At 51.0% G+C, this 70,866-nt stretch overlaps 1 protein-coding gene across 1 annotated transcript; it reads right to left on the bottom strand.

Annotated features, from left to right (window-relative positions):
* Positions 1 to 40,451: 40,451 nt before the first annotated feature.
* On the bottom strand, positions 40,452 to 66,808 carry TBX19 (T-box transcription factor 19). Its single transcript, XM_043567672.1, has 8 exons — positions 64,569 to 66,808; positions 56,029 to 56,293; positions 54,256 to 54,390; positions 51,189 to 51,250; positions 49,983 to 50,044; positions 47,040 to 47,228; positions 44,692 to 44,827; positions 40,452 to 41,734 (listed from the first exon to the last, which is right to left on the bottom strand). Exons 1-8 carry the CDS (start codon positions 64,769 to 64,771, stop codon positions 41,449 to 41,451), a joined length of 1,338 nt encoding a protein of 445 aa, XP_043423607.1. The 5' UTR covers positions 64,772 to 66,808; the 3' UTR covers positions 40,452 to 41,448.
* Positions 66,809 to 70,866: the final 4,058 nt, after the last annotated feature.

Here is a 70,866-nt window from a genome sequence, read left to right as displayed (position 1 = left end):
AGTTCTGCCAAGGCATTCAATCTCCACAGAGCCCCTGGAAAAGGCCCTCAGCCATAGCCAGAGCCACTGTTCCCTGTTACTGCTTCCTCTGAGTCCGCTGAGCCCCAAGAAGCTGCCGGAGCCAGGGCCACAGATGTGGTCAATGAAGTCCTGCCACCCGTGGCAGCCGCGGGCCGCAGTTGTCCTGACCCCAAAAAGCAGCAGAGGCGCCCCCCCCCGCCCCCGCCCCCGCCTTTGGGCCGACCGTGTCACAGATTCCAGACAAAAAGCTTTCCTCCTCCTTCCCAGGATGCAAGCATGTTTCTCAGAGTCTTCTGTTCGTCGCACAGAGCATGGCATAGAATAATGCTCGATAAACGTCATTTCACTGGTGGTGGCATGAAATACAGCGAGTCCTACAGGATGAATGCTGTACTCAAAACCGACCCTATCTCTAGCTCCAAGGCAGTACTGATCAGTGCAGCTTGTGGGCCTCAGTTCTCTCTCTCCCGAGCAAGATAAGCTGCTTCCTCAAAGCCAAGCTTCCTTCCAGCACGCTGCAAGATGGGTCACACCCCTTGGTGTGCCAGGAGATATCATTCCCTCAAGGTCTCCAGGGTTGCTGGGCCGGGTCTGGGGGCCAAGAGTCATAGGCCGGACCCCTCCTGTGATCAATAGCTCCCACAGTTAACCCCCGTGTGCCACCTGATCACCACCATTCTCTACGTGCAGGACAGTCATACTCATTGTTGTCCAGCATGAACTGGAGAAAGTTGGGAAGCACTTCCTCATGCTGAAGGAGCCCCAGCAGGCCTTCCCTCGTTCTGTCACGCGTGCAGCCTAGGACAAGCCCAACTTGGGTTCCAGATGCCCTCTCCCACCAAAAACTGTGAGTGAAATACCATTTGCCTCTGTATCCTCTCATTTGCATCTGTATCCTCATTTCTACACGTGCGTTGGTTCTCACTTTTCTTTTCCCTCCTTCACATATCTCTCAGTCTTGCTTGACCTCTTCATTCTTTCCTTTGATAACCCGATCTCATCCCTTCACTATACCTCCTCCAGCCATCCTTCCTGCCGCACCGTCACCATCCATGGGTCTTCGTGGGTCTTCTAGAACAGTAATTTATTCCCTAACAATTGTCTGGATGGAATTCCCAAAAGCTGAGCCCAAAGAGGAAGAACACCAAGATACCTTTGTATTTGAGGGCAATTTTCTAGTAGAAACCACATCCTACGAACAACTCTGTGTGTACAGATTTGAGACTCTAGATTAATAACACAATTCCCTGACAGGCACCGCCTATGAAAACTCACACACACACACACACACACAACTCACACAAGAATTAATAGACGATCTGAACAGGCTTATATCTATTAAATAAGTTGAATCAATAACTAATAACCTTCTAAAATAGAAAGTACCAGGCCTATTGAGTTCATTGGTGAATTCTACCAAATATGTAAACTCTCTACTATCTCTTTTAGCAAATAAAGCAGAAGTGTTTCTTTCTAATTAATTTGATGAGGCTGATCTTACCCTAATACGGAAGCCAGACAAAGGCATTACAAGAAAACTACAAGTCAATACTTCTCATAAACAAAAATGAAAAATCCTCAACAAAATACTAGCAAAGCAAACCCAACAATGTATAAAAAGAATTATATTGGGGCGCCTGGGTGGCTCAGTCGGTGAAGCGTCTGACTCCGGCTCAGGTCATGATCTCCTGGTCCGTGAGTTCGAGCCCCGCGTCGGGTTCCGTGCTGACACCTCAGAACTTGAAGTCTGCTTCAGATTCAGTGTCTCCCTCTCTTTCTGCCCCTTTCCTGCCCACACTCTGTCTCTCAAAAATAAATAAACATTAAAATAAAATAAAATAAAATAAAATAAAATAAAATAAAATAAAAAGAATTGTATAACATGACCCAGTGGAACTTATTCCAGGTATGCAAGTCTGGTTCAACATTTGAAAATCAGTAGGAGCGCCTGGGTGGCGCAGTCGGTTAAGCGTCTGACTTCAGCCAGGTCACGATCTCGCGGTCCAGGAGTTCGAGCCCGTGTCAGGCTCTGGGCTGATGGCTCAGAGCCTGGAGCCTGCTTCCGATTCTGTGTCTCCCTCTCTCTCTGCCCCTCCCCCGTTCATGCTCTGTCTCTCTCTGTCCCAAAAATAAAATAAAATAAAATAACGTTGAAAATCAGTCAATGTAACCCATCACATCAACAGGCTAAAAAAGAAGAATGACATGAATATATCAATAGACGCAGAAAAAACATTTGACAAAATCCAACATCCATTCATATGTCATCAGGAAAATGCAAATTAAAATAACAATGAGGGGAACCTGGGTGGCTCAGTAGGTTAAGACTCCAACTCCTGATTTCAGTCCAGGTCATGATCTCACAGTTCACGATGTCGGGCTCTGCACTGACAGTGTAGAGCCTGCTTGGGATTCTCTCTCTCCCTCTCTCTCTCTCTCTCTCTGTCTCTGCCACTCCCCTGCACACGTTTTCTCTCTCTCTCTCTCTCTCTCTCCCTCAAAATAAACAATAAACTTTAAAAATAAAATAAAACTTGGACAGAACCAAGGTGCCCTTCAGTAGGCGAATGGATTAACAAACTGTGGTCCATCCAGACGATGGAATGTTATTCAATGATAAAAAGAAATGAGCTATCAAGCCATGAAAAGACATAGAGGAACTATAGGCTATTATTAAGCAAAAGAAGCCAACCTGAAAAGGCTACATACTGTATCATTCCAATTACATGATGTTCTGGAAAAGGCAAAACTATAGAGAAGAGACCGTCAAAGTGCAATGGTTTCCAAGGGCTGGGAGAAAGAAGGACAAATCAATAGAACACAGAAGATTTTGAAGGCGGCACAAATACTCCGTATGATACTATAATGATGGATACATGTCATTCCACATTTGTCCAAACCCACAGAATGTACCAATACCAAATACTAATGTAAACTATGTCAGTGTAAATTCATCAATTATATAATAAACTCACCACTCTGGTGGAGGATGTTGGTAATGGGGGAGGCTGTGCATATGTGGGAGCAGGAGGTACATAGGAAATATCTGTACCTTCTTAATTTTGCTGTGAACCTAAAACTGCTCTAAAAAAGTGTCCGTAAAAAAATCATGCTGCAGGGGCGCCTGGGTGGTTCAGTCAGTTGAGCATCCAACTTCCGCTCAGGTCATGATCTCATGGTTCATGAGTTCAGTCCCCGCATCAGGCTCTGTGCTGACAGCTCGGAGGCTGGAGCCTGCGTCGGATTCCGTGTCTCACTCTCTCTCTCTCTGCCCCTTTCCTGTTCGCACTCTGTCTCTCTCGCTCTCAAAAATATATAAACATTAAAAACTTTTTTTTTTTTTTTTTTTGCAGCTGAGGTCAAAGAGGTTGTTGCCTGTTTTGTCCTCTAGGGTTTTGATAGTTTCCTGTCTCACATGTAGGTCTTTCATCCATTTTGAGTTTATGTTTGTGTCTGGTATAAGAACCTGGTCTAGTTTCATTCTTCTGCACGTTGCTGTCCAGTTCTCCCCCACCATTTGCTAAAGAAGGCTGTCTTTTTTCCATTGGATACTCTTTCCTGCTTTGTCAAAGATTAGTTGGCCATACATCTGTGGGTCCAATTCTGGGTTCTCTATTCCATCGGTCTATGTGTCTGTTTTTGTGTCAATACCGTACCGTCTTGATGATTACAGCTTCGTAGGGGAGGCTCTGGCACTGGAGGGTATTATGCTAAGTGCAATGAGTCAGAAAAAAGGCAGATATCGTACGTTTTCACTCATAATGTGGGGCTTGAGAAACTTAACAGGAGACCGTGGGGGAAGGGAAGGGGGAAAAAGTAGTTACAAACAGAGAGGGAGGGAGGAAAACCATAAAAGACTCCTAAGGACAGAGAACAAACCCTCTGGGTCGACCCTCTGGGTCGTTAATTGGGGGGGGGGGGCGGGGGAGAGGGGAAAATGGGTGATGGGCATGGAGGAGGGCACTTGTTGGGATGAGCACTGGGTGTTGTATGGAAGGAATCTACCCCCAACACCAAGAGCACACTGTATACCCTTTATGTTAGCCAATGTGAGAGTAAATTACAGTTAAAATAAACAAACCATTTTAATAACTTTGTAAAATGTCTTAATCATGCTGTAAAATCAAAATGTTGTTCAGTTGATACGTTTAAGCAAACGAACACATTAGTCGGCATCCACGGTCAAGTGCTGTGGCAGTCAATAAAAAGGAGGAGGAAGGCGGTGAACGTGTCTACAGTTGGCCACACAGTGGCACTCCAGGTAGCTCACCTACATTCAAGTTCACTGTCAATCACGCTTGTCCCAACTGCAAGTAGGCGACGGTTTCCCTGGACAGCTACGTTACTCCCCTAATTTTAACCTTCCTGAGTCCACTCCCCTCGATTCTCGTTAAACCGTGGCCCTAAGAATCCACACTACCTATCACGACCACCTTGCGGAAGGAAAGAGGAGGATGCTCCCTCTCACAAGAGAAGAGGGTTGCTTCCTTCGACACAGGCATCTGCTACCTAGGATTCGCCGATATGGAAAAATAAGATTTACGCGCCCTCGAAAAGAAACTGAAGAGTGTTTCCCGGTAGGCTGTAGGGTTCGATGCCCGATCCTATCCAAAGCAAAAAGCCGAACACAGACCCAAACTCAGATCCCACCATCCACGGATGGAGCTGGCCGGTCAGCCTGTCTCAAGTCTTCCCCCTCCTTGCCTCCCACATCTAGCCGGTCCCCTAGTCTGTTGTTCAAGGATCCCAGCTATGCCTGCGTCCCAACCCCAGAGACCCTCACCTTCCTGAAGTCAGGCAATTGCCTGCAGGGCCCCAGGCCTGTCCTGCCCTGCCCCACCCTGCCCTGGCAAACCCACTCTCCACGGTTCAAAATAACAAGCGTTCACTGAGCACCTATTACGTGCCAGGCCCTGAGCATTAGGATACGGCAATGTAGGATTAGATCCAAGGGTCCTCCTTCCAAATCGGGACTCTCCGTTTTCGTGATCCACCAGAGTCCCATGGATCTGTATTTCAAAGGTGAAAATGGTAATAATAATGCCTAAAAGTTATGCAGAACTTAGGATGTGTAAGGCACCATTCCAAGCATTTTGCCTACACTGACTCACCCAATCCCCGTAACACCCCTGTGAGGTACTGTTCGTATTTAACAAATGGCAAACTGAGGCGGAGAGATGGCCTAGGGAGGCTACCCGCCAGGAAGTGGCGAAGCAGATGTAGCCCAAGCAGCCTGGCCCTGGCGTCAAGGGCTGGACGACCGGGCCAAGAGCCGGTGGGGGCAATAGAAAGGGAAACAACATTCAATGCAATATGTATTAATTTAACACTTACTGGGTGCTCAGACCAAGGAGTCAGAGATGAAGGTAAGTGCCTCCAAGAGGGCGCTTCCTTTCTCCACCTCCCTTTCTTTTTTTTTTTTTTTAATTTTTTTTTCAACATTTATTTATTTTTGGGACAGAGAGAGACAGAGCATGAACAGGGGAGGGGCAGAGAGAGAGGGAGACACAGAATCGGAAACAGTCTCCAGGCTCCGAACCATCAGCCCAGAGCCCGACGCGGGGCTCGAACTCAGGGACCGCGAGATCGTGACCTGGCTGAAGTCGGACGCTTAACCGACTGCGCCACCCAGGCGCCCCTCTCCACCTCCCTTTCAAAGACAAGGTCAGCCCCGCACAAACACACGTCCAACACAGATGATATCCTAGCAGACGGAGCCTCCCGCCTCTAAATCCACTCTACCGTATGCCAGATAATGCACATAAAATGCTTTATTGGCGTGCGGGAGTCCTTCATATCCCCCAAGGTCTCCCTTAGGCTTTTATTACCTTCATCCTATACATGTGGAAGCTGAGCTCTTGGCCCTTGTATCAAGTTCTTGGGGAACCGTTGGCCAGGCTGTGAGAGCTCTGACACTGAGAATACCTTTCATTTTTCTGCCTCCCCCCCCCCAGCCCTCCAGCAGGCACTCAGAAAACAGCCGTGACATTGCACTACATCAACAAGCCAGCGGGGTGCTCTGAGCACCCCGACACCTGATAATATCCAGCAGGGATCTTGCCGTCGGTGTCCTCTCCCGTTCGTGTTCACACAATAAAAATTGACCTGAACATCACGTTTTATCAGCGGCCACTACCAGAGCTTTGCATGCGAGGATTGGTTAGAAACCTCACTCTCACCACATCTCCCAGGGAACGGAACCAAAAACACTCCTCCAGGGTGAGGGGGTGCACACACAGGCATTGAGGACCCCTGCCGGCCAGGTCTCCTCCCGGGGAGGTGAGCTTTCCGTGTGGGCACCTGGAAATAGAACCCGCACGCTCTCTGCTCCTTGTTGCCCTGGAGCCTTGACAGCTGTCAGCTGTTCGGACATAGCCTGACAATAACGAGCCCGTAATGCCTCTTCAGGGTCTTGCTAAGTCATCAGATCCCCTGGTGATGCCATCTGCCGCCGGGGGGGAGCACGTCCAGAGATCCTGATCCCCAGGCGGCAGCCTGACAATGGGATTTTAGCCCGGGATTTATGCCAGGCACACAGACCCAACCTGACACTGCAGGGTTTAGAATTCAGAGCCCATACGCCAGAGTCCCCAGGGAGAAAAGCAAATGATTTTCTGAAGACAGTGGGACCTGCTGTTTCCTCTTAGGAACGCATTAATAACATGCTAATAAAAACAAAGTATCATCAAAAGAACATATTTAGATCAACTGTTCCCTTCAGCAGGTTGGAATTTCTGCAACAATCAGGGGAACAGCTTTGAGCTCTGCATAGCAGCTCCCACGCGAGACACAATCTGTCTGTTGCAGAGGGGATGAGTCAGCCTGGGGGAAGGGGGGGAGGGCAAGGACAACCTCCTACCCCAACCCCGCCCCCCACAGCAGCAGGGTGGCTCAGCTGGGTTTTCTTGTGAGATGAGCTCTTAACCTGCCTAACAGGTCACTTCTCTCTGCTTTAAAAGGAAGAGTGGTATCCCAGAGGCTCCCAAACTTTGAGGGAAGTGGCCTGTTACCGAAGCAACGACCCTCCTTCAGAGCAGGGGTGAAGCCCACCCAGCTCCTCCTCTGTCCGGGTTTCCAAAATGCAAAGCTGTATAGATACCTTTGACCCCTCGTTTCTGTCTGTTCCTCGGTCTTCTATACCCCCAGCTATAAGCGGCTTTGTGCCACTTCCTGATGGGTGTTGCAGGCATTCATTCATTCAGGAAGGCATTCATGCTTGCAGGCAGGCAATAATTCATGCGTGCATGCAGGCAGGCATTCATGCATGCAGGCAGGCAGGCAGGCATTCGTTCATACATGCATGCAGGCAGGCAATAATTCATGCGTGCATGCAGGCAGGCATTCATGCATGCCTGCATGCAGGCAGGCAGGCATTCGTTCATGCGTGCATGCAGGCAGGCCTTCCACAGGGCTGGCTGAGCATCATTACATGCTGCGTCAGGTGTTAGGGGCGTCGGGCTAAAGTTATAGCCCAGCACCACCCTCCTGGATCCCATCCACCCAGCCCTTCCTCTTACCCCCGCTTCCCACGGCAACAAGAGAAGCCTGGGAGGCCAGCCTGTCCGCCAGGTTGGAGGGGCTCCTGCTGGCTCCCTGCTGGCTCCCTACGGGCCCCCTGCGGGCCGGCTACCCTCCCGAGAGCTGAGCCTGGCAGAGCAGGGCCTGCTTCCTCCCGTCACACCTCTGCAGCCATTGGAGGGCCCCCCCCCGGCTCCCCCACTGCGGGGATGTCTCCTAAGGGCCCCTCTTCCCAGGCCTGCCTGGAGAGGCAACTGGGCCTCTGAGCCCCTCCCCCCCCAAGTCCACAGTTTGCCCCCTGGAGGGTGTGCAGACCTGCCTTCCCTCCTCTCCGCCCCCCACCCCTGCTTTCTGTCCACCTGGCTCCCAACAGCGCTTTCCACAGGAGCCTTCGGGGAGGCCCTCAGCTCAGCGACACCGGATTCCGACCTTCACCGTCCTTTCTCCGTTTTCTCCTCTGTCGCCAAACGGTGGGGGGGGTGCCACTCTGACACGTGGATTGTAGTGAGCGGAAGGCAATCAGAACCCAGCTGACTCAGGAAAGGTTGTGTTGTGTTGTGTTTCACCCTTCCCTTGACTGCCTAAAAAACGTAGATCAAGGGCTTGTGCCAGGAGGACAGTTCCTACCAGAGATGACTTTTTTATATCAGACTGAGCGACACGACCAACATCTGTTTCCCAGACATTTGCTCTCCCGTGAACTGCTTCCTCCCCCCAGCCCCAGACCCCTTCCCCTTCTCCTTAGCTCCCAGCCTCCATTGCCTGGTGTCTTGGAGCTTCCCCAGTCTTTGGGGCTCCCGTATGTATGGAATTAATTGGAATCAATTAAAAAGCGTCTCTTGCGTCCGTTTAATCATGAGACCCGCCCACGAACCCACGAGGGAGGGGGGCGGGTGTCCCTCCCCACGACGCCCACAAACGGGCATCCCTTCCAGCACCTGAAGAGGGAACTGTCCCGAGACTCTGTCGTCAGCCCTACGCTGGCAGTGGCTGCCACCCCCCCCCCCGCTGCCACCCCCCGGGGCTCAGGGGTGGCACCTGTGGGCTGGCTGGTTCCTGAACTCCCGAGGTTCCCAAACACAGCAGCGACACAGCCCGCCTCCTCGCCCCGCCCAGCTCGTCCCTCACTGCGTTTCTAAAACTTCTCCCCCACCCCGTGTAGCTTCTCTGCTTCTCTCCCTAAAACCCTCAGAGGAGGCCACAGAGCACCGTGGCTACGATCGATCGTGACCGCGGACGCTGGACTGTGTGGTCTCAGTCCTCACCATCCCATCGCTACCCGGGCGACCCTGAGCGGGTGACTTAACTTCCCTGGGCCTTGGTTCCCTCATCTGCAAAAAGGGGATGATCGTGGTGTCTTCTAAGAGGTGCTGGAAACGCTGACACGGGGCTCAGATCCACATCTGGCACAGAGTGCGTGTCCTGAACGTTCTTACCGAATAAAGAACGGCTCCCTGCTGCGCAGCATTTAAACCCCGGGCTTGGGGCGCCTGGGTGGCTCAGTCGGTTAAGCGGCCGACTTCGGCTCAGGTCACGATCTCACTGTCCGTGGGTTCGAGCCCCGCGTCCGACTCTGGGCTGACAGCTCAGAGCCTGGAGCCTGCTTCGGATTCTGTGTCTCCCTCTCTCTGACCCTCCCCCGTTCATGCTCTGTCTCTCTCTGTCTCAAAAATATTTGGACTTTCTTCTGCCTAGAAGGTTCTTCCCCACTGGCTCCTGGCCTCCCTGCCCACCCCCGTGCTCCTCCACGCCCCACCCCTGTTTTTCATCTCCCTCCTAAGCTTGCTTGCTTTCCACGGGCCTAATAAACCAGCCCTTCTCAGCACATTGCGCAGTGTTTATTGACTAGTAGGTGCTCAATAAATATTCGATGCAAACACAAATGTCCAAGCTGTACGATAGATCAGTCATCAGTAGCCATATCTCCAGCTCCCCAGTCATTCCAGATATAATCGTTGTTTGGGCTCCTCAGCGCCAGGAAGAAGGTTCTTTTCCGAGGATATCCGAATCCCAGACAGGCAAGGGGGACTGTGGCCGGGAAGGGGCACAGGCCAAGGCTGGTTCCCCAAAAGGTGACAAGTGCAGTGTTCCAGAGAGCACAGGACCCCGAAGCACTGAAGGCAGGGCCCCTGGACACTGGGTGGGATCAGAGGCCTGACTGGCCCGAGGAACCGCTGAACAGCCTTCTTGCCTCTCTGGGCCTCAGTTTCTTCACCTTCAAACTGAGGGGCTTGACGCTTTGCTAAGGATTCCTCCAACTTAAAAAATCCTTGAGTCTGTCCCAATATCGAACGTGACTTGATTCCCGCCATGTCATTCCTCCACGCCAACCATCGTCAGTGGCTCCCCACTGCCCTGAGAATCCAGACTCCGCTTATACTGGTGGCTGGATTGGGTGTTCTCACTCCGGCCTTCCTGTTCCTGTCTAACGGCCCCGCTCCCCATTCGGGTGACACTCTTCCCGCCGCCTGTTGAACAGGTCCCTTCCCTGTGCCTCCTTTTTCCACCTGAAGAACCTTCCCTCCTCTCTGCAAACCTGACGTCCCCCCTCTCTTCTGAAACCGAGTCAAACCTCTGCTCCTTCACGCAGCTGTCCCCGGGCCTCCCCAACCCGTGGCGCCTTGACCTTCCTTGTTGGCCTACCGTTCGGGTCCGCGTACCTGGTATCGTACCGCGTTATTTATCGCCCCCGACCTTGCCTTCGCCGATTCCTACATACGGGTATTTTCTCGTTAGGAGCGCGGGCTTCTCCAGGAAGAGACCCTGTCTTCTCCCTTGCTACACTTTCCTCTTACGCGGCCTCGATAATCCGTTAGCCAAGAGAACGGTATTTAGTAAACCACTGGCTGAATAAGCAACTTTCCGGCTGAATCACGCGTCTCTCGAGTGTTCAGAGGCTGGAGCTAGGTGCCAGTGATCACATAAGGGACCGCAGGCTTATCAACCACAGAGGCAGTTTGCGAAAACCAGATGCCTCCCTGTTGGCTGCCTCGAAGTGACCAGCCCGTCACCAGCCACCTCCCTTGTGTACCCGAGGCTCCTTCCACCAAGAGACCCACACGTTTACGGTCATCTTGCTACCGTCTCACTGGCCCCCCTATATCCTTGGCCCCATCAACGGCGTCACCCGAAAACTCAAAGCTGAGAGGCAACGGAAGAGAGGAAGAGTCTCTCCAGCTGCCCCACCGCCCCGCGGCCCCCTGCCCAATGTCAGTCGGGCTCTGGCCTCGCGGACCCAGCCTACTTTTCGTGACTAATTTTTGCCTAAAATGGACCCCCCCTGACTGCGTGTTTTCTTCTTTTGAACAAGAATGCCGGGAATCCTCACCCAGCGGCATCGGCCTGAAGGATCCAGGTCTGAAGGCTGCTCTTCTCCTGAGTCTTCCAAAAACAGAAGCATCTCGAACTCACCTCCTCACTTCCCTCCCTTCCTCTGTGCAAGCTTCGCACCTTGTGTGCACGAATGACCAGGGGCCAGGGGCTGCCGAGCCCTTCAGGCCCTCGCCTGGCTTCCGTGGAGAACCAGGAACAGAAGGCCGGCGGCCCCGCTCCCTGATCCCGCCACAGCCACAGCCGTTCCCAGACTTGGCCTCTGGGGACAGAGTGGCTCGCTGTGCTGAGGGACAGTGTCCAGACAGACAGGCGGCAGGAGCCAGGAAAGGTGGCCGGGAAGGGGCCGTGGCAGGAGGAACGGCAGAAAGCCAAAACCCACAGACGGTAGTGAACGGTCAATGCAGGTAACGGGACCCATCCAGAAACCTGTATCTACCTCTCCAGGTCTCACTTCCAGCCCGGGGTTTTCTCGGTTGCAAGATAAGGTCGGGAAGGAAAAAACACAGACAGCAGCACTTCCTTTTCCCCCAAACACCAGATGGTGCCAGCTACAGAGTTCTTTCCGCCGAAGTCGGTTACTGACAGGGAGCTGCGCTCCCGCAAAGCACCCCCTGCAGGCCCGTGCAGAGGGACGGTGCTCTATTCGTGCCCAAGCGGGTTTCACCGAAAAGGCATTTCAGAATTATTTTTGTAAAGGGTGGCTGGGTTCCCAGACCACCTGCAAAAGCTTACTTCCACCCGAAACGTAGCTGAAATAGTGAGCGCTTGCAAAAAGAAAAACCATTTAGTGGAGGAGGCGGCGGGTGAGCGGGAGATAAGAAATGAAAGCGAAGACATGATCCTAAATAACCAGTAAAATTGGGTTGAGAGTTCCTTGAGGGCATGAGCCTTCCTTAGTGAACTGTTCGTCTGCCTTGCAAGTCACAGCTCACAGCCCGTCACTGCACGGTTTTGCTCACCGAACTCCGGGTGCTTGAGAATAAAGCCGGTTTCGTTAGAGGTGGATAAGGAGGCATCTGAAGACTTGTGTGGATTTCCTGGAATGGCTTCCCGGGATGTGGACCCTGACTGCCCTAGTTGTCTATTATCACCTCAGGTCTAGAACTTTCCTTTCCTGCACACAGATACATTGGTAGCAATCATCGTGCACTTATTAATGATAACAAGCATCCTTTTTTTTTTTTTGGTCCAAAAATGAACAAAACGAAGTAAAAGGGAAAACAGAGGAGACCAGAAAAGGAACGAAGGGAAGGAAGGAGATTTTCCTCGGGTGTCTCTGGGCAAAGGTGTGGAAAGAAAGGAGACACTCTTAAGCTAGAAGAGAGAGGGCAAAGAGGGAAAAAAGGAGAGAAGAGGAGAGAGGAGGAGGGAAGGGAAGGGAAGGAAGGCGCTTAAAGATCACCGGGCTCGGTTCACGCGCTTCCTAAGTGGAAAAATCATCCCGTCGAGGATGTGAGGATTGAAAGAAACATGGCATCAGGCACAGCGCTTGGACCCTGGTGCCTTCTCACACATGGTAGCCGGCCTTTCTGTTACTATTACAAGACTCTTATTAGTGTTCCAACACCACGAAGGTCGCAGTGGGGACCACGTCACCTCACGCCAGCCCTCAGTGGGGGCCCACAGAGGGACACCCTGCACATCACCAACCAGGATGACCGGGAGAGGAAGAAACAGCAAAAGGAGAGGCTGCTGGCTGGGCACCCAGTGCAAATTCACAGCGTCACCCAGGCCTGCGGGGCAAGGCCGTTCTCCCCAGAGAACCTAGAGCTCCCTGGAGAGACGGGCACCCAGCAGCGGGCGGGGGGTGGGGGTGGGGGGGTAGGGGGACTTTGCCACGTTGTCCAGTTATCCAGCAACCGACCCATCCAGCAACCCCCCAATCAGGGAGGATTTCCTCTTTTGTGAGGCTTCACAAGAGAGAGTCGACCCTGTTCCCACCGCAGAAGCCAGCGAACTGGGTCACCCAGAGTTACGCCCAAGGCACCTGGTGCTCCCCGCCTCCTGACCCACCGGAGCCAACCTCGTTGGCGCCCGCTCGTTTGTAATGTCTGCTTCTCCAGCTGCCCAGGGAGCTCAAGCACCAGAGCTTCGGCTTCTGTTATTTACACCCGAAGGAGTCCCACCCGGCACCCAACTTGGGGGAGTCCGTCGGTCCTCAGCTGCTCGTCTTGCCCTGCGATGACTCTTGTGCCTTCATCAGGCCGCTTCCCGACTCAGTGGCTGCTGAGGACCTTGAAGATCTGCCATCCCCACCCCCCAAGCAGAGACGCTCTGTGCCCCGCCCCCAAACCAAGGGCCAGGAGTCCTTCCTGCGGGATCTCCGGCGCCTGGGGGGGGGGGGGGCCACCACCTCCCGTGACAGCCTTTCTGCTCCTGAAGAGCTCGGATTCGGGGCAAGTTCCCACGTACAACAAGATGACATCTGGCTGCTGGAAACGTCCACCCATTAAACCGATTCCCTCAGCCAGTTTTCAAAGCATCGCAGGACTGAAAGCGAACAGAGTTCCTGCTTTTATACATTCTGGCGTGGTGACAACGAACAGGAACAGAGAGCAGCCACCAAGAAGGCAGGCAGGGCTGCTTCTAAGCTCTTTGCAGGGAGCCAGCCACTTACCGCTCACACCTTCCCTGTGAGGAGTACGATGGCTGCCCCCCCCCATTTTATGCAGGAGGGGGTGGGGTCGGGAGAGGTTACCAAACATGCCTGAAGTGACACACCCAGAAAGGAAGAGAACCAGGGTCTGAACCCTGCAGTCGGAGGCCACAGCCCAGCGTCCTTGGCAAAGTCACGCTGCGACACAAAAACTGCCCAGAAACAAATGGATCTGTTGTTCAGATGCTGACCTGCAGAGCAGAGGGCGGTGATTGACGGTCCCAATCGAGCGCTAGGGGAGGGGTGGGGGGGCAGGAGGGCCCCTGAGGGAGCAGAGCTGCTGAGGACCCAGAGGGTGGAGGAGGGTTTGGTGGGAGAGGGGGCAGTGGGAGCACGGATATAAGGAATGGGTCTGGCCCATGATGCTACCTGGAGCTCTGTCTACAAGTAACTCTCATGTCCTCGGGAGCCTGCTAACCCCCTGGGTGCCTGCTCTGCCCAGGCCCGCTGGCTCCGCACGACTTCCCCGATGGCGACGGCGGCTGTGCAGCCGCAGCCAGGCTGGGCCGGGCCAGGCAGAGGGGCAGCCGCAGGTTCGTGCCCTCACTGCACCCAGACACGTGCACCTCTGAATTGTCCCCATCGATTCGGCTGCTCTATCGGATGACTCCCAGATCTTTTCCCAGAAACAGCCCTCATTCTATATTTGGACAGTTGCTTTTTTTTAAATCTGCAAAGTTCTAACTTCCTCATGTTAGTTTCAGCCTGCTATTCCGGGCCACTGAAATTATTTTCAAATCTCTGTCCTGCCATCACTGTTACTAGGTTCTTCTGAGCTTTGTCTCATCTGCTGGATTATAAAACGTTTCTTTCTTCAGTTGAAGCATAAATAAAATTGCTGAGCGAGGCAAAGCCAAGGTCAAGGACAAAGTCCTCTGCCTCAACCAGAGATCATTCCCCAGGCTGACAAAGGATACTGTTTATACCAACGAGTCTGGGACATCTGACAATAGCATCCAGTCAAATATTATACACTCTCCTCCCTCGAGATCACACAGAGCACATTTTCCTAAATGCCAGGCAGGAATGGCACATGCTGTACCCCAGCTTTCCTTAAACTTGCAAATTAATTGCCCTGTTTCAAAAAATAGAATGATGTTCATTTCTTATATTTTTTCCCTGTAGGAAGTGATCCCCGCATCCATTTCAGATATTCAGAATATCCAAAATATTCAGATATTCAAAATATTCAGAATCCCTTTAAGAAATGGTTTTTAATGTGATCTCTGTCAATACCTTGCTTATCTTCCTGATTTCTCAGGGTTATCTGCAAAAGCTCTGAAGTCATCCCTACATTTTTCTTCAGGAGAGCTCACCACCGCCTTGCCAGGAGGAGAGTGGCCTGGCTCTCTTTAATTGTCCATTCTTTCTTATGGAGAAAAGGAAACTTGCATCAGAACCTTTTTAAAACACATTGGGGAATAAATGTAATAAAAGAATCCCGAGAGAAGATTAATTTTTTCTTTAATATTGAGCAGCTTCTGTATAGAGGTGAGAATTTCCGGACCCAAACAAGATTCCAAAAGCCTTTTCTATGCTCAGCAACGTCTAGAAGTCTGCCCTAAGACCCCTCAGGTGCAGGCGGCACCCTGAGTGGGAGGGCCGTGGAGGAAGTCTGCACCCCAAGGTGCCAGACCTGGTTCCTCCCTAGCTTGGTGCTGGTCTGTTTTGAGTCACTGTGCAAGTTCACACCACCCGTCCTCAAACCTACCACCAGCCCACCCTTCCCTTTATACGGCCTGCCTTCAAGGAAATTGTCGGAGGTGTCAAAGCAAAGGGTTGATAGGAATCTAAGTCAACGTGTGAGCATTTCCCCTCGAGGGGGATAAAAAGAAGACACAGACCACAGTGAAGAAAATAAAAGCAGAGATACCTGATTAAGATCTCCCTGCCATGATGTATGCATGGCCTCAGACCAGGCGACTGAAGGGCAATCAGTTCTGTTTTTTTCCGGCCATTTTGGACTTTTGTGGGAAATGAAATGATACCTTTGGAAAAAAGAGTAAAAAATGATTATTCTTAATGCTAATGGGCACACGGCAAAACTAGTATACTTATTTATGGCCTGTCCCAAGCTAACTTGGCCCAATCACTTTGCACTGTCAATGCAAAGCAAGGATCAACAAGAAACTCACACTCCAAGGAAGTTACCCTGAAGAAACCAAGAGAAGAAAACTACATACGTAGGCCCAAAACCGTTCGATGCCGCATAAAAAGGTCAACCCGGCGCAGTCCCAGGTATATCTTACGCACTCAAAACTATCTTTTGAAAAGCTAAGTAGGTCCAACAGTCTGATGATGATTTAATAACTTTGGTCAACAAGATGGACAAGAATATGAACACGATGAAATAGTACACAGAAACGAAAGTCATAGTAGAAAGTCTATAAAAATAAAGGGACGGGGCTCCTGAGTGGTTTAGCCAGTTAAGCATCCAACGCTTGATTTCAGCTCCGGTCATGGGGTTGAGCCCCGCATCAGGCTCCAGGCTGAGTGCGGAGCCTGCTTGGGAAAAAAAATATATATATATATAAAAAAAAATATATATATATATATATATATGGATGATTGCACAGCATAAAATTAAATAAATATGCTACACTTCAAACTAACATCCAAATTGATTGCAATTAAATAGATATGTGTGTCAAGAGGATAATATGAGAAATAGAAATAGTTATGCAAAGTGAGAGAATTGAAAGCAATTTTCATAATTTTATTAACTTTTACTCTGTTGCATTTTCTTTACCACTTCAGAAGTGCTTTCCGCAGAAAGAAAAATGCACTGTCTGTGAAGGCGAGAGACTATAAAGATCTTAACCAGTTATTTTAGAAGTCATCGTGGACGCTCTTGGAGGGTTAAAATGCCTGTCCAGGGGCGCCTGGGTGGCTCAGTCGGTTGAGCGTCCGACTTCGGCACAGGTCATGATCTCACGGTTTGTGAGTTCGAGCCCCGTGTCGGGCTCTGTGCAGGCAGCACGGAGCCTGGAGCCTGCTTCGAATTCTGTGTCTCCCTCTCTCTCTCTGCTCCTCCCTCGCTCATGCTCTGTCCCTCTCCTTCAAAAAATAAATTAAAAAACTTAAAAAAAAATTTTTTTAAAGAAAATAAAATGCCTGTCCAAAGGTGGGGGCTGCCCTGTGGGAGGCACGGTTGGCATCCCTTAGAACTGCCCAAACTGGATTCCTCCTTCTTGAAACGTACTTGACTTCATGGCTCAATAAAATGGAGGTCGAATTATCTACTTTGCCCCCGGATTCTCATACTGTTTCTGAAAATACAATCACTCGCTTTCTGACATTGTCACCTCATCTTCCGGGGCTGGTTCTGGAAGTGGCCGGCAGGTCTTTTTCCCTTCCGAAAGGTCACAAAAAAGAGTGGCCCCCATGCAGCCCCAACTTTCAAGTTGGTTTTTAATCGATCTTAACACAGCTCACAGCATTGTCATTATGAATGTGTATCCAGGACCTAATGAGGTTAAATTTGGAACAGATTAAACCGCCCAAACAAGGCTTTGGACTTCAGTGTCCAAGGAATTGGATTTCGAGAGAGGTTTTGGTCCCCCCCCCCCCCCCCCCGCCCCTGCCACCAAGAGCTTACACCTTTGACCTAACCTTTCCAGACACTTGCTCTCTCCTGGGTTTCCAGCTTCGCCAAGAGGGGAGGGGGCATGCGCGAGGGGCCCTAGCGCATGCGCACAATGGTGCTCCTCCCCCCCCTGCCTCCCCGCCCCGGAGTTCAGCGGGGCTCTCCAGGTCTATGCAGCTCCTGCTGGTGCACGATCACCTGCTGAGTTTCTTGGGAGAAGGACACCTGGCCCCAAAAGTCATTCTGAGGCGGCAGCTTTAAACGGGGTGACGGTCACCATTGGGACTGGTTGTGTGTGCTGGGACCCCCAGCTTACCAGTCCTCAGGGCTCCCAGGTGTCTGTTTGCAAAAGATGTCCCTGCAGCCTGCCAAGCAGTGTAGACTCCTCCAGCTTTCCCTGAAGGGACAATACGTGCATTGGTGTCACTTGGGGCTTGGAGTGTGATGGATGCCAGATGCCCCCAGTAGCCCACTCCTGCGACCCCGCCTCTCCCAAGAGCTGCTGTCTTCTGGGTCCCTGGCTCCCCTGACCTGAGTGTCAGCTCGCACCTGCACAGCAGGCACCCCCTTGTCAGCCCAGGGCTGCCGGGGCCGTCCAGGCCTGTGGAGCTTAGGCTGGTCCCGAACCGCCTGCAGAGGATCCGGGGGGAAGGAGGCTCTCCACCGCACAGATCTCTTTGAGGCGGCAGCTGCCTTTGGACTTGATACATGGCGGAACCTGGGGCTTCTCCAGCACTAGGGCAGCCCTGAGTCACGGGAAGACACTCGGGCCAGCCCTCCCAGCACCCGCCCCCCACCCTGCGTTGCAGTTGAGATTCCTCCAGGGAATTGCCTTCAGGGAAAATGTTCGCTATGGGGTAGGTTATGGCTTGCACTTAGACAGACGGCGTGTTCCTCCGAAAGACAGCTCCTGTGACCTGGCCTCCCTTGAACCTTGCCCTGTGCCCTATCCCCGGTTCCCCTGAACTACGTGGACATGAGCAGTAGGCACCCCTCAGCAGGCCTTGGGCAGCCGGAGCGCTCCAGGCCTGAGGAGTTGGGACCCACCCTCAACCACCTGCACAGCCTCAGTCGTGGAGGCAGCCGCCAGCCCACAAATGTCATTGAGGCGTCAGCTGCAAATTGACAAGTCAGACCCCATCTGAACTTGGTGCCTGATGAGGACCCGACCTTCTCCAGAAACCAGGGCTCCCAGCTGTCTTTGACTGAAGACTCACCTGCACTGCCCTGGGAAGACGGTCACATTCCCTCCAGCTCTGCCTTCGGGGTGAATATGCCCATTGGGTAGGGTGGGACTTGGGATTATGGGGCTGCCTTATTCACCCAACAGGCTCCTGCCCCTTGCCATGTTCTAGACCTCTGTCCTTCGCTGAACTGCTGGGCGTGTGCATGGACAATATACACCCCCCCCCCCAGCAGGTTATGCTGTATAGTTCAGGGTAGGCATAGATCTTGAATAGAAGAGTGCCCCATACCAATCCCCTACTGTATCTATCTGAGCCTCAATGTCCCAGTTAAGATGTGGATAGTAGTCTTTGCAAAGGTCAAGTGAGATAAAAAATCCTTGACATCTCTTTGCAAGTGACAAAGCGGCCATGGCCATGTTTTTGCACGTTATAGTTTATACATGGATTTGCTTGATGGTCTTCTTGTCTGCCTCCCCATTTGCATGCCCTCTGGCAAACAGAAATCTGAGACACAGCACAGTAATTCTGGAGACGCAGGGAAAACGCCAGTTATGAGCAAACCTAGCATTCATACGCAAATTTACCAGGAACCGCTTTACGCTGTCAGCAAAGACATGAAGCAGTTTCGGTGAGGTCACACGTGAAAACAGAATTGTAGAGTTTGAATGTGTGGGATCCCAACTCTCCTTCGTTAAGCACGGAAGGCTTTCTGAGGAAGGAGGGATTTCAGGTACCATGTAAATATCAGAAAGAGGAAGCCTGGGGCGCCTGGGTGGCGCAGTCGGTTAAGCGTCCGACTTCAGCCAGGTCACGATCTCGCGGTCCGTGAGTTCGAGCCCCACGTCAGGCTCTGGGCTGATGGCTCAGAGCCTGGAGCCTGTTTCCGATTCTGTGTCTCCCTCTCTCTCTGCCCCTCCCCCGTTCATGCTCTGTCTCTCTCTGTCCCCCAAAAAATAAATAAATGTTGAAAAAAAAATTAAAAAAAAAAAAAAGAAAGAAAGAGGAAGCCTAAAACGCACACTATGTGGGTGAAATGGTCCACTGACCGGGACGGGACAGCAAGTAGATAGATCTCATCGATCACCCAGGCTCTTAAGAGAATGCAAGGGGCACGCGGGCCACGTTATGTCTCGCTGAGGTCGCAGGGAGACTTTGAAAGGTGAGGATGTCAACACCGCCGCCCAGATGGGTGTCTCATTCTCTGTAAACGTACAGCCCTCCACTGCCCTTGAAACTGTAGGCTGCTTAGGTGACGAAAAATGAGAGAAAGAGTAATCTGACAGGAGCTCTCCCTCTCTCTCGGATTCTCGCTTCCTTGCCCTGCCCTTTCGCAGCTTCCAGACCCACCCTGGAGCCACGTAAATAGCTTTCGGGCAAGCCGAAACACTGGTCTTCAGCAAGAAGATTGCTTTTCCAAGCGCAGCAGGCCCAGCTGAAACGGGCTGGCTTCTTCAAAGAACTCTGCTGGCCCTCTAAAAATACCCTGCTAGGGGCGCCTGGGTGGCTCAGTCGGTTAAGCGTCCGACTTCAGCTCAGGTCACGATCTCACGGTCCCTGAGTTCGAGCCCCGCATCGGGCTCTGGGCTGATGATGGCCCAGAGCCTGGAGCCTGCTTCCGATTCTGTGTCTCCCTCTCTCTCTGCCCCTCCCCCGTTCATGCTCTGCCTCTCTCTGTCTCAAAAATAAATAAACGTAAAAAAAAAAAAAAAAATTAAAAAAATAAATAAATAAATAAAAATAAAAATACCCTGCTGAAGCAAGAGCAGGGGTGGGTGTGGGGAGCAGGGATGATGGGGGCGGGTTCACTAAATTCTAAGAACCATTTGGTCTTTGGGAGACGGGACTCGGGGGTTTCGGACCCTAGCAAAGTGCTTGTTTTCACCGCCCCCTCGGTCCCCCATTTGTCCCTCTCCTTTCTCTGGGATGCAGCTTGGACAGGGCTGTGTCATCCGATGGGCCCAATGGTCTGCTCCCCGAAGGCTCTGCCTTAAAAGCAGGTGGATTCTTCCTCCCGAGCTAATCCCTGTCAGTTGGAAAGAACCCCCGTGTTAACATCAGTCTGGGATCCACGTATTGATCTATATGAGGCCCCATGACGTGAGGTCACCATGACGGACACCTCCTCTGCGGCCAGTAAACTTTCATGAGCCTTTCACATTTTAGGTGCCAAACTGCCAGGAGAACGGGCCTCAGAGAATATCCACACCCAATATCAAATGATCGGCTCCGAAGCATCAACCGAAATTGCATTGTATCGTCGTTTATGAAACGATGGCCCGTTGCGGTGGGGGCGGGGGGGGGGGGTTGTTTGCCCATCCTATTCAGAAGGCATTTTTGTCCTGAAGACTGTTCAGTTATCTCTATTGCTGTCTTCACAGCTGCTCGTCTTGCTTGGGTGGGTCCTTCTCTGAAAGGAAAATCTGCGGCCCCACTTTTTTTCAAGTTCTGCCGCAGAAGACTGCAGACGCTGTTGGGCCGGCGCTTTGCTGCCACCTAGTGTCGAGCCTCGGGGTTGCAGCGGTATAGAGGTAGAGGCGTCCGGAGCATGCGCTCTGCGGACCTTCACAGTCGGTGGTCCGCCGGTGGTCCGCAGGCTCCCAGATCCAGTGCGGCACGGACACGGGGGTGCAGAGTTCTGGGTTATACGGCTGATTTCAGGAGGCCGACCATGCATACCCAGAGGCAGAAAACCCAAGCCTGCCCCCACCCCCCGCCCCACCTCCAGCCACCAGGGCGAGGCCGAGGCCGGTGTGGCCAGCACTCTCCCACTCCCCGCAGACCTTTCCAGTTTGCCCTCGGTGATTTCTCCCGCCCACCTGAATCCCACGCGCTAAGATTGAATCCCCTGAGACTCCCCCACATCCTCCCCTCCTCTGGGCTCCTCAAGCCCCTACAGAAAGTTCTGAGCGCTAAAACCAAGGGAGAGAAAGCGATCTTAGTGAAATCCGGGCGCGGAAACCTCCAGGAGACGCCAGCCATCAAGGTGATGGGCCTGCTTTCCTAAGGGCTGGACAGCACCCTGTGACTCAACTACAGACATTCAAGGAAAAAAAGCTAAAGCCAGTTTTACTAAAAATGTCTGCTGGCTGTTTGGGGTCCATCTGCAAATCCAAAGCCCCAGTAGCTCCTGGTGTGTATTCTGTACGGGAACACAACAGGGAACACTCACACAACACTTGCTCAAACCTTTAATAGTAATGCTATGAACTCGGGGCGTCTGGGGGGCTCAGTAGGTTAAGCCTCCACCTCGATCTCGGTTCAGGTTCTGATCTCACAGTAGTGAGGTATAGCCCCACATCGGGCTCAGTGCTGCTGGTGTGGAGCCTGCTTGGGATTCTCTCTCTCTCCCTCTCTCTACCCCTCCTGTATGTGCTCGCTCACTCTGTCTCTCTCTCTCAAAATAAATAAAATAAACTTTAAAAAAATAACGCTATGAACTTCACTTACTCAGAAGGATCAGGGTCAGGGAGGTTTAATTCAAATTGTTCGTTATCTGAGAGCTAAGGCAAACATTGTCTCTGATCCAGGAAAGTGGCTTCTGGTAGTTACAACTCTCACAGTCTGTGTCCTGTGAATATTTCTGCTAATACACAGGAAGAAGATTCAGAGATGTGCTGATCAAATTCCATATTGCATAGGCTGGGGAAGACTGATAATGCATCCTGTGACAGAATTTCCTTCGAGAATAATTCAACAGACTTCTAAGAGATGAGACTAAAAGCCTGCCGATAGCTTACTTTTTTTAAGCTGATGGCGCAAATAAAGGATGTGCCAACTTGGCTTGATGGCGGGTGATGGGGTTGCTGACTGCCTCTGACCTGGAACCGCTGTCCAAAAAAACGCCAAACCGGTCTTAGGCGGCGCCGATAAGAGGAAGGTGTCAAAGGCAGGCGCTAAAGTGGTAGGGACAGATTCAATCAGCGATAGGGAAGATTCCAGCAGGAACTGAACTCCGCTTTGACTTGCACAGAGGTAAGTGGGTGTTTTAAATTTTTTTTTAATGTTTATTTATTTTTGAGACAGAGAGAGACAGAGCATGAACGGGGGAGGGTCAGAGAGAGAGGGAGACACAGAATCCGAAGCAGGCTCCAGGCTCTGAGCTGTCAGCCCAGAGCCCGATGCGGGGCTCGAACTCACGGACCGTGAGATCATGACCTGAGCCGAACTCGGACGCTCAACCGACTGAGCCACCCAGGCGCCCCAAGTGGGTGTTTCAAAGGGAGTCTGAGGGAATGCGAGGGGGGCCGGAGGGGGAGCAGGGGCCCGGCAGAGTCCGGGAAGTGAAAAATTACAAAAAACGTGGGAGGGGAGGTGGGTGCAGGTGACACGCACCTGGGCTTGCTAACCGGCGCTTACTGAAGTTAGGCTCCTACCTCTCAGAGGCTGGGAGACCGAGACCCTGACTTCAAGTGTTACTGGAGCAAACGGGAAATTCTTTTGGCAGCCTTGGGTCTTCTAGCACTCTGTCTCCTGCCCCATCTGTCTGCTTCTCTCCCAGCTGCCCGGAGTCCTCGGCCTCTCCAGCTGCACGGGAGAGAGGGCAACATGGAGGACAGAGGGTGGAAGGTGGCCCCTCCTCGGCAACCTCGGCCACGGCCATCTCTCGTGCACTGGAAGGCCAGCCGAAACTGAACTGGAATCTGACGACGATTTCCAGATTCCTGGGAGAGAGCAAAGAGCGTGGGTCAGGAGGGACCGTGGAGGCGAAGGGGCGGGTGTGACAGAATACAGGGCGCGGCTGTCAAGGTTCTCAGCTCCCTTGGGAGGGAGGGAGCCAAAGGGTGTGTGATTCACCCACACTCAGTGAAGAGTGTGATTTCGGGGCGATGTCACCAGTAAACGGAGTGGGTTTACACCCAGCCCCCTGGCGGGACTGTCAGGACCAAGGACACCTCCCGATGCCTTCCGGGGGCCCACACGCCCCTCAGGTTCCTATTTCCTAGAACTTATTTGTGGGGTTCTAACAACCCCTCCTTAGAACTGCGGCCCGGAGTGAGGGCCGGTATGCCGTCTGCCCCTCGGAGACCCCCAGCGTGCCTGTTTTCTCCCCAGCCGACACTGATTTCACCCGAGGACACCGTCGTCTGCCCCGCACCCGTGTCCTCGCCTGTCTCTCCTGCCTACTGTTTCTCATGTAGATGGGGAGGCCCCGGTTCTTTTGGTCTTTCCAAGCCAGATACATTTTTTTCTCAGAAACACTAACTTCTACGAGTTGTAAGAGGCTATTTTGGATCACAAAAGCGGATCTATGTCACGCGTGGGGGGCAGGGGTAAGTGACGCGGGCCAACAGGGAAGGTTCAGGTAGTTACCTCGGGGGCAGTGGAGAATCTCACTTTTATTCTGCTTCGTGTTAGAGATAATCTAGAAATAAGGGGGCCGTGATGTACATGACCTCACCCTCGAGTTTGTTGGCCCCAGTGTCCTTTCCTCAGAGACCAGAGATAAACAGGAATCCCAAAGACTTTTTAAAAAGGGGGGGGGGGGGTTGGTGAGCGACAGAGGGGGACGCCACTAGGTGGTATTGCCGTAGGCAACTTGTGACATTCCCATAGGGCATGGCTGAATGTGAGAACATTCAGCATTAACGTTAATTGAAGGTAACTCTGCCCTCCTCTTTCTCGCACGCTCAGGAATGAAACGCATGAAATAGTCGAGCCCAATTTCAACGTATCAGTCACCCCAGACTCACATAGCCGTTGTCCCCTCATTCTCCAACCGCCAGCTCTCGCTATATTCCGCTCAGACCCTGCTGCCTCAGGACCCATTTGCGGGATCCTTGCCTAGGCGTCAGTCTTCAATCTGCCCACGTAGATCCCGCTTGGGAGCAGGGGGGCAGGGCAGTCTTTTCTCCAGAACGCCGGAATGCCATACATTAAGTGGACCCTTTGCCCCATGCTCAGAGGCCTCCGTTCTTCAGGCAAAGGAACAGCTGACGCGTCTAGCCCAGTGCCTGGCAGCTGAGGAAAACTGGGACCATCCCAGGTCCCCTCGGCCCTGAGGCTGAAGCAACTGCCCGGTGACACAAAGCTCAGTGGCAGGCAGCGAATCTGGGGAAAGCGTCTGGTTCTCCACCAGAGGGTTCTCATACCAAGAAGTGCCTTTCCAGCTGGACCCATAGGCCCCGGGTGTTGAAACTTTCTATGTGCAGGGCGTGCTGACGGGCCACTTGAAACACAAAGAGACGTGATCCCTCCGTATCAGGAGGGTGCAGAATAGCCGAAGAGACAGGGTGTGCTCATTGGAAGGGAAATAGCCACCGAAGGTAGTAAATATCACAACGGAAAACACGTCCGCTGGTCGCAGATCACTTCGCGTGGGTTATCTGCTTGGGTTCCTGCTCCAGTAAATCCTTGGGGGGGTTGCTCAGTGATAGCATTGGCCCAAGTCTCGCCCCCTTTCTAACTCCTGTACCCCCTCCGCCCCAGTGGAAGCTCAATCCCCTTCTCAGAGATCCCTTGAGGACTCCAGTCTGTCCTCGGCCAAGGCTTCGCTCTTGGGAACTGCTCTCATCTTCCCCAGAGGCTAGAAGGTGTGACCTACATGATGGCTGCTATTCAGGGTTAGACATCCATCTAGCGGCTAGAGAAATAGGGCTGGATCTTACCTGAGACGCACAGTCAGCCTCTGCAGGGAGGAAGGCTTCCTGATCTGCCCCAGAAGTCATCACTCTGGCCTCATGCTCGCCACCTTGTGCCTGCCTCCGCTGCAGGGTTGACACGCCGTGTCCACGCGGGAGGGAATCGGGTTCTCTTCAGCTCGTTGTCCCCAGCACCTGCGCCTGGCAGAGCCAGTGCCCAGGGGGCATTTACTGCCTCATCCTGCATTTGGTTGAACTGAGAGGTATCAAAGCCGATGTGAGTTTAACAAGTCACACGTATGGCACCTTTGTTTTTAGGGACTGGCGTCTACTTTAGAATTCGACGCAGCTTACCCGAAGAGGTTTCTTCTTTTGTGGACCAGTGCTGCCAGGTCACTTGTTCGGTCCGTCTTCCGCTCGGATGCCCCTTATTGGCACAGGGTCAACGCTCGATAAGCCCGTGACGTGCCAGCGGACAACGTGGCTGCCACCCCACGGCACGAGAGGATCAAGAGCAAAGACCCTCCACATTATCATGACCCTATTCCAGGATACTGTTTCCCAGGACGATGAAGTCACAAATTACGTTAGTGACTGCTTCAGAAACGCCCGAACGATCCATGCATCTGAATAATACATGACTCAAATGGTCCCCCAGACCCCCAAATCCTATAAACATCCATCCTGGATTTTTCTCTTCTAAGACTATTAAGACTCTATCAAGGTGCCAGGGACTCCTTTACTGCAATTAGTAATAAATTCAGTGCTGCTTTGTCAGCAGGCGACCTTGGTGGTCTTTTTGAAGGTTGGCGTACTGCGTCGTATTGAACTGAACCCTGTTCCAGGCCTGGCCCTAAAGCCCTCCTCAGTTCAAGATCAAAAACCCCCAATCCTTTGTGCGGTTCATTGGAAGGTGCATTGGAATTAAGGTGCATTGGAAGGGCCACTAGACAATGAATGGACAGATAACGTTCTTTCCAGTAACACAGGGCATTTGTAATGGGTGGGAGGTAAATTATCAAGATTGCACTGTGGATAGATTCTAGTTGCTACAAGAGAGAGGGCCAGATGTCTCTAGGAGGGCCCATCATGGTTGTAATTTGGATACTCTTGCCCAGACCAGAACAGCCTGACAAGAAGAAAGCCACCCATCTCCATGATGGGGTTTATATATTTTTATTTATTTATTTATTTATTTGTTTGTTTGTTTGTTTGTTTGAGAGAGAGAGCGTGCACACGAGCGGGGTAGAGAGGGACAGAGAGAGAGAGAAAATTCCAAACAGGCTCCACACTCAGCGCAGAACCCAACACGGGGCCCAATCCCACGACCCTGGGATCGTGACCAGAGCCAAAATCAAGAGTTGGACGCTCAACCAACTGAGACACCCAGGTTCCCATCCATGATGGGGTTTAAGGGTCTGCAGACAGAAATAACCACAGACTACCTCTGAGCACCTGAGTCGCCACAGTGTAAGCCTTGTTCCTTTTCACTTCCAGGACCTTGTACTTTAAGTGGAGTTATCATCCCGCCATCATTTCAGCCATTTGCTTTGTTGCCATGCAGTTTAGAGCAAAGCTCGTCTTGGAACAGAGGAAAAATGATCCCAAGAGCCAGAGAGGAAGCCCCAGCTACAAAATGTCAAGGAGCTGGCCATTCCTTGTTCTGAAGTTTCTTGATGTGAAGCACACTCACTGCAGTTGAATGAGACAAAAATGACCCAGATTTGTCACTTGTCTCTGTGTCCACATCCCTTGTGGAAACAAATGGCTTCTTCTAACCAGGAAGCCACATCGGAAGGTCGCATTGAGTGCAAACTACAGCCTTGTCGTATAAAACTACTGAGATTCAGGGTTTTACCTGTTGTAGCATCTAGACTCCTTACAAAGACCGTACCTACCTAGGTAGTAAGGAAAATTAGGTATGTTTAAAATTAACCAGTTTTGTGGCACAAAAACAGACACTCAGATCAATGGAACAGAATAGAGAACCCAGAAATGGACCCACAATCTAATCGTCTGGCCACCTAATCGTTGACAAAGCAGGAAAGAATATTCAATGGGAAAAAGACAGTCTCTTCGGTAAGTGGTGCTGGGAAAACTGGACAGCGATGTGCAGAAAAATGAACTTGGACCATTTTCTTACACCACACACAAAAATAAAGTCAAAATGGATGAAAGACCTAAACGTAAGACAGGAAGCCATCAAAATCCTCGAGGAGAAAGCAGGCAAAACCTCTTTGACCTTGGCCACAGCAACTTCTTACTCAACACATCTCCGGAGGCAAGGGAAACAAAAGCAAAAATGAACTATTGGGACCTCATCAAAATAAAAAGTTTCTGCGCAGCGAAGAAAACAATCAGCAAAACTAAAAGGCAACCGACAGAATGGGAGAAGATATCTGCAAATGACATATCAGATAAAGGCTTAGTATCCAAAATCTGTAAAGAGCTTATCAAACTCAACACCCCAAAAAAAACAAATAATCTAGTGAAGAAATGGGCAAAAGACAAGAATAGACACTTCTCCAAAGATATCCAGATGGCCAACCGACACATGAAAAAATGCTCAACATCACTTATCATCAGGGAAATACAAATCAAAATCACAATGAGATACCACCTTACTTATCAGAACGGCTAACATTAACAACTCAGGCAACAACAGATGTTGGTGAGGATGTGGAGAAAGAGGAACCCTTTTGCACTGCTGGTGGGAATGCAAACTGGTGCAGCCACTCTGGAAAACAGCATGGAGGGTCCTCAAGCAATTAAAAATAGAACTGCCCTACAACCCAGCAATTGCACTAGTAGGTATTTACCCAAGGGATACAGGTGTGCTGTCTCAAAAGGGCACAAGCACCCCAATTTTTATAGCAGCTCTATCAACCAGAGCCAAAGTATGAAAAGAGCTCAAATGTCCATCGATGGATGAATGGATAAAGAAGATGTGGTATATACATACGCTGGAGTATTACTCAGCAATCAAAAAGAATGAAATCTTGCCATTTGCAACTACGTGGATGGAACTAGAGGGTATTGTGCTAAGCGAAATTAGTCAGAGAAAGACAAGTATCATATGACTTCACTCGTATGAGGACTTTAAGACACAGAACAGATGGACATAAGGGAAGGGAAGCAAAAATAATATAAAAACAGGGAGGGGGACGAAACAGAAGAGACTCTTAAATATAGAGAACAAACAGAGGGTTGCTGGAGGGGTTGTGGGAGGGGGGACGGGCTAAATGAGTCAGGGGCATTAAGGAATCTACTCCTGAAATCATTGTTTGCACTATATGCCAACTAATTTGGATGTAACTTTAAAATTTTTTTTTTTAATTTTTTTTTTAACGTTTTTATTTATTTTTGGGACAGAGCGAGACAGAGCATGAACGGGGGAGGGGCAGAGAGAGAGGGAGACACAGAATCGGAAACAGGCTCCAGGCTCTGAGCCATCAGCCCAGAGCCTGACGCGGGGCTCGAACTCACGGACCGCGAGATCGTGACCTGGCTGAAGTCGGACGCTTAACCGACTGCGCCACCCAGGCGCCCCTAAAATTTTTTTTTTAATTAACCAGGTTTTTTTTTTAATCAGACATAGGGATCACACAAACAATATGGGGTAGGAAGGTAATGAGGGAAAGATCTGTTTGATCATCAGATGGATTTTGTGCTGAACATTTTGTTAATGTTTATTTAATTTTGAGAGAGAGAGAGACAGAGCAGGAGTTGAGGAGGGGCAGAGAGAGAGAGAGAGAGAGAGGGAGACACAGAATCCGAAGCAGGCTCCAGGCTCCGAGCGGTCAGCACAGAGCCCGATGGGGGCTTGAACCCACGAACCACAAGATCATGACCTGAGCCGAAGCTGGACGCTCAACCGACTGAACCACCCAGGCGCCCCTCGATTCTGGAATATTTTAAACAGCAGGCTAAGGAATGTGATCTTTGTATTTACGTCGGTGACTGTGGGCCCTTGAAGATTTCTGATCAGAAATCCACAATCCACAATCCAAAATTTGGATTGGCCACAATCCAAATTAAAGACGGCACCACCAGCTGTGCAGGATGCCGGGAAGGCAGAGAGCCAAATCCGTGGCCACAGCCCAGGAACGTGCTAGCAAGTGTCTGAATGAGAGCAGCGTTTCCAGACAATTCTCCATGGAGCCATCACATCTTACTTTGCAAAATAGTGTGAAAATGTGCTATAAACTCCAAAGCATCCAAAGCACGGTACAAATATCAGTTATGATTCTCATTACCATTCACATCATTAAACGTAAAGGAACGGGCTGAAGTTTCAGTAAGCCAATGTTTGCTGCTTAATCAAGCAACCCACAGAAGAGCTGGATCACAGGGAGGGGGCAGAAGGTTAAATGATGCTAGAGTGAGGTTGGGGGGTGGGGGGGAGGGGCTAAGGCTTAAAACAGCCCCAGGCTCCCCATCAGCATGGAAAATTCAGAGTCATCCCTGTGAGAACCAATGGGGAACATTTGCTGAGGGGAGGAGGAGACGTACAGATATTCTGGGAAGATTGTTGAAAAGATTCTGCCATAAATAATGGTTAGTAAGCATAACATTGTATTTTAGTTGGGGGGGCACCTGGGTGGCTCAGCTGGTTGAGCACCTGACTTTGGCTCGGGTCATGATCTCGTGGTTCGTGGGTTCAAGCCCCCCATCAGGCTCACTGCTGTCAGCGTGGAGCCTGCTTCAGATTCTTTATCCCTCTCTCTCTCTGTCTCTGTCTCTCTGCCCCTCCCCTGCTCGTGCTCTCTCTCTCTCAAAACTAAACTAACATTTAAATTTATTTTATTTTATTTCATTTTATTTTTTTAGTGTTTACTTCTTTATTTTGAGAGAGAGCAGGGGAGGGGCAGAGAGAGAGGGAGACAGACAATAATAGTTCAGCACGGAGCCCGACACAGGGCTCGATCCCCCCACCCTGAGGTCGTGACCCGAGCTGAAATCAGGAGTCAGACACTCGACCGACTCAGCCACCCAGGCGCCTCTAAAATTGTATCTGAAACACACTCTGTCCGTGGTTTATTTCTCCTAACTGCATTTGTCCCCAGGGGGACAGGCTTCGTCGATTAGATCCACAAACTGCATCACGGAAACACTGATCAGCAGCTCTGGAGAAATGGGAACACAGAGAGCTCAGCCAGGATCGAGGGGGGCAGCTCTCAACCCCCAAACCTCGCTCACTGTTGGAGGCCACAGCCTTTTTAAAGGACCCCCGATGTCCACCCGAGATACACTGCAAGGAGGAAGTATGGAATTTGGATTTTCTTTAGAATGTGGATAGAACAGGAATGGAAGCATCACCCCGCAGAGGCACGGGGGGGGGGGGGGGGCTTTTTTACCCTGCTGCCTTCTAAGTGCATTGCACTGAAATATTTACGCTTGCTGCTTTGCAAATATAGAGGATCATATAAATGCTAAACCGACAACATTATTAATTTATTGGATATCTACAGGCCTATATCTCCAGGAACGTCAGGGAGTCTTTAAACAACAAATCATGTTTTTAAAAAGACACCAAGATGAAATGTGATGAAGTCAGCAGGAATGAATGGCTACTGAATAAAGGACAGAAGCAGGAGGTCAAATTAGAAGAGAGTTCGTGTCCCTTCAGAAACACTCGGGGAGCATCTACCAGAGAACGGGTGTCTGCGTTTGTTGTTAAATACAAAGTGGAGACGCAGGGGCCGTTCCGGGGGAGCTCCATCCAGTGAGGGAGAAGGATGCCTTAAAAAAAAAAATAAAACAGAGGCAGTTATAGGAACCCTGACCTTCAGAAGGCAACGTTGTCCACAAAAGACTGAACTTGGGAAAGTCCAACTGGCATAGAAAGAATTATGTGGAAGATTATCCACCCTTGTCTGGGCTCTGAGTGGGAGAAAAGTTCTCCCGTGATAGTCTAAAACTTTGAATTGAGACGTTGGATTTAGTGTCAGTCAGTCTAATACCTTGGATCTGAGGCTCTGGACTTCGCGTTGGGTCACAATTTAGGAACAAGCAAACGCCAAGTGGAAAAGGTAACATTAAAACTGGGACTGGACAGGGGCCCCCCGGGTGGCTCAGTTGGGTAAGCATCTGACTCTTGATTTCGGCACAGGTCATGGGCTCGCAACTTGTGAGACTGAGCCCCACATCGGACTCCACGCTGAGAGCTCAGAGTGTGCTTGGGATTCTCGCTCTGCCTCGCTCTCTGCCCCTCCCCGCTGCTTGCGTGCTCTCTCTCTCTTTTTTCTCCCTCTCTCTCAAGATAAATAAACATTTATAAAACAAACAACCCGGGACTAGACTGCTGCGGCAGATGGGTTTTTCCAACAATGGCCCCAAGAACGGTTCCCGGGGCCACATTCGCTTCTCTCTCTCCTCGATTCTCCAAAGGTAGAGCCCGCATTCCCTCCGAATTAAATCTGGGTCGGTTGGGACGGGGACAGAAGTGATGCTAGGCCCTCCAAGGCCAGGTCATAAAAGACAAGACAGTATTTTTTTTTTTAAGCAGACTTTATTTAGGAGAGCGGTTTCAGGGTTCACAGAAAACTCCAGAGGAAGGTGCAGACCCGTCCCATACCCCCCTGCCCTCACACGCGCACAGCCTCCCCCCCCCATTACCCATGTCTCCCCCCAGAGTCGTCACCACCGATGACCACACCGCCTGCCTCCCGAACACCCAAACTCCACATCAGGGCTCACGTTCTGTGGGTCGGACAAACGAATACCGTGCAACCCTCACTAGACTACCCTGCACACACCATATGCCCTGGAAACACCACAAAGGCGCTGGTCACCGCCCTAGCAATCCTCCGTGCTCCCCCTATCCATCCCTCGCTCCCCCTCCCCACCCCAATCCCTGGCCACCTTGCTGCTTTCCCCGTAACCCCTGCCCTCTTAACCAGCTTCTTTCCCGATTCTCTTCTGGGGGTTCCCTCGCGTCCGGCCTCCCCGCCAGGAGCCTGGACGCAGACATTCCAGACACTTCCCGCTGAGGTCCCAGGTATTGTGGATCAGAGAACGGCCGCCCCGGCTCTGCCCATTTCGAATTCCTGTCCAGCAGAAGCATCCTACGTGGCTGCGGTTTCAATGTCCCCCTCACCCCCCGCCGAAGCTTGCGGTGGCTAGTCTGGCCGCAGCAGCAGCAGGAACAGCGGGGGCATGAGCCAGACGCGAGTGTCAACCTTCCTCGAAAAAACACGCTCACGGGTCAAAGCAGTCCAAAGCACAAACACGCAAGTGAGAACTGCGTCACGAATGCCAGGCCGCAGGCCCCCGTAGGGCTGCAGCGTCAGACGCCAAGAACCCAAGATGGCAATGCGACGATCAGGAAGGGCGCATAAAGGGAGCCTCTGTGAAGTGACTCAGGGGCGCCTGGGTGGCTCAGTCGGTTACGTGTGCAACCAGCGGCAACTCCGCTCGTGGGTTCGGGCCCCGCGTCAGGCTCTGCTGGCCGCTCAGAGCCCGGAGCCGGCTCCCGACTCTGTGTCTACCCCCCCACCCCCCCGCTTGCACTCTGTGTGTGTCTCTCTCTCACACGAAAATAAACAAACACTAAAAAACTTTTTTAAGTTTTTTTAAGTGATTTAAGTTTTTTGAAAATAAGCAGCCATTGGAAACACTAGGACTGGATTTTGCTGCTCCTGTCTGTTTTCAAATAGAGGAATCTACACAGTTAACTCACGTAACCAACACCGCTGATCAAAGGGTGTGGTGGGGCTGGTTTTTGTTTTGGGGGCGGAGAGTCGGTAGGAATATTTTAGAGCAGTTCCTTTCGTCTTCACAACTAGCTAGTGCTCATTTCATGCAAATTTCTGGAACTGTCAGTTTTTGGAAAGCTCCGATCAAGTTTCCTTTACGTCTGAGCCCTTGCACATACATCTGCTCTTTCTGGTACCGCTACAGGTCTGTGCCTTAGAAACACAAAAACTCTAATCCACCTTCCGTAACTTCCGTCACAAGAGAAAGAACCGTGGTGCATTGATGCTTATTTTTTATGCTCCACTGAGTATATTCCCGGCAGGAGACAATTTCCACTTGGACTAGGTGTCAGTGATCACCACGTTCTCCTACTGACAGGTCCATGGACGGGACGACTGGATGAAATTTCCACAGAGCACCTTCTGGGTCTGCACATCTCAGTCTTGTTTCTCTTCCATGACCCAAACTCTACGCCAGGCGCCGTAGGACGTGTTTGTATCACAGTGTAGTCCCTGGCACTAAATTTCCATGTCACGAACAGTAGGAGTCTGGCCGGATGCCATGTGTCTCACGGGGCAGGGGTCCAGCAATAATAGGGAAGAGAACCCCATACACATATTTCCCTAACTCCAAACTCAATGGGTTTCCAGCTCAGTTTCCCTTTAGTCAGATGCCAAAATGCCCGACACCGCTCGCCACAAAGAGAGGCGTTACGGAAGGGAGTGAAAAGAAAACCTGGCATTAACCAAGATGCATCAAAATCTCTTACAATTGCAAATTTTACAAAAATATATGAGCATATTGTTGTGCCCTCTCCCAGGGCATGGGAGGAGGCTTATACAAACAAGCGCGCCCATGGCTAAGTCTCACTAGCTTTACTGTAGATCCAGGCTTATCAACAAAGAAACACTGTCCAGAACCTGTAAAGAAAGGTTGAACTACGCGTAAGAATTACGGACGTAAGGGGCGCCTGGGTGGCGCAGTCGGTTAAGCGTCCGACTTCAGCCAGGTCACGATCTCGCGGTCCATGAGTTCGAGCCCCGCGTCGGGCTCTGGGCTGATGGCTCGGAGCCTGGAGCCTGTTTCCGACTCTGTGTCTCCCTCTCTCTCTGCCCCTCCCCTCTCTCTTTGCCCCTCCCCCGTTCATGCTCTGTCTCCCTCTCTGTCCCAAAAATAAATAAAAAACGTTGAAAAAAAAAAGTAAAAAAAAAAAAAAGAATTACGGACGTAAGAAGTGAAACCGCTCTTCATAGAAGAGGCAGCCCAGACGGCCATCATGCTCTGCCAAGATATTCAACCTCAACAAACATGAAAATTAAGACAACCAGATGAAATGTTATGCCGTGCAAACTGGATCATGTTAATAGTTCAGTAATGCAGGATGTTGGCAACGTTGGAGACTTACATATGGCTGCTGGACTGTAAGTTGATAACGACTTGACCATACTGACCAAAGTTGAATCGTACAACATCCCTAAGTTTCTGGGGAGTCCCCAGAGCAGACCCCCACACACCTGCGCACAAGAGACATGCACAAGGATGTTCACTGCAGCATTGTTTGTGACATAAAGCAAGAGGAGACTAACTGTCTGGGTACAGGAGTGACAAATCGTCTAAGATTTGTTCATAAAATTGAAAACGATCCAACCAATGATAATGAAACCACTACAATGAATTAACGGGTTAATTTTTCGGTTTTAGAAATATGGATATAATATTTGTCAAGTAGGCTTCATTCCCAGTGGAGCCCAACACGGGGCTTGAACTCATGACCCTGAGACCAAGACCTGAGCTGAAATCAGCTGTGGGATGCTAACTGACTGAGCCACCCAGGGGCCGGCCCCATTATGGATATAATTTTCAATCATTTAATTTAAATCATGTAATTTTGAATCATCTCAATCAAATCACATCAATGTCAAATGACTTATAGAGGTTAATATCACTTACCCACAATTTAAGAGACATAAAACGGTTGTTTATATTAGTTATAGAGTCATATATACTAGGAAACTTACCAGAACGTACATGGGAATGATATACATCTGTAGCAGGATTTTCTCACAGGCTTTTTAATTTCCAGGAAGCAACCTGATTCATGCCGGCCCTGCTCGATTGGGTTCGTACCCAAAGAACTGAGCCCCGAACGTCACGTGGCATGGTTTTTTCTACATTTGCTATTTCTTTGTCTCCCATATACGGCAACACACACAGACACGCAGTCCGATTAAGTAGTCTCGGTTTACGAGGTCATGAGGGATGTTGTCACGGAGGCGCATAGCCAGGTTACCTTGAAGTTTTCTCTCCCTTTGTTTTCTCTCTCCTTAGGGAGGAGACGGTAACCACGCACCCACTTCAAGACTGTGGCTACTGTCAAAAACTGTGAAGGATCTCAGATTTTGCCCTCCTTCCAAACGAGCAACGTAGCCCGCCAGGGCCAGGGTCACGGATGTCGGAAAGAGACACGGGATTCCTGGGTCAGAGACAAAGGACTTCAACCCTCAAGGCAGAGCAGGCAGCGGGCACTTCACGTTTGCATCGGATCCCCCTGCTTCCCAAGGTCCGCGGGGGTGATGCTAAGTGGCCCTGGTGGGGGCCAGGGTTCTGATTATAGCTGAGGAACCCCCAAACCTGTATGATTTTTATCTGTACACAGACTAACACACACACACGCGCGCGTGCACACATCCATATGTGATCTACCGGTTCTGCCTCTCCAGTGGAACGCCGACTGGTACGGATGCCATCTGACTCTGTCAAATCTGCTGCTACGGGACTCGGTCTCACACAGATGAGGAAACCGAAGTCCACTGACGTGAGTTGCTCCGTGCCGGTGCCAGAGCTGGGATGGAAATTCACGTCCCTCTCTCTCTGTGCCCATTGCTCTCCGTACTCTTTCCTCTGTGCTGTTTACGCCAACATTCCCCAGAGGCGAAACTGTATTGGTCTTCGCGATCTTCGCCGCAGAGAATCTTTACTCCTTACAGCGTTAAACTTAAAACTCTCCGGGGTGCCTGGCGGACCCGGTCGGCAGAGGGTGTGACGCGTGATCTCGGGGTGGTGAGTTCGGGCCCCGCCCTGGGTGGAGCGATTACTTAAAAATAAAATCTTCGGAAAGAAATCTTCTGCACAGATGCAGACACTTGCCTGTCCATGCAAGCTCCGCTGAGCCTCGGCGACAAAAACGGCCAATTCTCTTGTCCCTAGTCCAATTCCAGATGCTTGGTGGGTCCTCACGCGGTGATTTACAAGTTAGAAGTGGGTTACTTGCTCATTTATCGCCCTGTCCATGGTCCTCTCTGTCGTCACCACCAACTGCAGAGGAAGGGGACACAGCGGCCCCAGGTAAAAATGATTGCTACACGCCCTCCACACCTGCTGATTCTCCCCTCATTCTGTGCCTTCTTATTGTCTTTGGCTGCCGCCCATAGCCAAGTGTGATGCAGCCATCAATAGTCACTTCACCTCGATCTGATGTCCTCCTCTCTGGAACTCGCTTAATTACTAGCTAAGTGACCTGATAATTTGTACCGCCGGCAGTATTGTAAGCAAGAAAAAATTAACTAGATATTCACCACAGATAATCTTGACATAATAGAAGAGGGTTTGTTTGGTTTTTTTGGTCTCAACCCAAAAGAATCACAAATTGGGGAGGGGCGGGGGGGGGAGACTAGAGTAGGTCTGGCTCCAGGAGATACATTCTTCGGGGGTTCTTTTTCATTGGCTTTCAAATCCTCTCACTTGTTATGACCGACTTCATTCATGGGTGAGGCTAAACCAATGTTTTTTCCATCTGAAAAGTGAATGGACTACAAGAGATGCATTCTAAAACCCCTGTGACAAAACCACCCTTCGGCCACCAGCAGTGTGCAGGCGCTGAGTTTACTTTGCCATGGTGTGGTCGTCATTGGGGAGAGGGAGAGAGTAAGGATCTGTGAAAAGAAGGTAGACACTCTCCCTGCCAGTGATCCAGAGAGAAGGTGGGAAACCACAGAAGAAACATGCCAGCGTTCTTCTGGGCATCGGGTTTGGAGATCAATGAATTTCACTGTCTGCTAAGAGTGTTTTGACTAGTGAGCGAAAAGATAATCTTCCAGAATGGAGGGCTGGGTGGGAGCTCGACAGGGAACTACAGACACAGAATTCAGACGCAAAACAGTCCTTCCCATCGGATTCCATGTCTATGAAGGTCAAGAACAGGTTAAACTAACGGTCAGAAGAGTGTTCCTCTTGCAGGTGAGTATCGCCTTGGAAAAGGGCAGCCTTCTGGGCTGCTGAAAACATTCTATACCTTGATCTTGTCTAGAGTTCTGTAAGTAGTTACATTTGTAAGCATTCATCAAGCCATACGCTGAAGGTTTATTTACTTCCTGAATGTCACATCTCAATACAAATTTTAAAACATCTTAAATAGATTCCAAGAAAAATGAAGGTTATTGAATTCCTGGTAGAAGAAAAACTTGGTAGTTTTCTAAATGTATGTAACCTGTTAGGTTTAGTTTCCCCCTATAAGCACTAAGCTTCTAGAAAAAAGAAAAAGACCTTCCAGCCTGGTTTGTGGGTCACTGTGGAATGGTCATGTGTCCTCACCTGAGCCAGCCATAGAGCCCAGCACAGTAGAGGCTGTGGTGATTTGAAAGATTGGTCAGAAATCTAGAAGCTGGAAACTCGAACTGCCCCTCCTCATAGAACATTCTCTCTCCATTGCCAACCCAAGGGGATCTGGGTTCGATTCTGCTAGGGAGAACAACAGTGTCCCTCCCCGGGCCCTTCTGTACTTTGGTGCTCGTGATCCAAGATCCTAACAGCAGCCCAAGAGCCAGGATGTGTATGCTATCACCAGGGAGACGAGCTGAGAGCCGTGGGACCTTGACCGTGCCCGAACTAAGAGCCAGCCCCAGCATGGAGACAGCCTCCACGAGCCAACCAGAGAGAGAGGTTGGTCCAGCTGGAACGTGCCTTGCGCTTAGCACAGAATCTTGCCAGCAGAGACCCGCAGAGACCGTATGTTGGATCCTGCCGTGGGAAAGTCTTTACCTAAAGGGATGATCTCCCTTTTCTAGGTTAGACCAGCCGCGCGCGCTAACAAAGCTTTCTACTCGCCACGGTTTTTAACCATTGGCCTTAAGAGGTGTTTCCAATTCCATTTTGTTCACGATAAATGTCAAGGTTCAGCTCCATTTCCTCCACCTTGAAGGCGTTTTTGGTGCCTTTGTGTAGGCCTAACACACAGGCCTAACGTGGCCTCTAACACAGTGAAACTTGGAATTAACGAGCCTCTGCGTGACCGTGTTGGGCCGGCGTAAACGGGACACCCGCAGCGAGTGACAGAAACCCCCAAACTAACCAACTCAGCAGGAATGGAATGTGGGCCCCTGCCCCCCGCCCACTGAACGCCTGCCGAGTGGGAGGAGGGGAGGCAGTCTCCCCAAGAGTGTGGCGAGGGGGGGTGCAATTCTTGTCCCAGAAGGCCGGGGTGCCGGGCAGACAAACGTGTCTCTATAACGAGGCTCGAAAAGATTTAATACCCTCAGACCACAGAGGCTCTTCCCTGCACCTTTTTCGGCACCGCATATCCGCGCCCCCCGCCCCCCGGACCTCTGCTCCAGGAAGCACGAGCTCACTCCGTCTACCAACCCCACCAACCGGCCTGGAGCCAGCAAGGGGCTCAGGAAGTTGGGAAGGGGGTAAAGCGAATAAGAGGGAGGGCGCTGAGACACATGCCAGAGCAATGCCCCAGGTGCCATTCTCCAGCTTTGACACCCAGTCCCTAAGCCAGAATCCGGATCCTGCACAAATGCGCTATTTCAACCGGCTCATACTCACCCAAATCGAGTCCAGTCTTGGGGGAAAGTGGCAAACACCCACTGCCTCAAATATCTTTTATTGAGATTTGTTTTAACGGCATAGTTTTTACACTCTCCTCATATCAGCACCTCCCCTCCCCTCCGCTCAGTCCCAGGAGGTGCCCCCGGGGCGACAGGAAGCCCCCGGAAGCATCTGGAAGGCCTGGCATAGGTATGGTGTGGCGGGCAGAGGCCTTGGGTGGCGAGGCAGGTTCACGGGGGGCGGGGAGGGCTGCGGAAGCCACACGGACCAAATAAAGGCCCCACGAGGGGAGACACCTTCGACAGAGCAGGCTCTAGGGAGAGTTACAAATCTCTACTGCCTGCCTGCCTAAAAGAATTGTATTAACTCTTTATTCCGGTGCGATTTACGTTTCTCTTCAACTCAGTGTGACAGGCTTCAATCTCTGAAGTGACATCACTGTTGTCTTATAAGAGCTGCATGAGCAAGGAGGTGCTGTAAAAGCTCCTGGGTGGCGCAGTCGGTTAAGCGTCCGACTTCAGCTCAGGTCACATCTCATGGTTCACGAGTTTGAGCCCCGCGTCGGGCTCCGTGCTGACAGCTCAGAGCCTGGAGCCTGCTTCGGATTCTGTGTGTTCCTCTCTCTCTGCCCTAACCCCCATTCTCACTCTCTCTCTTTCTCTCTCTCTCTCTCTCTCTCTCAAAAATAATAAACATTTTAAAATATTTTTTTTTAATTTTTTTTTCAACATTTATTTATTTTTGGGACAGAGAGAGACAGAGCATGAACGGGGGAGGGGCAGAGAGAGAGGGAGACACAGAATCGGAAACAGGCTCCAGGCTCTGAGCCATCAGCCCAGAGCCCGACGCGGGGCTCGAACTCCCGGACCGCGAGATCGTGACCTGGCTGAAGTCGGACGCTTAACCTACTGCGCCACCCAGGCGCCCCTAAAATATTTATTTTTAAAAAAAGCTCCAAAGTTAGTCTAGGATGTCAGAGACTCCATCAGTCATTAAATGACTTAGGCAAACAAGGGTTGTTCTCCCAGGCAGAAATTAGCCCCGAACTATCTGGAGAAAACACCAGAAAGCATAATGATCTGGCTGCATGGCCCACACCATGCAAATAGAGACCCTCGATGCAGAACCAGCTGTCATTTCGTGTGTTTAAAAAGCATCACAGGTTTGGGGCGCCTGGGTGGACCAATCGGCTAATTGTCTGACCTCAGCTCGGGTCACGTTCTCGGGGTTGTGTGAGTTCGAGCCCCGCGTCGGGCTCTGTGCTGACAGCTCAGAGCCCGGAGCCTGCTTCAGAATCTGTGTCTCCTTCTCTCTCTGCCCCTCCCCCGTTCACGCTTTGTCTCACTCTGTTTCTCAAAAATAAATCAATGTAAAAAAAAAAAAAAATTAAAAAAGAAACTCTTATCTGAAGCCAGGTTCCTGTAGTACCTATCCCTCGACTTCTCTGGTCTGGGCAAGTAGGTTCCAAACTTGGCTCCGTAGGATCTGTTTTGAAAGGCAGATTCCTGGACTCCAGCCCTAACGATGCTGATCCGGTAGGTAAAGAATGTGCCCAGGAACGTGTGTTTCTTTTTTTTTTTTTTAATGTTTATTTATTTATTTTTGAGAGAGAGAGAGAGCACGAGCAGGGGAGGAGCAGAGAGAGAGGGAGACACAGAATCCGAAACGGGTTCCAGGCTCGAACCGTCAGCCCAGAGCCCGACGCGGGGCTCGAGCCCACGGACCGCGAGATCGTGACCTGAGCTGAAGCCGGACGCTCAACCCAGGCGCCCCTGGAATGCGTGTTTCTAACAGGTGCCCCTGGTGATCCCGGCACGGGGGGCTCCAAGGACCCGTATTTGGAAGCAACGGCTCTGCCCACACCTTCTCCGGCTCCTCAGTCACTGCCCGTGGGCTGTGCCTCAGACGAGGAGCCCTGGGTAACACGGCGTGTTCCTGGGCTCCCCACGCTGACACGCTACCCCGACCTGGACACATGTCTCCGAGCTCTGCCGTCCCGCGAGCTCCACGGCTGTCCTCCTAGCACGCACGCACTGCACGCCAAGTTGCATTCGGCCAGTGTTTATTGGGCACCTACTATAGGCAAGGCACCGGGGTACAAAGACGAGAAGGCTAGTCCTCACCCTCAAGGGGTTCACAGTCTAGGGGGAGAGAGACACATTCACAGGTGACAAAAACACAAGGCAGGATGGGGCGAGCTCCACAAAACGGAGGCAAAAACCAGCGGGGCAGGATCACTGGTGCCCAGGCACCTCAGGGGTATGATGTGGGCAGTGACGCCTCAGCCGGCCCCCCGGGGGGGAGGGGCGGGAGTCCCAGAGGCGGGACGGAACCAAGAAGGACAGCTGAGGCGCCGAGAAGGCACAGAGGTGGCAAAGTCCACGGAACGTTGAGACAACAGGCAGAACGTCGACCTCGACGGAAACGTAGGACGCTAATGGGGTCACGCAGGGAAGCTTGAGGCTCGACGGTCGATGGTGTCCTTCCGGCCGGGAGGTAGGACTTCGTGCTGTAGGCAACGGGGAGCCATGGACGGTTTCTGAGCAAGGGAAGGTCACGGTCTCATCTGCTCCATCCCAGGCACGGAGCTGTGAGTCAACCGTGACTAGCTCTCTGCGCGTTCACGTCACTCGGTGGCCTTACGCCCTCCCTTGGCCTCAGAGCAGACGCCCGGTGGCCACAGATGCTTCGCAGGGCGGCACAAGGCTGGAAAGCCTCAGGCCAGGTGAGCTCAGACAGAACAGGAAGTGGGGCCTTCTGGAACCATTATGGAAGTGAGGGGCAGGGCTGAGGGAGGTGCTCGGTGAGCTTTGGTTACCTAAGCGGGTCGCAGATGAGCTGCAGAGAGAAATGGGAGTGCAAAGAGACACCAGGGAGCCTCATCAGACTAAATCATCTCCCGTAAGCCACCCACCACCCCCCCCCCCCCCCGCTCACTGGGCGAGGCGACCCCGCAGTCTAACTTCCTGGGATCCGCAGGTGGGGTTTCTAAAAGCTCTACGCATAGAAGGTTCTCCGCCGACACCCTCCCTAGGATCCTGCCTAACCATCCAGTGAAGAGGGAGAATGGCGCCCTCCCCCGCCCGGGCCACCCCAGCCCGAGAAGGGATGCGAGGCCACCGCCGTCCAGGTGGACACGGCGATGCTGGTCAGCGAAGGCTCCCCCAGAACCTCCACGCCGGCCGAAGCGGGTGCCTGGGCAGAGAGGGGCGAAGTCACGGCCGGGCTCCCCAGGAGAAACGTCCCCGGGGAGCTGGCGTGCACGTCTGGGCCCGGCCCGGCGGGGCCCCCGCCGCTGTTACTGATGGTCCACAGGCACGGGTAGGGGCTGCAGAGACAGAGACACAGACGCTTGCTGAGGGCCCGGGCCTTGGGACCGAGCACCCGGCCACGGCTTTCCTTCCAGCTCTGACCCAGAGGGCCCAGCCTGTGAGCGAGACCCCTCCCTGGAAGAGAGGGGACGTGACGGACACAACGATCGGGACACCCGGGGTCGGAAAACCCGGGTTCGCGTCCCGGTCTGCCGCTTACTGCCCCCGAGACCCTGGTCCGGGCAATACCTCTGAGCCTCGGCTTCCTCACCTTCAAGATCTGGAGTGATGAGGATGCGCACGTTACAGACGCTATCACGAGGATTGGACAACGAGGATGCAAGGCCTCGCACGGGGCGCTCACCCAACGGTGGGCGTTATAACGAACTCCTCCATTGCTGGCTCCCAAACCCAACTGCTTGCTGGAATCACTTAGCAAGTTCTGACGCCTGGGTCCCGCCGCCAGCGAGCCTCAGGTTTTTACCAGTCTGGCGTGCCGCTTGGGGATCAGGACTTTTTAAAGCTTTCCGGTCAACAGTAACGCGCAGCAAATTTTGCGCCCGAGCGTAGATGAAATGACTGCGGTCGGGACAGGCCGGGTAAATGCCAGCGCCCTAAGCCTTCGGCCATCGCGATGTCCTGACATTTTAGAGCCTCTTTTATCGCCTGATACTGAGCTACGGGAGAACGGGCTCGCTGCGCAGTGACGGCACTGGACGCGTTCGCTGTTCTCCAGCAAAATCACGACGGGAGTCGGTAACGGGTTAAAGATGCTGCTGGGGAAACTAGAAACAGAAACGCCAGCCTGCACTCCGTGCCACGGTCCAGATACTATAGACCTGGCTGGGCCACACGAAACCTGCCAAAGCCCATGCTCTGGCTGTTTGCTTGTTGTCTATCTGTTAGCTCGCTCGGCCTGCTGTGATTTGGGGTCTGACCTCTCGAAGAGGTCTCTTCTACGGCATCGCCCGCGGCAGGGCCCCTTCCTGATGCCTCGTGGGCCAGTGGGAGAGCCAAGCACTTGGTGACACCACCTACTGGATGACCTTCAGGACGTCTTTAATGTGTCTGAGCTACGGTTTCTCCAACAGTAAACAGGGACTTTAACGGGAGCCTCGTGGATGTCGCTGAATACCGTAAACAACGAACAAAATATCTAGGACGGAACCTGCCACGTGATCGTTTACCATCTTCAAGGACTCGCTTTCTCACTTCCTGCCACCACAACCCGAACCCGTGCTTTTCCTTTAGGTAAGCCAGCCGCGTAGCGACCGACGGGAACAAAACGTGAGCCATAACCGCGCCAGGCTTCGTTTGCTAGCAGCCACACGTTTTAAAAAAGAAAAAAGAAGGAAAAAAATGCACTTATTGGTAATAATATCTTATGCAACCAAAAACGTGCAAAATATTATTTCAACATGCATTCAAGGTAAAAAAAAAAAAAAAGAAGAGTCGAGATGTTTAATTCTTTGTTTCCTGCCCAGTCTTCAGACTTCCGTGTACTCACAGTACACGTCCATGGGGACCTGCTGCATTTCAAGGGTTCAGTCTCCGCAGGCGACCGCTGGCTGCTGCAGGGGGTAGCCCAGCGCTAGACCCTGATCGCCACAGCCACATTAGTATCAAAACCATCAAGATCCTAGCAACCCCAGCAACACCCATGCAAGCTTGTTCAATGCAGAATCTCAGGCTCCAGCCCAGACCTGTTCATCAGACTGTGCATTTTTTTTAAAGTTCTTACTTATGTTGAGAGAGAGACTCGGTGAGCAGGGGAGGGGCAGAGAGAGGGGGAGATAGAGAGAATCCCAAGCCGGCTCCGCACTGTCGACACAGAGCCCGATGTGGGGCTCAGTCTCACGCACCGTGAGATCATGACCTGAGCCGAAATCAAGAGTCAGACGCTTAACCAACTGAGCCGCCCAGGCACCCAGATGGTGCATTTTGACGGCATCCCAGGTGATTTTTTTTTTAATGTTTACTTATTTTTGAGAGAGAGAGAGAGAGAGAGAGAGACAGAGTGCAAGCGGGAAAGGGCCAGAGAGAGAGGGAGACACGGAATCCAAAGCAGGCTCCAGGCTCTGAACTGTCAGCACAGAGCCCGACGCGGGGCCCGAACCCACAAACCAGGAGACCACGACCCGAGCAGAAGTCAGACACTTAACCGACCGAGCCCCCGCCTCCCAGGCGAGACTAACACCCATTCAAGTGTGAGCAGCCCTGCTGTAGACCAAAGCGCTACATTCCCCTAACATTTTCTAGACCAGCAAAATCACAAGTTATCAGACATCTCCCAAGACCCGCCTTTTCGTTTTGGGTCCCTTTTAGGACCCTCTCAAAACTCTGCCCACGGAACTGAACGCAACAGCGGACATTTACGTGGACCGCTCCTGCTTACGACGCATCTTAATGCGTGTTCTCCTTGTGAGCTCACCATAACCTACCGAGCCGTTCATATCATTTCCATCTTAGCGAGAAGAAAGCGGACGCTCGGTGAGGCTCAGGAAACCGCCTGAAGCCACGAAGCCCATACCAGGTAGAACCAGGACTAAAGCCAGCGTCCGTCAAACTCCAAGGTCCCTCCCTGTCCCTTTCCCCACACCGATCTCCAGAAGTTCGAACGACAGGCAGGTCTCTGGTGTGTGAGTTCCGCCTCGGGTCCGGCATGCTATACATTCTGCCCTGTTACCTGGATTGCGGGCCAGGCACCCACCGTCTGTTCCCCTGTTCGGATGGGTGGCTTAGGAGAACACCGACAATCCAGGGTCTCGGCATACAGTTGAGCAGCTGCTCTCCCCCTCCCTTCTCTCTGAAAGTGAAAAGCCCATCCTGTTTTCGTGTTCCCTTCCTCGTGGCTTAGGAGTCAGGACAATGGCTTAGGCCAAGGCACCCGAGGAAGAAGAATGACCTTGGGTCGCCAGTGCTAATGTCAAGACCTCGAGACCACCAATGAGCACGTTGCCGGCGTTGGTCTTACCTAGGCCCTGGATTGATCGGCCCGCTGGTGTGGGGTACAGACAGGATGCTGGCGTGGGGTGTGGAAGATAGGGAAGTCCAGCTGTCGGCTCCGGAGAAGACTTGCAGGTTATTGCTGGAGCTTTCTATCAAATTCACTTTGGGGAAATAAACAATAGTTCAGTCGATGGGGTGTGTAGAACACGCAACGATGGCGGCCAATGATATTATTCGAGGGCGAAACGTGGCCGTGGCTCGTGCCACAGGGGCCAATAGTTTGCTAGTGCTTTCCGAGGGAAACGGCAAAGAAGGAAGCCCTCAGGTATACGGAACGTCAACCACATGGCACGTTCCGGTCCTATTTTACTCGGCACAACAGCGACCTGTCCTCTCCCCTTTGTCCATGAGGCTCAGAGAGGAGAGGTGATCCGCGCTTCATGACACAGACCCGTCTGACTCATCACCACCCTCACGCCCCCTGAAGAACGGATCGTGTCAGCATCCCCTCAACACAGGCCGAAGGGCCCGCCAGTGCCCCAGACGAGATTTCTAAGGACCCACACCTTATTCTTCTCAGCAACCCCAAGTACATTTAAACACCTCAAGAACAGTGTCTTCTACGTCTTTGGCTCTCCGCGTGCACAAATGGTGTGCATAAATAAGAGAGAGGAGGGAGGCAGGCCGAGGAGAGCGAGGAAGAACATTCCAGTGCGCACACCTGGCTGACCCAGTCGCTCCTCGTCAGGATGGGGCACCTGCAACTTCTTCAGCCCCAGCTCTGTTTCCTCCACCTTTCCCTCCACGCTCTGTTCCAAATCCGTTCCCCGGACACCCTGGGTCCCCTCTCCCCCCCCACCCCGGGCCTTTGCTCACCCCACTCCTACCTCAGGGCCCTCCGCCTCTCCTGGGCCCCCTGCCTTCCGCCTTCCGCCTCTGCTCACCCCCACCTCTGTCCGCTTCTGTTCACCCTGCGAATCTCAACTTAACGGTTCACCCCTCCGGGGCAGTTACGGCCGCTCGCTTCCCTCCGTTCCCACAGCACCTGGGCTGAAGTGTGTTCTAGAATGTCTCTCAGACTGTAACGTGCAGGAGAATCACCTAGGGATCTCATTAAAATGTAGACTCGTCCAGAAGGAGCCCGAGAGTCTACCTTCCTAACAAGTTCCCAGGTGATGCTGTAGGTCCGAGGGCCACACAAGAGCTCTCACTGCCTGGTGTTACGATTCGGTATTCATGTATCCGCATGGGCCCGAGTTTCCTCAGGGAAGAAACTATCCCTTCATCACCTTCCTGTCCACTGTCTAGACGAGGGCCTGGCGGGTAACAGGGGCTCAGAAGCCGTGTTTTACGTGCTGACCGTGGGAAAGGACCGGGAAGCAGAGCGAGAACACTGCCCACTTTCTGGTGTCATTAAGCTACATTCTATTCCTTCCCGGAAGCAGCTCTCAAGGCTGCTGGGAGTGGCACACGAAGGGACACAGAGACAGGCAGCCGGTGACCCAGAAAGCCCTCTGCAGACAGAGCTCGGGGTGTGATCTTAACCCTCTCCTCTGACTCCCATGCCATGAATCTCACTTATTTCTTTAGACAACAACAACAAAAAATGTTTAATGTTTCCTCATCTTTATTTCGAATCAGAGAGACAGAGAGAGAGAGAGAGAGAGAGAGAGAGAATCCCCAGCAGCCTCCGCACCATCACCGCAGACCTCGAGCTCACGAATCGTGAGATCAGGACCTGAGCCAACATCAGGAACAACCCAGAGTCTGGGTCTTTAGGAAGACCCAGAGGTCTTCCTAAAAGCTCCCCAGTTCTGGGCCCCGCGTCCCCCGGACGTAATACAAGTGAAGAAAAGAGCCCCGCGGAGACGGTGAGCGGAGGCCCTTCACCCCCATGAGAAACCAGGAGACGGAGCGTCTTACGGAACAATTATAAAACACGAATAATGTTATAACTACATAACCAACTATTAGTATACAAAATAAAACATTAAAATGATAGGGCGCCTGGGTGGCCCAGTCGGTTAAGCGTCCGACTCCAGCTCGGGTCACGATCTCACGGGTCGCGGGTTCGAGCCCCGCGTCGGGCTCTGGGCTGCCAGCTCAGAGCCTGGAGCCTGCTTCGGACTCTCTGTCCCGCTCCCTCCCTGCCCCTCCCCTGCTCACGCTCTGTCTCTCTCTCTCTCTCTCTCTCTCTCTCTCTCAAAAATAAAGAAACATGAAAAGTTTTTTAAAAAACCATCACAATGATATTACCCAATACTATTACCTATATTCGGATGCTTCTTTTTACTACCCGCTGTGTACCCATTTTTCGGCACCACCGCCCCCCTTACCCACACCCCCAAGGGCCTAATTCGCAAAATCACACACCTGAGGGAGAATGGTTTCTATGCATGTAGGCAGAAGGATAGGGAGCCTGCCGGTGACCGCGGAGGCCGGGATAGTGCTCATAGCCATGGTGGGTGTGGGTTGCGGACAGAGGCAAGGGTGTCGCATACTGGTAACTGGCGTTTCCTGCTGCACACGCTCCGTCAGGATTGGAAAAGATCCAGCCTCCCACTAGAATAGACAAGAGGAAGACACAGAGACCGACTCTGAACTTCCACACCAAAAGGCAGCCGAGCAGCCAACGCACATACTGCGTCTCTGGGCGAACGACGCTGAACATCCGCCGGGGGTAGCGACGGGGACCGCGGCTGCCGCCACCCCCCTTCCACAGCAGCCCCGAAGCTGGCTTCTTTGGAGAAGGATGACAGTTCCTATCAAAGTTCCGAAAGCCTCTGGAGGAACGCTGGGCCCGAGCGACATAAAAGACCGTTTGAGTGAAAAGTTACAGAAATGCAAAAGTGAAGTTGCTTCTGACTTCACTGAATTAAATTAAAAGTCAGTCTGAGAAGCAATAACCTGTTGATGTTAGACGCATATGTAATGTCCAGCTTGGGGGGGGGGGGGATGTTTCATGTGGTTACACAGGCGTGAAGGCCTCTTTCTGCCCAGCGGGAAAGGTGTCTGTGGTTCTCACTCCAAGCAAGACGAGCCAGGATGGCTCACAGAAACTTGGTTTTGAATGGAAAACAAAAAACATGAAAGAAAGAAAAGGCATCGGAAGAAAGAAAGAGAGAAAGAAAGAGAGAGAGAGAGAGAGAGAGAGAGAGAGGAAGGAAGGAAGGAAGAAAAAAGAGAAAGAAAGAAAGAAAGAAAGAAAGAAAGAAAGAAAGAAAGAGGGGAGGGAGGAAGGAAGGAAGAAAAGAGAGAGAGAGAGAAAGAAAGAAAAGAAAGAAGGGAGAAAGAAAGAAAGAAAGAAAGAAAGAAAGAAAGGAGGAAGAAAGAAAGAGAAAAGAAGGAAGGAGGGAAGGAAGGAAGGAAGGGAAAGAAAGAAAGAAAGAAAGAAAGAAAGAAAGAAAGAAAGAAAGAAAGAAAGAAAGAAAAGAAAGAAGGGAGAAAGAAAGAAAGAAAAGAAAGAAGGGAGGGAGGGAGGAAGGAAGGAAGGAAGGAAGGAAGAAAAAAGAGAGAGAAAGAAAGAAAAGAAAGAAAGAAAGAAAGAAAGAAAAGAAAGAAGGGAGGGAGGGAGGAAGGAAGGAAGGAAGGAAGGAAGGAAGGAAGGAAGAAAAAAGAGAGAGAAAGAACGAAAGAAAAGAAAGAAGGGAGAAAGAAAGAAAGAAAGAAAGAAAGAAAGGAGGGAGGGAGGGAGGGAGGGAGGGAGGAAGGAAGGAAGGAAGAAAAAAGAGAGAGAAAGAACGAAAGAAAAAGAAGGGAGAAAGAAAGAAAGAAAGAAAGAAAGAAAGAAAGAAAGAAGGGAGGGAGGGAGGGAGGAAGGAAGGAAGGAAGGAAAAAGAGAGAGAGAGAAAGAAAGAAAAAAAGAAAAGAGAGAAGGGAGAAAGAAAGAAAGAAAGAAAGAAAGAAAGAAAGAAAGAAAGAAAAGAAAGAAGGGAGGGAGGGAGGAAGGAAGGAAGGAAGGAAGGAAGAAAAAAGAGAGAGAAAGAACGAAAGAAAAGAAAGAAGGGAGAAAGAAAGAAAGAAAGAAAGAAGGGAGGGAGGGAGGGAGGGAGGAAGGAAGGAAGGAAGGAAAAAGAGAGAGAGAAAGAAAGAAAAAAAGAAAAGAAAGAAGGGAGAAAGAAAGAAAGAAAGAAAGAAAGAGAAAGAAAGAAAAGAAAGAAGGGAGGAAGGAATAAAGGAAGGAAGGAAGGAAGAAAAAAGAGAGAGAAAGAAAGAAAAGAAGAAAGAAAGAAAGAAAGAAAGAAAGAAAGAAAGAAAGAAAGAAAGAAGGGAGGGAGGAAGGAAGAAAAAAGAAAGAAAGAAAGAGAGAGAGAGAGAGAGAAAAGGAAAAGAAAAGAAAAGAAAAGAAAAGAAAAGAAAAGAAAAGAAAAGAAAAGAAAAGTTTGTCTGATGCAGGTGTCCAGTGGGCAAAGCCAGGCATGTGGTCACCCTGAACTGGACTCCTGCCCCTTGGTTTGCCACATTAAGGGACACACCTGAAGAAGCTCGCTGAGAAGACGGTAACGTGTGAGCTTGGAAAAGATGCGATTCACAAGCAGGTACTATACACAAGGCTTGTTATTCCAGCTCCCTTTAAAAAGTGTTTTTCTGAGAGCTCCTCCCTTTGATGCACGATATTGCTGCTCCACAGTGCGCATGTGCAGAGGCGCAGGGGAACGAGCGAGTAGAGGGCCCCCCACCCCCAGCTGGACCCGAGCAAACCCCCACAATTCACATTAGAGCGTCTCCGACACCAGGGTTAACTTTCTGCTCTGACCTCACTCACCTGGGATTCTGCTGCAGCTTTAGGGGGCTTCCTCCCCTCCTCCCATGCCATCCAGACATGGGGAGGCCAGTGCCCTGTTAGGGACGCCCAGCCCCCAGTGGCATATCACTCACCTCGCCCTATGGCTTTCCTGTCAGCCTCCCCAGTCTCCCCCACATATGCAAGGGAAACGCTGCAGTGGTGACCAACACAAAAATGGGCAAACACTAAGAACAGGGGCAATCCAGGCCAGACTGACAAGGGTGTGGGGTGCAGAGTGGAGACGGAGGAGACAGTCCTGAGCCTCTGGGAGGTGAAAACTTGAGTCTGAGAAATCCATCACCCCATGCCTATCTCCTGCCTGAGTTTCAGTCCAGTCCCCCAGGAACACCAGTTCTCTCTGGGAATTCTGGAAAGGGCATACACATGTCTTGAGTGGAAGAAACAACCTGTGGAGTCTTGAAAGAAGCTTTGGAACACAACAGGTAGGGTCCGAGTGCAGTCTGGGTGGGGTGGCTCCAGTGTCCCCCCCCCGCCCCAGGCACGTCCCACCCACTGTGCACCCAACTCACAGTGAGAATAGGCCACGTGCTGGCTCTCAGAGACAGCTTCCGGGATGTCTTTTAGGTGATTCCTGAAAGAGAGGAAAGAACACCATGGCCATCCAGCGTATTCTGCAAGTCCTGCGGAAAGTCTACCCCATATTCTCTCTGCAAAGCACTTGATATCTTTCATCTCGAATCTCTCCCTCCCCTTCTTCCTCCAGGATACTTTATCTAATGTGCAATTCCTCTTTGAATTTCAAGTTCATGTGACTCCAGCTTGCCATATTTATAGCTATCCCTATTTAGTCTGATCTCACTGATGTGGGGTCACTGCTCCCGCCTGGCGAAATTCGAGCAATAGCAACAGCCAGGATTTGCGTAGGACTTCGGGGCACAAACACATCTGTGATATGCTAGAACCACCGACAATCCCGGGGGGGGAAATATTCCTATGCCAATTTTATAGATTTAAAAAGTGGACGTCAGAGAGGTTAAGTGACTTATGTAAGGTCACACAGCCAGGAAACGGCAAAGCTAGGACTCCAAGTCAGGACCGCATATTCAAAGTTCTGTTATCTCACACATCAGATTTTTTTTTTATTTTTTTAGGCCTTTGGTTTTCTGAAATTACATTAAATCAAATATTGACAGGACGGACAAAGTCCTTTGATAGAAGTCAATGATAAGCACTATTTTTTTTTTTTCTTTTTTTCCCTAGAATGGAAAGGAAAAACGCAAAGATGTACCTACAGCCACTGGCCTAAAGCGACCATTCACGATCCCAGAAGTCTCTGAACGTTCTTCTCTCAAAAGCTCTCTCCTTTATGAGCTACCTGTATGAATCACTCACCTCTCCTAGGCTCCATGCCGTTTAAAAAAAAAAAAAATGGAAACCATACTACTCAGAGATAATCGGAGGAGGGGAGGAGTGAATTATTAAAAATCTGAATCACTTAACTATGTTTTCTTAAACGTGCCTGTGCTACTTTCGAGAACTGTTAGTAAAACGGAGCTGACAAAACATTGCCAGTTATGAGGTTCCCCTGGAGCCCTGCTTAAGGGACAGATAATTAGGAACTTTGTTGAATTATGATGACTTTGTTGAAGATCGAATCGAATGGTGCAAACCTCTTTCTATCGAAGGGAGTGTGTGTCCTTTCAAGATCACCCTGTCATCAATCTCACATTTGCAGAAGCCAACCCGCAAGATTTCGCTGCAATTTCTCTACTCACCTCTCCTTGGCGTCCAAGAAGGCTTTGGCAAAAGGGTTGTACTTGATTTTGAGAGCTGTTATCTTGCGTTTACAAAGACAAGAAGCGTTAGTGACAGCGGAACACGTTACGAACAGACAGAACCCTGTATCTCCACCTGTGAATTCCTGTCCAATCGGAAGGATTCCCCCTCTCTTCCCTTTTCTCCCTGTCCGCGTTTCTTGGCTTCCTTCTGCACGAAATTACTAGCACACCGTTCCTGACAAAGGATGCTGTATTGTGGCTGCAGCGAAAAAGGCAAACGCAGCAAAAGCGAGCAAGGGAAGGACAAAATGAGAAAGGAGCAAAGCCTGATGTGCTAAACCTGCCATGTCCTCTTTTATTTATTCATCCTTTTTTTTTTTAATTGAACACCCCCCCCCCCTCCACCAAAACATCCCCGTGTCAGTTTTCTAGTCCCTGGGAACACAGTCGGAGTGATTCCCCCTCACCCAGAGAGTACGGCCCAATGTCACTCCATAAGTCTTCGGGGATCACTTACTCCTTGGGCCACGTTCATGTTCACACACACACAGATTCTCACTCCCACCCGCCTTCGCGCCAACCCGCTGGCCTTCGCGGGCGTCCTTTCTCTTCAGAGCCCCCGGACGTGCATATACGTGTATATGACGCATGTGTGCTCTCGTGACCTGAGTGTAAGTGATTTGAGGGCGGTGCCCACATCTGTGATGCCCATCACAGTAGTCCCAGCAGGTACTAAGACTCAACAAATATTTTGCTGAATGAATAAGCGTTGGAAAGAATGTTCGCTGCAGCAAGGGCCTCGGGGAAGGAAGAAAAGTGAAATAAAAGCACGCCTCTTTCTGGCCCCGGGAATGCGGAAGAGGGAGGAAAGCCACAGAGCCTGATGCGAGTGACCTGGTCTTTCTTCTGGCCTAAACCCCGGGAGGGGGGGGGGGGCGTGGGGAGAGAAAGGGGGGTGTTCGGGTGCATAGGGAGACCTAGCATGCACCCCCAGGTGCACGCTCCCCTCTCAAGGTGCATCTACACCCATTTGGCCGGAAAGTGTTGGCGGTAGAGGCAGGCTCTAAGGTGGGGTTTCCTGGGCTTGATTCCCAGGGGGGAAAATCAAGGTTGAAACACAGCATGAGGCTGGGGAGCTTGCTGGAGGGGTGGCCTTAGCCAGGCTGGTGGTCCAGAGGGGACTCTCTAGCACCCACCCAGCAGGCAGCCTGACTAAGGGAGCAGCTGGGAGTAAGCGGGCAGGGGCATCGCCGTGGAGACGGAAGCAGCTAGGGCTTAGTCCCCAACACCCCCTCCCCACTCTCTAGAGTCGCAAAAGCCACACCCTCCCCTCAAAGACCCAGACTCCACGATAGGGAGAGAAGCAGGGCAGGGAAGGCCGTCTAGAACACAAGCCTGTTTTAGCCTACGGTCAGCACCACCTGAGGGCCTGTTTAAATGATCTAATATTTAAATGATCTAATATTCAACTGCTTGGAGGCACTCGGCCAAGAGGCCAGACGACTTACAGAAACGAAATTACGTTTTCTCTGCACGTCTGTGATGGGAGTTAGACCTACAATTCACTTTCACCTCGAGGCACTAAGGTAGCCGTTTCCAAATCTGAACGCTCATCATCAGAATCCTTTAGGGAGACTTTAAAAACTACAGATTCGGGGCACCAACCCTGGAGATTCTGACTCCATCGGCTGGGCAGGGGTCGGGGAGGGGGGAGCTCCAAATCTTTTAAAGCTTCCAAATAAAGATCTACAGCTTAAAGCAGCAATAAGATACTTTGGGGTTGTTCTGTTTTGTTTTGTTTCACCTATCAGGTTATCAAAACTGAAAAGGGCTGATCATCACCCGTGTCGGGAACCGGGGGAGGGTTGCAGAGGCGTGGGCTCTCTGGGGGAGGTAATTGGGTGATGTCCCACGATTCTCAACCCACCCCCTCCTTGACAGAGAATTCCATTTCTAGATGTTCATCCACACAAGCAAACAGCGGGGGCGGAGGTACCGGGATATTCTTTGCAGCATCACGGGTCAGAGCAAACAAAACACCTGTAAACAACCTAATAGCCACCCTGGGGAGCTGATTGCCCGAAAGACCATATATCCTCGGCAGGCACTTCAGAAAAAGAGATATGCCTGAACCTACTCACATAGAAAGATATCCATAATATACGGCTAAATGGGAAATAAAAAGAAATTTTCAGACCAATATTGTACTTCATTAGCCAACTTATGTAAGTCTGTATTCTCATATATATTTATATATACAGAGAATACGTGGGGGGGGGGGGGAAGACACACACTTTAAGCTGTTATTTGTGGCGGCCTTGGGGAGTTGGATTCAAAAGACAGGAGGGAAAGAATACATTTTTACCTTTTGTTTGTAATTTTCACTGAACGTAGTTCTGCACTATGTATTTATTGTGGGAAGTTTCTGTAATGAACCTGTATTACTTAAAAAAAGTGTTCGTTTTTTTTTAAGTTTAGTCAGAAAGGATCTAACCCGCCCCCAGCCCCTCCGATGACACACAGACCTGGAAAGCCCTAGAAGGTGCACCCGGACCCAAACGTCCTGCGCCCAAACTAATCCACAGAGGCCAGGTTCTGCCTCCTCGGCTCAAAGCGCCAGCGGCTCCCGTGGGGCAGGAAAGACCTCAGTGTGCTCAGCACGAGCCAACAGGACAGGGAGCCTAAGCCAAGCCGGAGGCGGGTGTGCAGGGATCGGCTCTCACAGACCCGCTCCTGGAGCAGGAGACCACCCGGCTCTGAGCACCAGCTCTGGGCCGAGCGCCCACCGGGCCCGGAACACAAAGACTCCTGGGTCTGTTGGTTTTAACGCAGTGCACAACCGTGCACCAGGAGAGCAAGGATGGCAGGCCTTTGGCCAACAGGCAAGAGGGAGTGGAGAGTGGCTTCCTCCTGCTTAACTTCATCTCCGCTGGGGTGTTCCGGACTCTAGCTCTGCTAGATTCACCGGTGAATCCCAGAAACCCACCTGTCACCCACGCTTGGTCCCCATCCCCCACCTCCTTCCAGGGGACAGCCGCCCAGGCACGCGCCTGTGCACACTCACCTCCTCGTTCTGATAGGCGGTCACGGCTATGAACTGGGTTTCTGGGAAGGAGCAGTTCATCACCATTCGATGGGCACCTCCGACGCGCACTATGTGAACCTGAGGTTCGTATTTATGCAGAGAATTCAACATTATCTGTTGAGGTGGGAGAGGAAGAGAAGGAGAAGCCATGCAGAGCCTGGTGTAGCACAGGCACGAGGGACCCCTTTGGTTGGTCCCAGGCTGGGCACCCAAGCCCGGTCAGGGCCACACATTTCGAATCCGGGTCACCGGAGCTGCCACCACACGATTCCCTTGTCTGAGAACTGAATGGCGGGGGGGGGGGGGGGGGGGGGGTAGTTATTCAGAAGCTCCCAGGGAGCATGAAATGAGAGCTTATGCTAGGATTGCCAGAAAGTTCTAAAGCGTTCAGTTCTCTGCCAACATCATGCCTTCCTTTTCTCTCTCTCTCGCTCTCTCCCTATTTTCAGAACAACAATGTGGATTTCGATCCATTAAAACATACTGTTTTTCTCCACATGAGGAATCCTGACATCTCAAAATGCTGACGTGGCTGCCTTTTGCGAGCGACTAGCTAAAGAGTAAGGATGTCTGACGTCTGACGGTTACCTAGCACCCACTCTGCGATTCACACAGAAGCCTTCTTAAAAGGTTTAAGTCGTGGGGGCGCCTGGGCGGCTCAGTCGGTTAACCTTCTGACTCACGTTTTTTGGGCTCGGGTCATGATCTCAGGGTTCGTGAGTTCGAGCCCCACTGCGCTGACAGTGCAGAGCCTGTGTGAGATTCTTTCTTCCTTTCTCTCTCTCTCTCTGCCTCTCTCTCAAAATAAACAAAGTTAAAAGAAAAAGAAAGAATAAGTCTTCGGTTGTGACATGTGGGAGGCAAGAACAGCTCGCTTTTCAATTTCCTGTTTTAATAAAGAACTGGAACCTTCTGACTATTGCCCAGGCTTGGGTGGGTCACCTCCTCCTCCGAAAACGTCAACTCCCGTGTCCCGGCTGGTTAAACATGGGGATCAGAGGAGGCCACAGAGATGGAGGGCTGAGAGGCCGACAACAGGAAATAGGGGCGAGGGCCTCGCCTCCCAGCTCCGGCTCTGAACAGCCTACAGAGTTCCCCCACGCTGCCCCCCCCAAACGGTCTACATTTTATAACATAAATCACAACCTTACACATTACGCTAGTATCTGCCATCCTGCCAGAGAAAACAAAGGAGGAAAAAGCCCCAAATTCGTGTTTACTCTAATTGGAGACCTTAAATAAAACCTTCCTTCTTTAAGGTGTGTTTGTTGTTCTGAAAACCCAAAGCGGATTCAATATTCTATTGACAATTATCATCATGCCCGAGCGGAGGTAGCAATTATTTCATTTGGGAGCCGCTTTTTATTAAGGCATTTGTCTATTGCCAACATGCCACTTACACCAAAACAGAGGGGAGAGAACAACAAAACCCTGGTGCCCACAACCATCTCCTTCTCCGGGGGGCTGGGTAAAAAGCCCCACACAAGACAAAACTCTGAAAGGGCCCTCGATGATTAAGTAAACTACCGCGCTCTCTCCCTCTCTCTTAACATCAGGAAGTCCATTAAAAACCGAAAGCACCAATTAAGAGCTGTTTATTCCTGTTCACATTTGGACTCCGGGGAATAATTGGCTTCCATGGGAGAAGAGGCCGGTGAGGACCCCTCTAATTGCCTAAATGCACCCTTGATATTTCTTGATTGGTGGTGTGGGGCGGTCGGGGGGCCAGGCGATCAGGCGACCCGATCTTACCTGCCCTCCTCCATTGAGCTTGTTTGTCAGTTTCACTTTGCTGAAGGAGATGGGAGCTTTCATCCAGTGGGCCCCAAAGTTGGGGGAGTCCGGGTGGATGTAGACGCAGCTGTGGCTGGAGACCTCTGGCTTGCCCGCGGGCACCCATTCCCCGTTGACATACTTCCAGCGGTGACTGTCCGTTGGGACGAAGTCCAGCAGGAGGGAGTACATGGCATTGGGGTCCAGGCCCGTGACACTGATCTTGAGGACGGGGAACATCCGTCTAAAAGAAGAGGCAGAAACTGAGTCACAGGGGGGATGGCGGCGGGTTCGGGCCACCCTTCGCCTGGTCCGGCCGTCTCTCCGCTGCGCGGAGACCTTCCGTGGAGAGCCTCGGGGTACAGAGAGTGCCCCAGGACAGCAGCCCCCCATTCCAGAGCCTTTTTTTTTTACAAATGCATTTTAGACTGGGGTTTTAGGGGCACGCCTGGGGAGCTCAGTTCAGTGTCGGACTCTCGATTTTGGCTCAGGTTACGTGATATCGAACCCCGTGTTGGGCTCTATGCTAACAACGGGGAGCCTACTTGGGATTCTCTCTCTCCCTCTCTCTCTGCCCCTCCCCCCGTGCATTCTCGCTCTCAAAATAAATAGAGTTAAATATGTCTATATCTGTATAGATATATGGGTTTTACTGAAAACCACTGTGCTCCGTTTTAAAGTCTGAAAACCATTAATCTAGTCATTTGACAGAGGACCCTGAAGCCCAAAGCATATCATCACGTGCCACGTTCTCACGGAGTCCTTTCTTCAATGACTTCCTCCGGGCACACATCAGTTCTTCCATTAAGGCCACAAACCAGTCCTTCCCCTGTCACAGAGAACACTAGCTCTGAATGACAGCAATAGCATTGAACGGCGAAAATTGGTTTCATGGTAAAAAAATAAGTGAGGGAACGCTTGGCTCTACAGAGAAGTTCCTTCCCTGCGTGACTTCTCAGAGCCTTTAACATACGAATGTGCACGATAAACCTCCGAGCAGATGAGGACTGTGCACACACGGAACTTATAGGACAGCGGGACCATCCTTTCACTGAGCATTTTGTGCGAATTTGTGTTCAAGGGATGTACTCGGAGACGCACCGATCTGGAGTCCTTGGTCATTCTTCCACCCTCTAGAACGGTGCCAGCAAATGTGCCCTCACATGTGTGGAGAGGCTACCTCGCTTGGCTTCTCCCTCTCTCTGGTTTGTTTTTCCTTCACCGAATGTCCTAAGTCGCTCTAATCTATCCTCAAAAGACCTGGTTTCCGGACATGCCCCCTCCACCACCTGATGGCCCCGGACGTCATCGTATTGTGAACACGTCTTTTGAAATCCCAATCTCCACATTGAGAAGCTAATAACCGAGAGTCTGGACACTTGCTACCCAAAGCGGTCCCCGACCCAGCAGCACCAGGATCACCTGGAAGCTCGTCAGAAACGCGGAACCTCCGACCTCACTCCAGAGCCACTTTTCCCAAAGCCCCGGGTGCGTCACAGGAACATTGAAGCTGAAGCGGTACTTAGCTTCAAAGCATCTTTGGCTTTGAAGACAACAACGAAGGAAGGGCACCTGGCTGGCCCAGTCAGTTAAGCGTCTGACTCTTAATTTCGGCCCAGGTCATGATCTCACGGTTTGTGAGTTCGAGCCCCGCATCGGGCCCTGCTTGGGATTCTTTCTCTCTCTCTCTCTCTCTTTGCCCCTCCCCCACTCTCTCTCTCTCTCTCTCTCTCAATAAATAAATAAACTTTAAAAGAAAAGAAAAGGGACCTGACAGGCAGATGGCAAGGGACGGACCCAGAGACGGACTCAAGCCGTGCAGGCTCCCTGTCTCTCCTGCGCTGAAATTACGAGGGCTTCCTGAGCAATCTGGACATAGATCAGAATTATCTTCCCTCGGCATTTCCTTTCCTGGCTCCTCTTTCAACTTGGTCTTCCAGCTGGTGGTGGTGGGGTGTGCTTTCAGACCCCTGCCTCAGAGACCAGTTCCCGTCTCCTCACGGCGGAACACAGAGCCTGGTTCGTGTCTCTGGTCCGGGACTCGGTAAGGATTCGGCAGTCCCTCCGAGAGGCCGGACGGAAGAGCGATCTTGGTTCCGTCTCCCGGCCTTCCTGAAGTTGTTCTCCAAGCACACTCACCCCAGCCTTGTCCACGGGAGGCAAGAACTCCACGAGCTAATTCACCAAAGTGCTCATTCTAAGGCCTGGCGTCTAGTGAGTGCTTTGCAAGCGTCGGATGTTCTGTCATTACGTCCAAGCCCTTCAGCTGGCCCAGCTCTGCTTCTGTTCCAGAATCCTGCCCCGGGGCAGTGACTTTGGAAGTTGGAAACGAGGGACACCAGCTCCACCTCCCTTCTGCCTGGCTGACAGGTGCCAGTTCCCTCCGCCTTTCTCTCTGGAGAGAAGAAGTCTGGGCAGAACAGAGGAGTGACTGCTGACGGCTTTGGGTTCCTTTTTAGGGGTGAGAACAATGTTCTGGAATTTGATAGCAGTGATGGCTGACTATTCTAAAAACTATTGAATTGTGGGGCGCCTGGGTGGCGCAGTTGGTTAAGCGTCCGGCTTCAGCCAGGTCACGATCTCGCGGTCCGTGAGTTCGAGCCCCGCGTCGGGCTCTGGGCTGATGGCTCAGAGCCTGGAGCCTGTTTCCGATTCTGTGTCTCCCTCTCTCTCTGGCCCTCCCTGTTCATGCTCTGTCTCTCTCTGTCCCAAAAATAAATAAACGTTGAAAAAAAAATTAAAAAAAAAAACTATTGAATTGTATACTCTACAAAGGATGAATTCGATAGCATAGGAATTCTTTTTCCAAAACAAAACAAAAAAAAGAGCAAACTAATAACTTACACCACCACAGTTTTTATTCTCCAGCAGGATCACAGTTATTTGCCCAGAGACCCTGGCCTTGGCATCACGAGTGGGAAATGCTAAAGGTTTCCTCCTTCCCCCGGCTCCCAGCAGAACTGTTTCTCCCTTCCCTCTGTCTTGGCGGGCACAAGGAGACAAAATCTAAATAGGAGGTTATGACAAGTATGTGAGTTAAAAGAAGTTTCTAGGAAAAAATGCATCAAGATGATGCACCTCGAATCCAGATCCTGCCCGAACACGGCGTTACTCACCTGTCTCTCCTCTCCATTAATGATGAGACTTCATGATAAGGGAAATGAGGATTCTCCCCTCGGGAGGCTCCCTGTGTCATCTAAATTCTTCCATTTGCACATTTTTTCTTTTTTTTTAATGTTTTATTTATATTTTTGAGAGAGAGAGCATGAGAGGAGGAGGGGCAGAGAGAGGGGGAGACCGAATCCAAAGCAAGCTCCAGGTTCTGAGCTGTCGGCACAGAGCCCAACACGGGGCACGAACCCATGAACTGTGATATCATGACCTGAGCCGAAGTGGGCTGCTTAACCGACTGAGCCACCCGGGAGCCCCCCCATTTTGCTTTTTCTCCGACAGAAGGACTTCATCTATTCTCTTCTCTCATATCAGACTGAACTATTCCCTTTCGCAATATATTTTAATGTTTTCCGTTATTTTAATAACCCTGGCCACGTACAGAAAACGAAGCCCCGGGGCACCTGGGTGGCTCAGTTGGTTAAGCGTCTAACTCTTGGTTTCAACTCAGGCCACGATCTCGTGGTTTGTGAGCTTGAGCCCCGTGTCAGGCTCTGTGCTGCTGGTACAGAGCCTGCTTGGGCTTCTGTCTCTCTCTGCCCCTCCCGTGCTCACGGTTTGTCTCTCTCTCAAAATAAATGAACAAGAAAGAAAGAAAGAAAGAAAGAAAGAGCAGAAACCTCCTGAAAGCACAAATGTCATTTGCAAACAATCACAAAAGTGGGCATCAGAAATGATCGTAGGGGTCAGATTGGGTCACTTTGACAGCCAGGAGCCTGGCTTGTTTGCACGACGTACACAGAGAAGAGATGGTCTGGTTCCCGGTCCTTTGCTTTCTCTGAAATGCTGAAGTTTGGGTTTGGGTTTGGGTTTTTCAAGAAAACTCAGGAATTAAATGTGGATCACTGTCGTTTCACACACAAAGTTAGAAAGCACCGGAAGTTTTCTCAGTAAGGATACGCGGCACGTGTGAAAGCAATAAACAGAAAAGAAAGCTCACGTAACATATCTTCTCACGCTGAAGCGCGAGGAAGGACCCGGCTGCTCCAGCACGTGGCCGGGCTGTTCTCTCCATGGTGTGATCGTATAACTCTGCCTTAAGATTTACGAGATGACTTAACGAGAGACAGTTTTGCCAGCGACAGCAGCTAAACACGGCATTTTACGGCACCCGGGACTTAACGTATGTGGGTGTCACTCACGTCTCATTTTGCCCCACTGCCTCCTCCTCTGGTACGTTCACCGCACCTTTTCTCTCTCCTTTTCTTTTCCTAAATTGAAGTATAGTTTATGCCCATAACACTAGTTTCAGGCGCACAACATAGTGTCGTTCCTTTTATTATTTTTTTTTTTTAATGTTTTCTTTAGTTTTTGAGAGAGAGACAGACAGAGGGTGAGCAGGGGAGGGGCAGAGAGAGAGAGGGAGACACAGAATCCGAAGCAGGCTCCAGGCTCCCAGCTGTCAGCACAGAGCCCGAAGCGCGGCTCGATCCCACCCCACGCACCGCGAGATCATGACCTGAGCTGAAGTCGGACGCTTAACTGACTGAGCCACCCAGGCGCCCAGGATGAACTGCACTTCTAATCTGGTTGATTTTCCTCCTTCTGTTTCCAAGGTATGGCTCACCACAGAGGAGCCCCAGAGTTGGTGAGGAGCTGAGAAATATGTAAGTCGGTCCCTAATTCGGGAGTTGGGGGGGGGAAGGAGAGAGACAGAAAGAAGGGGGAAGACGGGGAGAAAGACAGAGGGAAGGAGGGAGAGGGAGAGAGGGAGGGAGGGAGAGAGAGACAGAGAGAGAGAGGAATAGAGAAGCAAATGCAGCAGGGTGAGAAAGCATTCCCCAAAACCATGCTTGAGGGACCACAGGTGGTTGGGCCTTGCCCGTGAACTCTGCTTTGCTAGGAGGTCGGTTCCTCCCTCTGTCTTCTCCTAACGGATCTTGAGAGCCAGTGCTGCGAAGGAGGCTACGAGGAGTGACGTTGGCAGGATGACAGGGGGCAGCTGTTGGAGGTGGGGAACAGCAGAGATGGTTAAAGGTAACATTCACCTTCCGCTGTCACCGCAGAACTATGATATTCGTCAACTACCCGTCAGGATGTGTGTGTGTGCGCGCGCGCGCGTCGAGGCTTGTGCGACGGTAAGCAGCCTTAAGAGCAGCAGAAGGAACCTGGTTAGCAGAAGGCAGCTGGCACCAATACCCACGATCCCCACGAACCCTAACTGTGAACTTTGGGGGGAAATGGTGTGTGAGCTACGGGGCAGGGAAGTGGCTTCGCCTGATGCACAGCCTCCGTTCCCCCCCCCCCTCGCACGGTCAGCTCGCTGCCCTTAATCACGGGCAAATTCAACTTAATGATTCCCCACGCTTGTTTGTTTATAACACACGGGCACACCAATTACGTCTGAAATGCTTCCAGTTTCTGAAAACGTGTGCAAGGCAAACCGAATCAGAACTGAGTCGAAATGATTTGACTGCGTGGAAATACATGGGAAACACGGCCTTTTCCACTCAGGTGAAGACAGTATAGTAAAGACAATAAGAGGCGCAGGCGATTTCATATATTTGCCTCGGAAGCCTGGAATAAGGGTTCTGTTGTCGTTGTTGTTGTTGTTGTTGTTGTTGTCGTCGTCTCCGACCTAAAATTGAAGTTCCTGTCTCCAAGGATTGAGATGAAAGAGAATACTCGTCAAGCTGCACACCCTACGGATGATTCAAATGAGCTCTAGGGGGATGTTATAACTGTTGCTGTTGTAGCTGAAAGACGACTGAAGAGGGAAAACTGAAAGTTGTATTTAGAAAGGGGGAAGGGGGAAGGGAGGAGGGGAAGAAAAGGAAGGACAGGGAGTGAGGCAGGAGAGACGGAGGGAGGAATGAAACCCATCAGGGTCCCGGTTTCTGGGGATAATCCAGGGGGACGTCCTTTCTTTTTTTTTTTTTTTTTTTTTTTAATTTTTTTTTTTCAACGTTTATTTATTTTTGGGACAGAAAGAGACAGAGCATGAACGGGGGAGGGGCAGAGAGAGAGGGAGACACAGAATCGGAAACAGGCTCCAGGCTCCGAGCCATCAGCCCAGAGCCCGACGCGGGGCTCGAACCCACGGACCGCGGGATCGTGACCTGGCTGCAGTCGGATGCTTAACCGACTGCGCCACCCAGGCGCCCCTTTTTTTTTTTTTTTTTTTTTTTTAAAGGGACGTCCTTTCTTTACTACCTCTGATCAATGTCAGAGAGAAGCCTCCTCTGTGTGTGTGTGTGTGTGTGTGTGTGTGCGCGCGCACACACACACACACACACACATACACACACACATATATATATACTGAATTCTTTCATCAGCCCACCCTATGTTATTTCAAAATTTGCTATTAACACAGAACAAGGAGACATCAAGTGGACAGGAGCTATCTGATTACCCCACTGAAGCTTCTAGACCCCCAAAAGTCTGCCCACGGAGGCAGGCGGGTTATGTGGAATGGAAAGGGCTACAGCTGGGTGTTAAATACCAGAAACAGTCTTCCGCACAGAGAAGGGCCACGGGGGCATGTGCCCCGGGCTCAGGAGTTGGTCTGGAAGCAGGGATGAAGCATCTGGAGATAGCGGGTCTGCAGGCAGAGGCCGGGGGTACAGAGGAGATACGCAGGGACAGACGGTTAAGGGAAGACAAGGGGACAGGAGCAAAAACGATCTTTTGGTATCGAGAATGTTAAGATGTGGCTAACAATCTTGGGGCGCCTGGGTGGCTCAGTCGGTTGAGCGTCCGGCTTCGGCTCAGGTCATGATCTCACGGTCCGTGAGTTCAAGCCCCGCGTCGGGCTCTGTGCTGACCGCTCAGAGCCTGGAGCCTGTTTCAGATTCTGTGTCTCCCTCTCTCTCTGACCCTCCCCCGTTCATGCTCTGTCTCTCTCTGTCTCAAAAATGAATAAAACGTTAAAAAAAAAAAAAAAGATGTGGCTAACAATCTAACCTGTGAAAATATGAGATAGGCCACGCTCACTCACGATCCACCGTGTCAATTTCTTAGACGTGTGTCTTCCCTTCTTTATCTGAAGTATAAGGAGAACGGTCTCCTGGAAGAATCTCGATCCCAAGGGGTTCGGAGACCTTTAAGAGAACCTGAGAAATGACTCCGTTCACTGGAGGAAGGGAAATGACAGCAGGACCTCCACAGATAAGACGAACCGAGTTGGCTGGCATGAGACTTTTCTACGAAGGCTATTTTTTCACATAGCTAACATTAAAGGACTTTAAACTTGGGAAGATTTTCCGATGTTACATATGCAGAAAAAGTATTTAGGTGAACAGAGGCCCGTGGAGGCCATTCCCAAATTGCAAGATTACGGGGCACCCGCGTGGCAGTGTCGTAATTCTCCCAGGTAGACAAGGAATGGTGCATTTCATTCAAAAAGAGGAAAGCAAGACATCAGGGACGGAGGCATTTTGCACGAGGGCAGAAGCCTGCCAGAGGTCCTGCTGGCCCCAACTTTTCTCTCCTACCAGCATTTCTCCGAAGGGCCACAATTGGAGCTCTGCTGAAACTGAGCATACCGAAAACGCTTTCTGACTTTTGTACTCGTTGACCTTGTGAACCAAGGGTTCTGTGAGCATCGTCTGACTCTCGGGAGCCAGTCTGGCCAAGCTGGGAGCAGAGAGATTTTCTTTCAAAATATTTGCATCTCCTGTGCTTAAGTGAAACCTCCCACTATTACCCTGACAGCCACTTAGCAGGGCTGGATTTAATAGAATCCAAGAAATGCCACCGGAGATCGGTTTCTGTTAATCTCTCATTTGTGGCGATGGGGAAAAAGCGGGTCTCTTCTCTTTTCTCAGACAGTATGTTATGGCTTCAGCAACTATTCCTGCGTTGGTTCTCCTGTCACCACAAACATACACAATCTCAGAGGAACCCTCACCACAAACACACACGAGGAAGCAGATGTCGCGACAGGCAGTGAGATGAAATTTGCCCTTTGGCGCCCGATCTTCAGCTAAGTCCACAATTCCCTGGCAAGTTTGCTACCCTTAAGAGGAAACATCCGGCTTCCAAATAAAGTTGACTTTCACCTTATCCGAACGACGGTGGAGCTCAGGTCGGCTCCAAGGTACGCAGTCAGTCAAAACATAGTATCACCTCCCGACTAACTTCCCTAAGGCCCCCACTTATGGTAATTTCCCAGGATTTCTCCATGGAGAATGCATGCAAGGTGACTTCATCCTCCGCTTCTCTGACCTCGGGAAATTAATCAAACTGGCTGGGGGAAAGCCGTCTGAGATTGTTCTTCTCGTGAGCATTTTCATCCGACTCGGCTGCCTCTGAGTGAAGAGCGGCAGCCTCTTCCATTTTCGGGGGGTCTCACCTCCCTCGCCAAGCCCCCCCCGCAGCCCAGGCCGGGCCGCAGATCCACTCACCTGCCATTCTTGGTCACGATCATTTCGTTAGTGACTTCCTTGAATCTCTGCCAGAGAGGCGCGTCCTCCAGGATGATCTGAAGCTGCTTCTCCGTAGGGTCACCTTTTTCCCTCCCTGCCTGAAGCTCACTTTCTACCACGTTGAGCAGCCGAGAAACAGTGCCATCACTGGTCTTCTGGGCGCCCAGCTTGCTCATGGCCATAGGCCCCTCTCAAACTTGGCCGCGGAGCGTCGTGACCTACCTCGAGCCTGCTTCCAGCTCCTTCCTCCTCTCACTGCCTGCTTTTCAAACCCAGCCCGGCAATGCCTGGGGAGCTGGGGAGAAGGTGCTTTGGCTCTCGCCTAAGCTCCTAGCATGACACCCCTTAAGGTCTCCAAATTATACCACCAACCTGTTAAGCTTCAGTGGGGAGGGGGAGGGGGAGGGCGGGGAGAGGTAGGAAGAAAAAGCCCTCTCTTAATTACTCATTGGATCGGGTGGGAGAGAGCCTGGCTTTCCCATTGGCTGCTGTGCATAGAATAGACATTTAAGAAGAGTACTCCATCCAAATTATCAGGCTTTTATCTTGTTGTACCTGAAGAGGTCTAATCACTGTTTTGAGGACCATTTTCCCATTAATTAAAACTGTTCCAGGCCCAGACTGCAACAATCAGGCAAATCATGTTTGTGTATAAATCGTGGCATGTGGTACCTATAGGAAAAGAGCTCCTGGGGAGAATCGCCAAACTTGAGGCCAAAGCAGGCTGTCCTGCCACAGTCAGGAACCCAAATCCCTCCGATATCTACCAGCCCCGGATGGAACAGCAAACACGAAAGGCCAAAGGCACCACGCCAGGGAATATGGCAGCCGTACCCAAGAGTGAGTGAAGATGTTCTGTGTGCCACCCACTCAATGGTCAGAGATCCAGAGGAAGGGGAAAGAGCCAGGGCCCCCTTCCTCCCGGAGCACCCCCTACTGCTCCTCTCCCTCCTCCGGGACCCTGTGCACACACAGGACCCCAGCACCTCCCGCAATCAGATCTCCAAACCTCGTCCTTCCTCCCTAGAAGTCAAAGCCCCAGTTTTGCTGAGTCGAGCCCCCGCCAGAGGGAGGAAAAAAAACTCACTCAGCATCATATTACTCTCTCCAAGGAAGCACCGCCCTCAGTGAGTGAAAATAAGCTGTTGACATTACTAGGCAGAGCAACTTGGACCCAGAAGGATCCAGAAGGATCCAGAAGGGCTCCACAAGGGCTCTCGGGCTTTCCTCTTAGACGGCCCATGACCTATCTGGCATTCTGGGGTGAAGCCCCATTTTCCCTGGGAAGAGACCGCCAATAGATGCTTCTTTTACCCATGACACACAGTACCAGCCGGGGAGGCGGGGGCGAGGACAGAGCTGGCCAGGGGTTGATCCCGGGGGTTAGGAGTTTCTCTCTCATTACAACCCAAAGAGGATTAAAGGGAAAATAAAAGCAAAAAAAGAGAAGAGAAAGTCAGGGTAAAGATGATACTTAAAACGCATTCGGTGCCTAGTAAGTGCCAAATACTGGTGACACGTCACATCCAGCGACAAATGAGGCCGAGTAGCCTGCGCCTTCGTGGAATTAACAACCTGATGCGGAAAATGAATAATGCTCAGCGGTGACGAGTCTATGCAGACTGCGTAACGGGTGGGGTAGTGGCACCCAGCAAGGCGGGAAGATCCTAACTAGAGAGGGTTGTGTGGAAAACCTCGGAGGAGCAGACAGTCTTGCCGAAACCAACGAGACGCCAAGGACACAGTCGGGGAAGAGTCGGGGAAGAGTTCCAGGCAGAGGAACCCCAAGCAGTTCCGGGCACGGGTGGGCCAATCCAAGAACTGTGGGAGGCGGGGCCGGAAGGGGGCTGCAGAGAGAGTAGAGTAAGATTTGCTCGAGAGAGGGCTCGTAAACTATGGCAAGGAACCGGATGGTATCCAACGTGAGACAGGAAACCCGCGGACAGAATGAAGCAGGAAGGCAGCATGATTTGCTTTGTACTTTTCAAAGTCTGATTTGTCCCGAACAGACCAGTCAAAGGCAAGGGTTGAAGTAAAGAGATTAGGAGGCTGTTAACAGCGGTTCGGGCAAGAGGCGGTCGTGGCTCAGCCTGAGTGGCGGCAGTGGCCGCAAAGATGTGAACGGACTCCAGATACATCTTAGAAGCAGATATGACAGGGGCGCCGGGGTGGCTCAGTCGGTTAAGCGTCTGACTTCGGCTCAGGTCACGATCTCGCGGTCCGTGGGTTCGAGCCCCGCGTGGGGCTCTGGGCTGATGGCTCGGAGCCCGGAGCCTGCTTCGGATTCTGTGTCTCCCTCTCTCTCTGCCCCTCCCCCGTTCATGCTCTGTCTCTCTCTGTCCCAAAAATAAATAAACGTTGAAAAAAAAAATTAAAAAAAAAAAAACAACTTGTGCGCAGATTTTTAGCAGCTTTATTCATAATGGCCCACGGTTGGAAGCAACCCAGATGTCCTTTAGTGGGTGAATGGATACCTAGACCGTGGTCCATCCAGACCGTGGGATCCTACTCACCACCAAAAAGAGATGGCCTGTAGACGATGAAAAGACACAGGAGAATGAACCGAAGTGCATTTTGCACAGTGAAAGACGCCCATTTGAAAAGGCTACCTACTGTACGATTCCAACCATAGGACGTTTTAGAAATGGCAAAACTATGCAAAAGCGAAAAGGTCAATGGTTGCCAGGGGTTGGGGAGAAAGAGGAAGAGGGGTGAACAGGACTTTTAGGGCAGTGAAAATACTCCGTAAATTACCATAATGACAGGTATCTGTCATTTGTCCAAACCGACAGAATGTACAACAGTAAGAAGGAGCCCTCATGAAAAGTATGGAATTGGGGCGCCTGGGTGGCTCGGTCGGTTGGGCGTCTGACTTCGGCTCAGGTCATGATCTCACGGTCCGTGGGTTCGAGCCCCACGTCAGGCTCTGGGCTGACGGCTCAGAGCCTGGAGCCTGCTTCCGATTCTCTGTCTCCCTCTCTCTCTGCTCCTCCCCTGTTCATGCTCTGTCTCTCTCTGTCTCAAAGATAAATAAACGTTCAAAAAAAATTTAAAAAAAAAAAAAGAAAAGTATGGAATTGGGGTAATGATGGTGTATCGATGCAGTCCATCGACTATGACCAATTTACCATTCTGGTGCTGGATGTTGAAGGCAGGGGAGGCTGCGGGTGGGAGGGGGAGGGGCAGAAGGCATATGGGGAATCTGTATACTTTCAGCTCAATATTACTGTAAACTTAAAACTGCTCTAAAAACTAAAACCTATTAAGGGAAGGGGGTGGGGGGCCCTCTAGATGTGACTAAATTAAAGATCCGGAGATGGCGAGAATATCCAGAATTACAGGGGGAGCTCAGTGTAATCGCAAAGGTCTTTATATGAAAGAGCAAACGGATCCAGAGGCCAACAGAGAAGGTAAAATGGACAGAAGCAGAGGTCAGAGAGGAGAGAAGATGCTATATTCCGCTGGCTTTGAAAATGGAGGAGGGAGTCCCAAGCCAAGGAATCTAAGCAGCCTCCAGGGGATACAAAGGCAAGGAAATGGATTCCGCCCCTAGAGCTTCCAGAAGGAGCATCTGCCATCATCCGGATTTTAGCCCCGTGAAACTGATTGGACTTTGGACCTCCAGAACTAGAAGATAAACTTGTGCTGTTTTAAAGAAACTGAGTTCGTGGCATTGTGTTACAGCAACAATAAGAGACTAACACGAAGACCTTAAGACACGCCTCCAAGTAGAGATTTCCAAAAGGCACTGCTTAGAATCGTGGCACGAGGGTGGCTCTGAGCTTCCTGGCAGCCAATGCAAAAAAAGGGGGGGATGCAATCCGGCATACATTACACCGTGTTCCTAAAATAAAAACGACCCATTTGCCCATGAGAAAATGTTCCCACGAATCTAAAGAATCCTAAAGAAAACAGAGGGCAATACAGTCAACGATGTTTCCCCCAAAGAGTCCATAACACCAGTGAGAAGAGGGCTCTTGTTTTCAAGGAATTTAACAAGCTACGAGGGAGAAAAAGACATATGCTCTGGGAACTCTAATACAGAGTGTGCAAGGTGTTTTGGAAGTACCAAAAAAGGGAGAAAAGTAGGAAAAATTAATAGTGTTCTCTTCTTGTCAGTTATATCCCAAACCATGTGCTCCTGAAAACTACGTTAGCTCATGAGTTTCTTCAACCAGCGGGCCCCTGAGAGGATGGCCCTTAGGGAACAGCACACGCAGTGGCCATGGGGCAGCCCCAAGACAGGGTCCCCAAGCAATAAAAAATGGTTTACGCTCTCTTGGCTTTATGTGTGGCCTCTTTCCAGCCTATGCCACCTTTGAAATCTGTCTTATATTAGGCACTTTTTTTAATGTTTTTATTTATTTTTGAGACAGAGAGAGACAGAGCATGAGCAGGGGAGGGGCAGAGGGAGAGGGAGACACAGAATCCGAAGCGGGCTCCAGGCTCTGAGCTGTCATCACAGAGCCCGGCGTGGGGCTCGAACTCATGAGCCATGAGATCATGACCTGAGCTGAAGTCAGACGCTTAATGGACTGAGCCACCCAGGCACCCCAATTTTTAAATTTTTTTAATGTTTATTTATTTGTGAGAGAGAAGGAAAGAGTGAGAGCACACATGGGGGAGGGGCAGAGAGAGAGGGAGACACAGAATCCGAAGCAGCCTCCAGGCTCTGAGCCATCAGCACAGAGCCCAACGCAGGGCTCGAACTCACGGACTGTGAGATCATCACCTGAGCTGAAGTCGGACGCTTAACTGACCGAGCCACCCAGGTGCCCCAATATATTAGACATTTAAAAAAATTTTTTTTTCAACGTTTATTTATTTTTGGGACAGAGAGAGACAGAGCATGAACGGGGGAGGGGCAGAGAGAGAGGGAGACACAGAATCGGAAACAGGCTCCAGGCTCTGAGCCATCAGCCCAGAGCCTGACGCGGGGCTCGAACTCCCAGACCGCGAGATCGTGACCTGGCTGAAGTCGGACGCTTAACCGACTGCGCCACCCAGGCGCCCCAATATATTAGACATTTTAGATGGAACCACACGGAACCGCATGAAACGGCTGATACTCAACATATGTTTTACCTGGAAACAACGGCAATTTCATATGGCTCAATCTCATTCTTGGATTTAAGCTAATATAAAATGCCTTGACTATATACTAATACCATCTATATAATAATACCATTTTACTTGGATAATTGTTTCCTAGTTACTAAGTATCTTATTAAAGATGACTTTGAGAAGTATAAGGGAGAAAATAAAAACTTTCCATCCTCTCAACACCCAGAGACGCCTGTTAACAAGTCTGCCGTAGATACTTTTTACTTACAAATATACGCACACTTTCTCCTTTAAAAAATGGGATTTGAGGGGCGCCTGGGTGGCGCAGTCGGTTAAGCGTCCGACTTCAGCCAGGTCACCATCTCGCGGTCCGTGAGTTCGAGCCCCGCGTCCGGCTCTGGGCTGATGGCTCAGAGCCTGGAGCCTGTTTCCGATTCTGTGTCTCCCTCTCTCTCTGCCCCTCCCCCGTTCATGCTCTGTCTCTCTCTGTCCCAAAAATAAATAAACGTTGAAAAAAAATATTAAAAATAAATAAATAAATAAATAAATAAATAAATAAATAAATAATGGGATTTGAAAACCCCGTGGCAGATTGAACACATGCCTTCGCTCATATCTGCTCCCCACCAAGCCCCTCTAAAATGGCACTAAGGAAATACACAGTGTAAACCCACACAGTTGAAAAGTACAGAAGAGGAAATGGGGGCAGATAAGAGCGGTCAACAAATGCTGGAAACTGATGAAACAAATGGATGCTAGAAACTGACGAAACAAATGGATGTTCCCCCGCCCCCCCCGCCCCCCCCCCTCCATGTAGCAGATCAGAGAAAAGTGGAGAGCCAGGCTTTCCAGGCAGAAGCCAGTAAGAAGCAAGCCAGCCTGTGCCCGAGAACTCCGAAATACCTCAGGGATCGGATGCATCACATACCTGTGACACCCAGGGGGGGTGGGTGCTTCTGGCTAGGACCAAACAGGAGGAGGTCTTGAACCTTTATATAAGAGCACCGGGTGTTGTATGGAAACCGATTTGACAATAAATTTCATATTAAAAAAAAGAAAGAAAAGAAAAATAAATAAACAGTGCTATGCTGAGGTTTGTTTTTGAAATACTGATTATTTTCTTTTTTTCTTTCTTTTTTTTTTAAATTTTTTTTAATGTTTGTTTATTTTTGAGACAGAGAGAGACAGAGCATGAACGGGGGAGGGTCAGAGA

This window comes from Prionailurus bengalensis, chromosome E4 (assembly GCF_016509475.1).
Source record: "Prionailurus bengalensis isolate Pbe53 chromosome E4, Fcat_Pben_1.1_paternal_pri, whole genome shotgun sequence".
NCBI lineage: Eukaryota > Metazoa > Chordata > Mammalia > Carnivora > Felidae > Prionailurus > Prionailurus bengalensis.
Note: the sequence above shows the minus strand (reverse complement) of the source record. Positions and strands in the feature narration are given on the sequence as shown.

Excerpts from the sequence above, each read along its gene's own strand:
- TBX19 (XM_043567672.1), bottom strand. The coding sequence starts at position 64,771 with ATGGCCATGAGCAAGCTGGGCGCCCAGAAGACCAGTGATGGCACTGTT. Across the intron at positions 56,294-64,568 it reads ATCGTGACCAAGAATGGCAG|ACGGATGTTCCCCGTCCTCA; the intron begins GTGAGTGGATCT and ends CTCTTCTTTTAG. Across the intron at positions 44,828-47,039 it reads TAGAAACCATTCTCCCTCAG|TGAATTTGATAGAAAGCTCC; the intron begins GTGTGTGATTTT and ends ATTTCCCCAAAG.